A 72,089-nucleotide genomic window follows, 5' to 3' on the forward strand; every position below is an offset into this window, starting at 1 on the left:
TATCAAGTGATCACCAACCGTTGTGCTGGTTGCACAAGATGAAGGAGCCCAACGCTAAATTAACAAGGTGGAAATTCAGACTAGCAGAATACGACTTCGATATTAAATACGCCAAAGGCAAAGAAAATCATGTAGCAGATTACTATAGAGGAAGCGTTCTTTACTGAAGTTACACAGCACAGCGCCCAAGAAGACAACCAGAATTTAATTTCCCTAACAGAAAAAGCGGTAAATAATTACAATAGACAAGTCATTTTCACTAAGGGACCAGAAAAAGTAAAACAGGAGAATTATTATAAGAAAAAGATCATTCATATTTCGTACGAAACACTCACTCATAAAAAAGCCAAACAGTATTTAATAGATTACTTCGTAAACAACCACAGCGCTTTATACATAGACAGCGACGTTGATTTTGAAACAATACAGGCAGCCCATAAAGAAATTATCAACCCAAGCACCACAAAGGTAATTAGAAGCCTAACTTTACTAAAAAACATTAAATCATATGCAGAATTTAAGGAATTAATCCTTCAATACCATGAAAAGTTATTGCACCCAGGAATCCAGAAAACTGAGAAATTATTTAGTGAAAACTACTTTTTTCTAAATAGCCAACTACAAATCCAAAACATTATAAACGAATGTCAAGTTTGTAATCTAGCAAAGTCAGAGCATAGAAATACCAAAGTCCCATTTAAACTCACGCCAAGTATAGAATTCTGTAGAGACAAATTCGTTATAGATATTTATTCAGCCGAAGGCAAACACTATTTGAGCTGCATAGACACTTATTCAAAATTCGCTACACTAGAGCAGATTAAAACCAAGGACTGGATAGAATGCAAGAACGCCCTGATGCGCATATTTAATCAATTAGGAAAACCGAAGCTATTAAAAGCAGGGTAGTATATACGAACATAATAACAATAATAATAATAATAATGATAATAATATTAATAATAATTATAATATGAATCATAATAATAAGTCAACTAATAAGTAAACTTAGGACCACCGTAATTCCTTAGGCCCACCCTAATCCTAAATATGCGAATTCAGCATGTGCGCTTTTAGGGGTCGCACTCGACTCCCATTGGTTATCGAGTACGAACTTCATACATACATATTGCAGAATTTTCTAGTGTCAGCACTTGGCTGTCACAAGCGATCTGCCTGTAGACCACACTAAGTTCAGTTATAAATCAGGAATAGATCAGGAATGTACACTTGCTGAATAAAAACCAAATAAAGATAAAATGATCAATTGCGTTTTGAAATTTAATTAACTACATGGCGACCGTGACAGGACCGTTATAAGTTGTAGCAGAAGCTTGTGATAATTTTCAATTTCCATCAACAAGCACCGAACGTGAGAGGATCAGCATGCCCGGAATTCGATGCTTATCCACCAAGACAGCGGCAATTATGGAGAACAGCGATCTGAGTGAGTAGAGTGTTGGTGTGATGGGTAAAAAACAGGGGCGGTGTTCGAAATAAAACAAAAAAGAGAATAGCGCACATAAAGTGGCTATTATATACGAACACTCCACCGCCCCAATGGTCGAAAGCTCAAAAACTACAAGCTGAGCTAGACCACTGTGTCGAATATCTTAAGACCACTGTTCACACCACATTGTGAACATACGTGCAGACATTGCAGCCCCAGCACATAACCCCTAAATGAGGACATCATCATCAACGTGGTGAACAGCCCGCTCACTACGTCATCGAGGGAGTGTCAGCGTGCCAACCCCGGCGACGTCCAGCTGACGCAAGGAGGGTCAGAGTGAAGCAAGTAGGAGCTGAAAAATAAAATATTTTTTTTTGTTGCCCTGCGTGGCACACCACCCTCGATGCACTGCGCTGCATATTAATATTACACAAAATATTGTAACATTGAGCGGAACTTTTTCTGCCCGATGAGAAGAATGGCCCGTAAAGCCATACACCAATTAGGCAGGAAAATGTAACTATATTTAAGAAAAATAAAATCAAAACATATTTTTAAAGTAGAATAAACCAAAACCCAAAAAAAAAAAATATACAAAAATGGGTTGGTTTGGATCTGACGATAGTCAGACAAAAGATAATACGGCCAATGTGGTCAATAACTTAAAAATTGACCATACAGAAGACATTCAGTCACTGTGGTTACTCCTTTTGATCTTGACGATCGTAACAGTCGCTCAGTTTATATTAACGCTATATGTTAAGCATAACAAGCTAATAAAGAAGCGTTATATAAGCAGAACAGAGAATACTTTGGATAAAATTTAAAAAAAAAATAAGATGAATGCATAAAGAAATACTCTAATATTCATCTAATTAATTTACTTTAATATATATAAACATATTGAAAAAAAAAAAAACACTCCCAAAATGTATTTTGAATTAAGATTATCTAAAATTTTTATTTTTAATATCAGAAAACTAGAATGAGAAAAAAAAAGATTATTGAAGAAACCTTTTTAGGAGAGGCCACAATTTATAAAGTTCGATTGCACAGATAAATCCATATTATTCTTTAAATGGAATGGCAAGAAATAAAAAACGAGCTTAAAGAAATTAAAACGACTTTCGACAAGTATTATAAATGCATGACACCAATTAGAGAAGTGCAACAAGACACTCTCAACAAGCATGCGCAGATATGGGTAAGATGCTTTAATGAAGCACGCCAATTAATTTACAGAGAAAGGAAAAGATTAACGAAAAATCATTTATCTCAAGCAGTTAAATATATAAACAGGTTCCGTGAGAACTTGTTAAACGTCAAGTACAGACATAACTTAAATATTACAATATCGAAATATCGAAAGTGTAGGAGAATCGGAAATAGAAATAAAAGAAGAGGATCTCCACGATCTTGCAATTCCAGCGGTAATAACATTACCCGAATTACTTGAAGAAGAACTTTCAGATTCAAATACTTCAAGAGTACAGGAAACAGCCAAAATGACAGACTCTGCCGCAACATCAAGGTAATATGTGCGACAAATTTCGTAAATAGATTCCTCACGGCCCTCCGGCTAATAGATCTGACAAAAGGAGATCAGGAGATGCTAGCGGTAAAGGTAATCAAGACAAAGATACTTGGTCCATTATCAATCAGTTAAAGGCGAATCGCCCTATGTCATCAAAGCGAAAATGCTTAGTACACAACAGCGCGGCAAAACTGCAGCGCAATATACCACAGAGATAGAAAACCTACGTGGGTTTCTCGAAGCAGCCTATATAGATGATGGTTTAGATTCAAACAATGCAGACAAATTCGCTACAAAGGAAGCCATATCTGCAATGACCAAGAATTGTGGCACGATAAGCTCAAAACCATATTGGAAGCTGGAAATTTCAACACAATGAATAGCGTTATTGAAAAATACATACACTGCAGTACAGAAATGACCGGTAATTCAAATAGTGTATTATTCTATAATAATAGAGGACACTATCGAGGTAATAATTACCGAGGAAATTACCAAAACAGAGGTAATGGCCGAGGAAATTATAATTCCTACAATAACAATTATAGAGGCCGAGGTGGTTACCATGGTGGAAACAGAGGACGAGGTGGTAACCAAAATTATAATAGAGGTGGAGGTTACTCAAGAGGTAACCAAAACCATAACTATAAAACAAGTCATACCCACAATGTCCGAAACATACAATCGGAAAACGAACAGGCCCCCTTGAGCGACAATCTACAGTAAAATTATACAAAATTAATCTCAATTTAAGCATTTTTATACGATTGAAGAATATGAGTACCAATTCATGGGTAACTCTTTTAATAGATACAGGTGCAGAAATTTCCCTACTTAAATGCAGAAAAAATAATCTTAACGATTTAAATCCAAAAAACACAACAAATATATCAGGAATAGGGCAAAGGACAATTCGGTCTCTAGGTACACTACATTTAGAAATGTGTATTGCTAATGCAGCAATACCATATGTATTCCATATCGTACCTGACAATTTTCCTATACCAGGGGATGGTATAATTGGCTTGGATTTCATTAAGAAATACAATTGTATTTTGGAATTCCACGACCAAGAAGATTGGTTCACTTTGAGGCCCAAAAATTTCAGGAACATAAACATTCCTATTATACATTCACTAGATAACGAAATAATTTTGCCAGCTAGATCAGAAGTGATTCGAAAGATTCAACTAACATCTACTGACACACATGTCCTCATCCCCAACCAGGAATTGCAACCTGGCATAATAATAGCAAGTACACTCGTAAACACTCAGAACGTCTTGATTCGAATTATTAATACAACTGAAAAAGACGCTATAGTTAGCAGCACAAATATAAAAAGCGAATCATTGGATGATTATGATGTATACAATGCAAATATAGAAAATAGTGCACAAAGAACTTCAGAAGTATTAAAACTTCTTAAATTTCCATCGTTATTCAAAAGCGATTTAACAAAATTATGCACCGAATATAGTGATATTTTTGGTCTTGAAACAGAAACCATATCAGCTAATAATTTTTACAAGCAAAAATTGAGATTAAATGACAAAACTCCAGTCTATATCAAAAACTATAGAATGCCAGAAAGTCAAAAGCCAGAAATTCAAAGGCAAGTTGACAAATTAATAAAAGATGGCATTGTCGAACCATCTATTTCAGAATATAATAGCCCACTTCTCTTGGTACCCAAGAAATCACTGCCTAACTCGGCGGAAAAGAGATGGCGATTAGTAGTCGATTATCGCCAAATCAACAAGAAACTGCTAGTAGATAAATTCCCACTTCCAAGAATAGAAGATATTCTTGATCAATTAGGTCGAGCAAAATATTTCTCGTGCCTAGACCTGATGTCAGGATTTCATCAAATAGAATTAGACGAAAGGTCAAGAAATATAACATCATTCTCAACTTCAACAGGAGCATACCGCTACACGCGATTACCATTTGGTTTAAAAATAAAGAATGATGACCCTTGCATTTTCAGGCTTAACGCTTATGGATGATTTAGTAGTCATAGGCTGTTCTGAAAAGCACATGCTTAAAAATCTAACCGACGTTTTCAAATTATGTAGGCAACATAATTTAAAACTACATCCAGAAAAATGCACTTTCTTTATGAAAGAAGTTACTTATTTAGGTCACAAGTGTACTGACAAAGGTATATTGCCAGACTCTAAATATGAGGTAATAAAAAATTACCCCAAACCAGTAAACGCAGACGAAACTAGACGAGTGACCATAAGCCACTATCATATCTTTTTTCGATGAGAAACCCCAGTTCAAAATTAACCAGAATGAGACTAGACTTGGAGGAGTTTGAATTCACAGTAGAATATCTCAAGGGGAAAGATAATCATGTTGCAGACGCATTGTCCCGAAAAAACATCGGAGAACTTAAAGCGATGAATAGACAGATACTAAAGGTCACAACAAGATCTACAACAAGACAGAAAAATACCTGCGCAGGTGAAAAATTGCATGAACCAAATAAGAAAGAAAATATAAAAATGCCCAATATCTATCAGGTAATCCATAACATTGATGCCAAAAAATATGTTATACTCAAAATAGGCAAGCATAAGTGCTTGTTAAAAAGAGGAAAACACATTATAACACGTTTTGATATGACTGATTTTTATTCTAATGAAATAATCGATTTAGATCAATTCTTTCAAAGGCTTAATGAAGAAGCAAGAATAAATAGCATCATTCAAACACAATTGTCACCAAGTGAACAAATCTTCGAATTTGTCACTATAAAGAATTTTAAAGAAAAGGGCAATAAAATACTAAAAAACTTAAAAATAGCGCTATTAAACAAGGTGACTAAGATAGATAAAAATGATAAGGTTCAAATAAAAGCAATACTGTCTAAATATCATGATGATCCATCAGAAGGAGGCCATTCAGGAATTTCTAGAACCCTGAAGAAAATAAAAAACTATTATTATTGGCCACAAATGACAAAGGCAATAAGTAAATATGTTAAAACATGTTTAAAATGTCAACAAGCCAAGACAACAAAACATACTAAAACACCTTTGACGATAACAGAAACGCCAGCAACAGCATTTGATATAGTTTTGATAGATACCATTGGTCCACTGCCAAGATCAGAAAACGGAAATGAGTATTCTGTTACTATCATTTGCGATTTAACAAAATATTTGGTAACGGTACCTATTTCAAATAAAAGTGCAAGATCAGTTGCTAAGGCTATATTCGAAAATTTTATTCTAAGGTACGGTCCAATGAAAACAATCATAACGGACATGGGAACGGAATATAAAAACCAAATTATAGACGATCTATGCAAATATATGAAGATAAAAAACATTACTTCAACAGCACACCATCACCAGACATTAGGAACAATAGAACGAAGTCACAGAACTTTCAACGAGTATGTTCGCTCATATATATCTGTTGACAAAACCGATTGGGATATATGGATACAATATTTTACTTATTGTTTCAACACAACACCATCGGTAGTTCATGAATATTGTCCATATGAATTAGTATTTGGAAGATTACCAAGACAGTTCACAGATTTTAACAGGATAGACAGAATAGATCCTATTTACAACGTGGATGACTATTCAAAAGAAGTTAAGCTAAGATTATAAATAGCATATAGAAGAGCTAAAAATATGTTAGACAAGGCAAAAGCCGATAGAAAGATAAAATATGATAGAAATATTAGTAACTTTGAATTAAAAATAGGAGATAAGATATTACTTAAAAACGAAACGGGTCATAAACTTGACAATAATTTTTTAGGAACATATTTAGTTTCAGAAATAGGAGATAATGACAACATTACAATTATAGGAAATAAAAATAAAAAACAGATAGTCCATAAAGATAGGTTAAAAATTTTTAATTCATAATAAATTTTGTTTGGTTGGCCAACCACAAATAAAAAACCAATAAAAACATTATAATACAAAACTTTTACTTTGCAAAATACAATGAAAATATATATATATATTTTTAATATCTCTTTAATCATTCATTTCAAATATTAATATACATATTAAAAAAAAAAAAATTATATACTTGAAAATAACTTCATATTATTACGTTATTTTTCAAAAGGAGGGAGATGTAGTATGTGCCTATGCAATATTAAGAACAATTAAATAAAATAGCATATTAACATATGGCAGCACTTTGGTGCTATGTTTATGTTTATGTCTATGCACGCAGTTAGACCCAGGGCGGATGTAATATGATCGCCCACTCGAAGGCCACGAAGTATAAGTGCAGTGCCCACTTGAAGGCCAAAAAGTATAAGTGCATGGTCAGCATTCACACGCCGACCAAATGCATATTACATACGTACATACATAGCTCGCTCTCCCGATAAGCCTAGATATATAAGATATACATAAGAACGCCGCTCCGGCGCTGGCGTACCCGGCAGCGCAGATACGCGGATTAGCCTAAGTCCAAATATATTCAAAACTGTAAGATCAGATACTCTGTAGACGTTGAGCTGGCATAACCATTTCTGCCTACTCTAAAATCAAAAGAATAAATTGAATAAATATAAAGTCAGCCCGACGGCTGCATTCAACTTTAAAACGGACTTGTGTTCTTAATTGGAGTTCATCATTACACTTGACTTCGCCCCCTTAGGACTAGCCTTGTGGCGTAGCAATTTAGATAATTAATACAATTATTATTTACGGCTTTAAGCCGGACATGTGGTTTCTCCACAAGGTATAAGACCTAACCCGGAAAAACTACGAGCAATAGAAAATTACCCCCTTCCTACTAAGCCGAAGGAGATAAAATCATTTTTAGGACTCACAGGTTTTTATAGAAAGTTCATACCCCATTTCGCACAGATTGCAAAGCCCCTAACAACATGTCTTAAAAAGGACAAAAAAGTAGATAGTAAAAACACGGAATATATTGAGGCATTCAAATGGTTAAAACTCCTTATTTCTAACGATCCCATACTTCGATCACCAGACTTCAAGAAAAAATGTGTACTCACAACAGACGCTAGTAATGTAGCTCTAGGAGCAGTACTTTCTCAAGATGGTCACCCCATAAGTTATATTAGCAGAACACTTAATTACCATGAAAAAAAACTACAGTACGATTGAAAAAGAACTACTAGCTATTGCTTGGGCAACGAAAACGCTTAGACACTATTTGCTAGGTCGACATTTTGAAATAGCAAGTGATCACCAACCGTTGTGCTGGTTGCACAAGATGAAGGAGCCCAAGGTGGAAATTCAGACTAGCAGAATACGACTTCGATCAAAGGCAAAGAAAATCATGTAGCAGATGCCCTATCCAGGATTACTATAGAGGAAGCGTTCTTTACTGAAGCTACACAGCACAGCGCCCAAGAAGACAACCAGAATTTAATTTCCCTAACAGAAAAAGCGGTAAATAATTACAATAGACAAGTCATTTTCACTAAGGCACCAGAAAAAGTAAAACAGGAGAATTATTATAAGAAAAAGATCATTCATATTTCGTACGAAACCCTCACTCATAAAAAAGCCAAACAGTATTTGATAGATTACTTCGTAAACAACCACAGCGCATTATACATAGACAGCGGCGCTGATTTTGAAACAATACAGGCAGCCCATAAAGAAATTATCAACCCAAGCACCACAAAGGTAATTAGAAGCCTAACTCTACTAAAAAAAATTAAATCATATGCAGAATTTAAGGAATTAATCCTTCAATCCCATGAACTTATTTAGTGAAAACTACTTTTTTCCAAATAGCCAACTACAAATCCAAAACATTATAAACGAATGTCAAGTTTGTAATCTAGCAAAGTCAGAGCATAAAAACACCAAAGTCCCATTTAAACTCACGCCAAGTATAGAATTCTGTGGAGACAAATTCGTTATATATATTTATTCAGCCGAAGGCAAACACTATTTGAGCTGCATAGACACTTATTCAAAATTCGCTACACTAGAGCAGATAAAAACCAAGGACTGGCAAGAACGCCCTGATGCGCATATTTAATCAATTGGGAAAACCGAAGCTATTAAAAGCAGACAGAGATGGTGCATTTTCAAGTCTAGCATTAAAAGAAGGAGTAGAACTACAGCTAAATACCACAAAAACAGGAGTAGCAGATATAGAACGTTTTCATAAGACCATTAACGAAAAAATAAGAATAATCAATACTATGAAAAATACTGAAACAGACCTGAGTAAAATAGAAACTATACTTTATACTTACAATCACAAAACAAAACATGACACCGCGGGACAAACGCCCGCTCACATATTTTTATACGCAGGACAACCTACCTTGACACGCAGGAACTAAAGAAAACTAAAATAGAGAAATTAAACAAAGGTAGAGAAGACCACGATATCGACACAAGATACAGAAAAGGACCAATACAAAAAGGCAAATTGGACAACCCATATAAACCAACCAAAAACGTAGAACAAACAGACCCTGACCATTACAAAATTAATAATAGAAACAGATTTATGCATTACTACAAAACACAATTCAAAAAACGAAAGAAAATTAATCAAACCCATACCCCAACTCAAATGGCTACCAGTTAGACTACACAGATTCACAATTATATTTTGAAAAAGAAAACAAAGTGTATAGTAATGAAAATAAAGAAATAAACAATGAATGTGTCACCAATATAATTAAGCACCTAAATCCAATCTGTAATTTTAAGCCAATACCCACAAATGATTTAATGAAATATATAGAATAATGATGTATACAAAACTAAAATTAAGAAAAAACCAAAATCAGGACACACCACCACAAACTGGAATGGAAGAAGTTCCACTACCCCTACTATAACCATCAGTCCCAGCCAAAGTCTAGGCTTCTCTTTAAGGGAAGGGAAGTGACGTATTCACGCCTTCTCATCACGATAAACATATATGCCACGCAGCTCAGCAGTTAATTGAATATTCGCGGCACCCAAACTGGGTTGCTCTTGTAAACAGATTCCCAAGCCTGACCTAGCAGTTTTGTCTGCTCTCTCTGAGGCTCTCCTCCAAGAACATCTCCCAAGATTAAACTAACATAAAATGATTTTATCAGTTACTGATCTACCGTTTAAAGCTATTTTCTGCGTTATCTACGTGTCGATCGTCTATTACTTCCCTTCACAACCTTGGGAGATATTCCGTTTTTCCTATTCTTTATTTCTGTAACCCATAGAGGCCCCTCCTCAATCTCACTCACATTCGAAATTAGTCTTAAGTTGAAAGTTATACAGTAAAGTTCAAAAAGTCTTAAACCGATATTCAATAAAACCAAAAACGAATTTATTCAGTGTTTAATTTATTTCGGAGTTGATCCTTGTTTAAATACGGATCATTTGTTCGACTTGGAAAATAAAAACTATTTAACTTTCAGCGTTGATCTTAGTTTAAATACGGATCATTTGTTCGGCTCAATCAACAAACTATTTAACTGGCGCAGTCGGTCGATAACTCAAAGATTGCTTGATGCGAAAATATAAAATTTTTAATTCCTGTAATCTGTGTTATCCGCCAAAGAACTTACGTAGTGTTACTGTGAAAGTAAAGTGTTGGCCATTAATACGCCTACACTTAAAAGATCAGTGAGACACATCTGTTTAAACAACAGTGAACTTCCGACATTTACCGGAGCTATAAATCCAGACATTTTTTTTGGTTACTCCGAACAAGTGAATTGCTGGAAAATAAAAAAATAAAAAAAAAGAACCTAAAACTAAATATATTAAGGAATTACCAAATAAGTGAAAAATTAAAATCTAATTGAAACAAAACATAAGGAAGTAAACCCAAATCAATCAGTTAAAACAAAAAAATCTTTAATACGAACTATTAAATAAGTGCATATAAAATAAAACTATATACACTCAAAGAAAATATATATCTAAATAAACTCTATCTAAGCTCAACGGAAAATAACAAAAGAAATAAATCTTAACGTGTTTTCAAGAGAGGAGAGTTATAGACTTCAAACGTAACATAAGTGAAAAATCAATAAGAGTGAATAAAATTTAAATGAACAAAAAAAAACTGAAGATATAAAGTTTGAATAAATTAAAAATAAACTAAAAATAAAAAAAACAATAATAAAATTATGAAATAACCGCTACTCACGAAAAATCAGCAACAATAAACATTTAAAAACAAAAAAAAAAAAGAAACCAACAATTTTGTACTCTAATAAAAAAAATGGCAGTAGCAGCACAAAGCCCAATAATGCTGTCCGACTCGAACATGATTCAAGTTGAACGACAAATAAAAGGAGTCGAACACTTCAACGGGGACCCATAGACCCTGTATACGTTCATCAGCCGCATCGATTTCATCCTGGCACTATATCAAACGACCGACGAACGGCAGAAGCTCACCATCTTCGGACACATTGAGCGCAACATCGCGGGAGAGGTCATCCGCACACTAGGAGATACGAACCTCACCACCTGGACGGAACTCAGGACTCATCTGATCCTAAACTACAAGCCCCAGAGACAAATCATCCACTATTGGAGGACTTCCGGAATACACAATTCCGAGGTAACGTTCGTGAATTTTTAAAAGAATCCGAACGTAGACGGCAGATATTAACAAATAAGTTAGACTTAGAGAGCGACACTGCAGAAACTACCCTGTATAACCAACTAATACGAACCAGTATAGAAACATTAATTCTAAGATTACCAACTCACATACAGTTAAGAATAATTAAATGCGAAATTCCGAATTTAACATCATTAATAAATATATTGCAAGAAAAGGGAATTTATGAAATAGCAACTATATACAAGAACAATACAAAGCCAGTCTCAAATCCCATTAAATCACCTAACAATGCAACTCACAGACAAACAACTAACTACTATAATCATACAACACCATTAAAACCATCATACAACGCCATGTATCAACCAATTCGCCAACCAATTTCATATATACCACCTCAATTACCCAGAACTAACCCTAATCCAATACCAATACCGTCAACTTCACCCTCAACCTAACGTATCTGTTATAGCTCAACCTAGACCATTGAATCGTCAACATACATTTGACCAGAACCGACCAGGACTTAGTTATTCAAACGCACTAAATACAAGAGAAAATATAACGAACGGTGGATCAGCACTAAAGAGACAACGACCGTCTGACAGTGGACTCATTACCAAGAAGAATTACACCAAACTCATCAACAGTTCAATCCTTACATGCATTATGGGAATCATCCCCAATATCCTTTCGATCTTTACATACCTTACGGACCGCCCCCCAACAACATCCCGATTTATTACATGCCTTACGACCCCCCACAACAACATCCGGTTGGCATACAAGAGATGGCAGAGGCACGAGAAGAACCAACTGAACCTCCTATGGAATTAATAACAGAAGCTGAAACGGCTGAGAATTTTCGGCCCCAAGCCTCGGATCAAGCCAATTCATAATTATTAAACACAAAGAACTCAATTTAAAATGCTTAATAGACACAGGCTCAACAGTAAATATGGCCACACAAAATTTTTTCAAATTACCAATCCAAGAGATAGCAAAGAAAATAAACTCAAGTAATGGCCAGTTCATTGCACAAAAGAAAGTAACGTTACCCAAAAATAATCTTTTCCCTAAACCATACGAGTTTTTGATATATCCTTTTTCAACTAAATACGACTTGATTTTAGAACGACAATTACTTGACGAGGGAACTACATCAGTAAATTACGGACCCCGTACAGTTACAATATACGGACACGTGCACGAAATGATCGATTCCTTCCTTCACAAGAAATACATATTCAAGATACACAGAATAATTCCTTTAGGCTAGACCACTTAAATTCCGAAGAAAAAGCAAAATTGATAACCCTCCTAAAAGAATTCCAGGACCTTCAATATAAAAAGGAAGACCAGCTCACATTCACTAATAACGTAAAACACACTATTAGAACATCCCATAATGACCCAGTATACAGAAAGCCTTACGGATACGCACCCGCACTAGATACGGAAGTAGAAAACCAAATAAAAGAAATGTTAGATCAGGGAATAATCCGAGAAAGCTATTCCCCTTATTGTAGCCCCATTGTAGTAGTACCCAAGAAAACAGACACCTCCGGACAGAAGAAATACAGAATAGCCATAGACTACCGTAACCTCAATGAAATAACAATAGCAGACAAATACCCAATACCATATACCCAAATACCAAATGGAAATCTTAAGCAAGTTAGGAGGATGCAACTATTTTACTACAATTGACTTAATCAAAGGGTTTCACCAAATAGAAATGGACCCCGAGTCTATCCCCAAAACAGCCTTCACAACTAAGACAGGGCATTACGAGTATACCCGTATGCCATTTGGACTGAAAAACGCCCCAGCTACCTAATAAAATAATAAAATCTGTATGGTATACTTAGACGACATTATTGTATTTTCAGCTTCCTTAGAGGAACATCTTCAATCCCTTAGAGCAGTCTTTCAAGCATTATCTAATGCTAATCTAAAACTCCAATTAGATAAATGCGAGTTTTTAAAACACGACACATATTTCTTAGGACATATGGTTTCTCCAGAAGGTATAAGACCTAACCCGGAAAAACTACGAGCAATAGAAAATTACCCCCTTCCTACTAAGCCGAAGGAGATAAAATCATTTTTAGGACTCACAGGTTTTTATAGAAAGTTCATACCCCATTTCGCACAGATTGCAAAACCCCTAACAACATGTCTTAAAAAGGACAAAAAAGTAGATAGTAAAAACCCGGAATATATTGAGGCATTCAAAAGGTTAAAACTCCTTATTTCTAACGATCCCATACTTCGATCACCAGACTTCAAGAAAAAATTTGTACTCACAACAGACGCTAGTAATGTAGCTATAGGAGCAGTACTTTCTCAAGATGGTCACCCCATAAGTTATATTAGCAGAACACTTAATGACCATGAAACAAACTACAGTACGATTGAAAAGAACTACTAGCTATTGTTTGAACAACGAAAACGCTTAGACACTATTTGCTAGGTCGACATTTTGAAATATCAAGTGATCACCAACCGTTGTGCTGGTTGCACAAGATGAAGGAGCCCAACGCTAAATTAACAAGGTGGAAATTCAGACTAGCAGAATACGACTTGGATATTAAATACGCCAAAGGCAAAGAAAATCATGTAGCAGATGCCCTATCCAGGATTACTATAGAGGAAGCGTTCTTTACTGAAGTTACACAGCACAGCGCCCAAGAAGACAACCAGAATTTAATTTCCCTAACAGAAAAAGCGGTAAATAATTACAATAGACAAGTCATTTTCACTAAGGGACCAGAAAAAGTAAAACAGGAGAATTATTATAAGAAAAAGATCATTCATATTTCGTACGAAACACTCACTCATAAAAAAGCCAAACAGTATTTGATAGATTACTTCGTAAACAACCACAGCGCTTTATACATAGACAGCGACGTTGATTTTGAAACAATACAGGCAGCCCATAAAGAAATTATCAACCCAAGCACCACAAAGGTAATTAGAAGCCTAACTTTACTAAAAAACATTAAATCATATGCAGAATTTAAGGAATTAATCCTTCAATACCATGAAAAGTTATTGCACCCATGAATCCAGAAAACTGAGAAATTATTTAGTGAAAACTACTTTTTTCCAAATAGCCAACTACAAATCCAAAACATTATAAACGAATGTCAAGTTTGTAATCTAGCAAAGTCAGAGCATAGAAATACCAAAGTCCCATTTAAACTCACGCCAAGTATAGAATTCTGTAGAGACAAATTCGTTATAGATATTTATTCAGCCGAAGGCAAACACTATTTGAGCTGCATAGACACTTATTCAAAATTCGCTACACTAGAGCAGATTAAAACCAAGGACTGGATAGAATGCAAGAACGCCCTGATGCGCATATTTAATCAATTAGGAAAACCGAAGCTATTAAAAGCAGACAGAGGTGGTGCATTTTCAAGTCTAGCATTAAAAGAAGGAGTAGAACTACAGCTAAATACCACAAAAACAGGAGTAGCAGATATAGAACGTTTTCATAAGACCATTAACGAAAAAATAATAATAATCAAAACTATGAAAAATACTGAAACAGACCTGAGTAAAATCGAAACTATAATTTATACTTACAATCACAAAACAAAACATGACACCACGGAACAAACGCCCGCTCACATATTTTTATACGCAGGACAACCTACCTTGACACGCAGGAACTAAAGAAAACTAAAATAGAGAAATTAAACAAAGGTAGAGAAGACCACGATATCGACACAAGATACAGAAAAGGACCAATACAAAAAGGCAAATTGGACAACCCATATAAACCAACCAAAAACGTAGAACAAACAGACCCTGACCATTACAAAATTAATAATAGAAACAGATTTATGCATTACTACAAAACACAATTCAAAAAACGAAAGAAAATTAATCAAACCCATACCCCAACTCAAATGGCTACCAGTTAGACTACACAGATTCACAATTATATTTTGAAAAAGAAAACAAAGTGTATAGTAATGAAAATAAAGAAATAAACAATGAATGTGTCACCAATATAATTAAGCACCTAAATCCAATCTGTAATTTTAAGCCAATACCCACAAATGATTTAATGAAATATATAGAATAATGATGTATACAAAACTAAAATTAAGAAAAAACCAAAATCAGGACACACCACCACAAACTGGAATGGAAGAAGTTCCACTACCCTTACTATATCCATCAGTCCCAGCCCAAGTATAGGCTTATCTTTAAGGGAAGGGAAGTGACGTATTCACGCCAATTCATCACGCTCAGTTAGTTGAATATTCGCGCCACCCAAACTGGGCCGCTCTTGTAAACAGATTCCCAAGCCTAACCTAGCAGTTTCGTCTGCTCTCTCTGAGGCTCTCCTCAACGTAAACATCCAAGAACATCTCCCAAGATTAAACTAACATAATAATCCTCAATCTCACTCACATTCGAAATTAGTCTTAAGTTGAAAGTAATACCGTAAAGTTCAATAAGTCTTAACCCGATACTCAATAAAACCAAAAACGAATTTATTCAGTGTTTAATTTATTTCGGAGTTGATCCTAGTTTAAATACGGATCATTTGTTCGACTTGAAAAAAAAAACTATTTAACTTTCAGCGTTGATCTTAGTTTAAATACGGATCATTTGTTCGGCTCAATAAAAATATATTTATCTATGTATATGTAGGAATCGCATATAAGCGTCGCTGCGCTGTAGGCTATGCCGGCACTGTGCACTTCTGATTGCGCTGCGATGCATATTTTTTTTAATAATTATAAAAACCAATTGTAACATTGAGCGGAACCTTTTCTGCCCGATGAGAAGTTCGGCCTGTAAAGCCACACGAAAATTTAGGTAGGAAACCTGTAAATTCATACGGATGAATTAATTTTAAATTTCTCACCGCCGCAAGGCGTCTTAAGAAAAAAAATATATTGTAATGTGCACACATATCGAATAAGCACTGTATCAAATCAGAACATTGGGAACAATCACATTGTAGCACTTTTGCAACAATGTTTATGTAAGACTTTTCAGTTCCCAGGCATATCTTGAGTGCTCAGCAATCTGACCACACAAGAATGCTATTCAGACCAGAAGTGCAGAGTCAGCATAATTAGCATGCGCGACTGCTCGATCTTTATGTGCACATGACTCTCTTAGACAGCGGCGCTCTCGCTGCCAAAGTTAAGTACATAAGAGCAAAGCAACGTCTCTGCCGGCGCAGACGGATTGCATTTGGCTAGCTTGGACTCTTCAAGACCAAGTACAAAGCAGTCGTAAAAGAGTCGTCAAAGAGCCTTCAACATGTCCTAATTGAATATTAATGAGTCTTAACAGAAGTTACAATTTTACTGATATCATACTGAATCTCTATTTCAATAAAAGTAATATAAAGAACACAAAAATGCATTACAATTATTACATGGCGGCCGTGACATGGTCACTTAAGCCTGTAAAACAATAATAAAAAGAAATATATAAAAGTTAAAATGCGAACAGTGACCATTAAAAAATAAAATTGTGACAATTGATCAAACCCAGACGACAACAGAAGCCGCAAACTGGAGGACTCTGCTCCTATCGAGCAAAGGGACGCACCTACTCTACAAGAGGCACTAGAGGTGTGTCCAAACGATGGACCACGCCCACTCACAATAGCTGAGTATAGGGCAAGAAGACAGCCGAAACCAAAAATAAAGAAGAAAAGAAGCGGCAAAAGGATCAAGCTTCTTCAACAACGGAGATTAATAAAGGACCTAATAAAGACGGCAACTACGGAGGAAGAGAAAACTAACCAAGCCAAAAATCTGGAAGCGATTGAAGCCAAATTGTGCAGTGGTGCGCAATAACGCAGTTGAGGCTGTATTTAATACCAATGCCCCAATCTGCCTTAATATTAAAAATACATACCTCAAGCCGATGCGTGAAAACGCTGCTTGAAAAATACTAATCTCTGTTAGGCTTTTACTAAAAACATGTGTACGGTATTGAATTATATAGAGTAAAACATTGTAAACCGTACACATGCCCTCTAACTAACTTTTTCTTGGACAGACATACGTGTAGGAAGAAATTATAGCAATATACAATTTTTAATCAAAATTTAATAAATAAAAATAAATAATAATAATCGTTCAATTAACAACTATGGGTTGGTTCGGATCTGACGATAGTCAGACCAAAGACAACACGGCTAATGTCGTGAACAACGTCAAAATTGTAGATCACACAGAAGATATTCAAGCACTGTGGGTTTTACTCCTAATTTTGACAATTACAAGTGTGGCCCAGTTCCTTCTGACGTTGTACATAAAACACAACAAAATATTAAAAAGAAGATATATGAGTAGGGCGAATAATCTAGACAGGGTTTAAAAAAAAAATAAATTTTAGGTTTACAAAAAAAAAAACAATATATATATTATCAAAAAAAAAAAAGAAAAAAAAAATATATTTTAAAGAATGAGTATATAAATATATACTAACAAGTAGGAATATATAAAATAGTATGGAATGGAACGAGTTATGTAAAAACATAACAAGAATAAGAAACGAATTTGAAAAATCTCATAAATGTTTGTCACAAAATAGACCTATTTTAGGACCGACAATAAAGAAACATGCAAATATTCTGGTAAATTCCTTCAACGAAGCACGAATACTAGTGTATGATAACAAGGAAAGACTAAATCCAGATCATTGGTCTCAGGTATCGAAAGTTCTCATAAAACTTAGATCGAACTTGTTATCTGTAAAATTGAAACTTGGTTTGGATATATCAATACCAACCATTTTAAATTCGCCAGTAAAAATAGAATCGGACGAACAAACAGAAACAGAAATAGAAGACGAAGATTTAAACAACTTAACAATTCCAGCTATACTAACACTAGCTGAATTGACGGAGGAAGAATTGGCTGAGTCAGACATAGAAGAAACAGAAACAAAATCTGTCATCATGGTGGACGAAGCAGCTGCCCAGAGGGCATACATAAAAGACATTTCAACGGCGATTCCGGAATTTGACGGTAAAAAGATCAATTTGCGTAGATTTATCACGGCAATCAAGTTGGTTAACCTGACTAAGGGACCACATGAAGCTATTGCCATTGAAGTGATTAAATCAAAAATAATCGGAACAACACTCTATAGAGTACAGAATGAAGTTACAATTGATGCCATAATCAGGAAATTAGAAGAAGTGGTCGTAGGAGAAACAACGGACGTAGTAAGAGCAAAAATGGCAAATGTTTACCAAAAAGGTAAAACAGCCACACAATTTACAAATGAAATTGAAAACCTACGCAAGTCTCTTGAATCTTCATATATAGATGAAGGATTGCAACCAGAACATGCTATCAAATTTAGCACAAAGGAAGCAATCAATACAATGACAAAGAATTGCGATCATGGAAAACTGAAAACAATCCTAGAGGCAGGAACATTTAAGACAATGGACGAAGCAATAAGTAAATACATCCATTGCAGCACTGAGATGACAGGAAGTGCAAGTTCCGTTTTGTTTTACAAGAGAGGACAAGGAAGTTACACCAGAGGTAACTACCAAGGACGAGGAAATGGTCGAGGTGGTAATAATAGAAATAATTATAACCAGAACACCGGCCAATACAACAACTTTAATAATTATAACAATAGCAATGGCAGAGGACGAGGAGGATATAGAGAATATAACTACCAGAACAGAGGCGGTGGTAACTATAACAACCAAAACCGCAATTTTTCAAGTTATAGCCAAAATGGTAATGTCAGACATGCACAAGGCACGTCGGAAAACCAGCAGGCTCCCTTAGGGCATCAAGAACAGTAAAACAAAAGGTTCATACCATCAATCTTAATCTAAATATTTTCATTAAAGTAAAAAATGAACACACAAATAAGATACTTACATTTCTAGTAGACACAGGCGCCGATATATCAGTCATTAAAGAAAACTCAGATGAACTTTTGAATCTTGATCATAATAATATAACACAAATTACAGGAATTGGAAAGGGTTCAATAAATTCAATAGGTTTAACACTTCTCGAGATGAGAACCGGTAACTATATAGTACCGCACAATTTTCATGTTGTGGACGACAATTTTCCGATCCCTGGTGACGGAATAGTTGGAATCGACTTCATAAAAACATTCAATTGCCAATTAGATTTTACTACAGAAAGTGATTTTTTCATTCTAAGACCAAACAATATTAAACAAGCGATACAAATACCAATTTTTCATAATATCGATAACACTGAGATAACCATACCATCTCGTTGTGAGGTTATCAGGCAAATTACCGTAAGTTCGGTGGATAACCAAATTCTAATACCCAATCAGGAAATAGAAGATGGTGTATTTGTCGGAAATTCGATATCAGATTCAAAAAACACGTACATCCGAATACTAAACACAACTAACAGCAATAAAATTTTAAATGTAAACAAAATCAATTTTGAACCATTAACTAACTACAAAATAGCAGACCTAAACGACTCCATAAGAGCCGAATCAATTTTAAGCAGATTAAAGAAAAACTTTCCATCTGCACATAAGAAAATGTTGACTGAACTGTGTTCACAATATACTGATATTTTTGGATTGGAGACAGAGCCAATAACTACAAATAAATTTTACAAACAAAAGATAAGATTGAGAGATGATGAACCAAGCTATATTAAGAACTATAGAACACCCCATTCACAACAAGCCGAAATATCGAGACAGGTAACTAAATTAATAAAAGACAAGATAGTAGAACCAGCTGTATCTGAATACAATAGCCCATTATTGCTAGTTCCAAAGAAATCCTTACCGGATTCAAAAGAAAAAAAATGGCGTTTAGTGATAGACTATCGCCAAATAAATAAAAAGTTGTTAGCTGACAAGTTCCCCTTGCCAAGAATAGATGACATACTTGATCAATTAGGCCGAGCAAAATATTTCTCGTGCCTGGATCTTATGTCGGGATTCCATCAAATAGAGTTAGAAGAAGATTCTCGAAATATAACATCCTTTTCTACGAGCAGTGGCTCTTATCGCTTCACGCGACTACCATACGGATTAAAAATAGCTCCAAATTCCTTTCAACGAATGATGACAATGGCATTTACAGGTCTGGAACCATCTCAAGCATTTCTGTACATGGATGACTTAATTGTCATAGGCTGTTCTGAAAAACACATGACCAAGAATCTTACAAATGTTTTTGAACTATGCAGGAAAAACAACCTCAAACTGCATCCAGATAAGTGCTCATTTTTCATGAGTGAAGTCACTTTTCTTGGACACAAATGTACTGATAAAGGCATATTGCCTGACGATACTAAATATGATGCTATACAGAGATATCCAGTTCCTACTGACGCAGACAGTGCCAGAAGATTCGTATCATTTTGTAACTATTATAGACGTTTTATACAAAATTTTGCAGATTATTCCCGTCACATAACAAGATTATGTAAGAAAAATGTAAAGTTCGAATGGACAGCTGATTGCCAGCATGCCTTCGAACACCTGAAAAAACAACTAATGAATCCAACTTTGCTGAAATACCCCGACTTTAGCAAAGAGTTCTGTATTATAACTGATGCAAGCAAAGAGGCATGCGGAGCGGTATTGACCCAGAACTATAATGGTATCCATTTGCCAGTAGCTTATGCATCCCGTAGCTTCACTAAGGGTGAGAGCAACAAGTCAACAACAGAGCAAGAGTTGTCAGCAATACATTGGGCGATAAATCATTTCAAACCATATATATATGGTAGACACTTCACCGTCAAAACAGATCACAGACCGTTAACATACTTGTTCTCGATGGTTAATCCAAGCTCAAAACTGACCAGAATAAGGCTTGATTTAGAAGAATATGAATTTACTGTGGAATATCTTAAGGGAAAAGACAATTACGTAGCAGATGCGTTATCCAGAATAACCATCGACCAACTAAAAAATATATCCAAACAAGTACTTAAAGTCACTACAAGAAATCAAAGTAGACAGGAATCCTGCGCAGGAAAAGGAAATAAAAATGATAAAGTAGAATTGCCTAAGCAAACTACTCAAGAAGCTTCTAAGCCCAAAGTATACGGAGTCATTAATAATGACGAAGTACGCAAAGTAGTGACATTGCATGTAAATAATATGATATGTTTTTTTAAACATGGAAAAAAAATTACTGCAAGATACAACGTTGAAGATTTGTATATTAATGGAACTCTCGACTTAGGTCAATTTTTCCACAGGCTTGAAAAGCAGGCCGGTATGCATAATATCAATCAACTTAAAATGGCACCGTGGGAAAATATCTTTGATAACATTTCAATAGATACATTTAAGAAAATGGGCAATAAAACATTAAAACTATTAAGAGTAGCGCTACTCAACCCGGTGACCTTAGTGAATACAAAGAAAGAAAAAGAAGCAATCCTGTCTACACACCACGACGATCCAACACAAGGAGGACACGCAGGCATTACAAAAACCCTGGCCAGGATTAAAAGACATTACTTTTGGAAAGGTATGACTCGGGAAATAACAGAGTACATACGGAAATGTCCAAAATGCCAAAAAGCTAAAATTATGAAACACACAAAAACTCCTTTATCAATTACAGAGACACCAATAAGCGCATTTGACAGAGTCATAGTGGATACGATAGGTCCACTACCAAAGTCAGAAAACGGTAATGAATATGCTGTTACACTTATATGCGACCTGACAAAATATTTGGTAACCATTCCAATCGCAAATAAAAGCGCAAATACAGTAGCGAAAGCAATATTTGAATCTTTTGTACTAAAGTTCGGTCCAATGAAGACGTTCATTTCGGACATGGGAACTGAATACAGAAATTCAATTATCAAAGACTTATGCAAATACCTGAAAGTAGAAAATATAACTTCTTCAGCACACCATCATCAGACGGTAGGAACAGTGGAAAGAAGTCATAGAACTTTTAACGAATACATCCGGTCATACATATCGGTTGATAAAACTGACTGGGACGTATGGATAAAATATTTCGAATTTTGTTTTAATACTACACCCTCTATGGCACATAATTATTGTCCATATGAGTTGATTTTTGGTAAAACATGCAATTTACCAAAGCATTTTAATAGCACGGATAGAATAGAACCCATTTATAATATAGAAGACTATGCTAAAGAAAGTAAATATAGGTTAGAAGAAGCATATAACAGAGCAAGAATTATGCTCGAAGAACAGAAGAAAAAGAATAAAGAATTATATGACTTAAAATTAAACGATATAAGTATATCAATAGGAGATAAGGTGTTATTAAAAAACGAAACCGGACATAAATTAGATTTCAAATATACTGGACCATATACGGTAGTAAAGATTGAAGAAAGGGATAATATAGTAATATCAAATGATAAGAAAAAACCACAAACGGTACATAAGGATAGGTTAAAATTGTTTAGTTTTTAAAAAAAAAAAAAAAAAAAAAAAAAAAAATAAATAATATGGTGGCCACCAGCAAAAAAAAAAAAAAATATATATATATAGAGAAAAGAGTTAACCCCACATAAGTGCATTGAATGTAAGAAAACATTTTTCTTTTATCATCTTTGATGGTTGAACGATTATAAACTAAAAATTTGAAAAAAAAAAAAAACACAAAAAAAAAAAAACCCCAAGAACACGTATGTTTGTACAGAATGTTCCTTAAATTTCCTTAACATTAAAATTACTTCCTAAAAAAAAAAAAAAAAAAAAAAAAAAAAAAAAAAAAAAAAAAAATATATATATATATAAAAAATTTTTAATTATAAAATAACTTCATAAAATTACGTTATTTTCCAAAAGGAGGGAGATGTAATGTGCACACATATCGAATAAGCACTGTATCAAATCAGAACATTGGGAACAATCACATTGTAGCACTTTTGCAACAATGTTTATGTAAGACTTTTCAGTTCCCAGGCATATCTTGAGTGCTCAGCAATCTGACCACACAAGAATGCTATTCAGACCAGAAGTGCAGAGTCAGCATAATTAGCATGCGCGACTGCTCGATCTTTATGTGCACATGACTCTCTTAGACAGCGGCGCTCTCGCTGCCAAAGTTAAGTACATAAGAGCAAAGCAACGTCTCTGCCGGCGCAGACGGATTGCATTTGGCTAGCTTGGACTCTTCAAGACCAAGTACAAGGCAGTCGTAAAAGAGTCGTCAAAGAGCCTTCAACATGTCCTAATTGAATATTAATGAGTCTTAACAGAAGTTACAATTTTACTGATATCATACTGAATCTCTATTTCAATAAAAGTAATATAAAGAACACAAAAATGCATTACAATTATTACATGGCGGCCGTGACATGGTCACTTAAGCCTGTAAAACAATAATAAAAAGAAATATATAAAAGTTAAAATGCGAACAGTGACCATTAAAAAATAAAATTGTGACAATTGATCAAACCCAGACGACAACAGAAGCCGCAAACTGGAGGACTCTGCTCCTATCGAGCAAAGGGACGCACCTACTCTACAAGAGGCACTAGAGGTGTGTCCAAACGATGGACCACGCCCACTCACAATAGCTGAGTATAGGGCAAGAAGACAGCCGAAACCAAAAATAAAGAAGAAAAGAAGCGGCAAAAGGATCAAGCTTCTTCAACAACGGAGATTAATAAAGGACCTAATAAAGACGGCAACTACGGAGGAAGAGAAAACTAACCAAGCCAAAAATCTGGAAGCGATTGAAGCCAAATTGTGCAGTGGTGCGCAATAACGCAGTTGAGGCTGTATTTAATACCAATGCCCCAATCTGCCTTAATATTAAAAATACATACCTCAAGCCGATGCGTGAAAACGCTGCTTGAAAAATACTAATCTCTGTTAGGCTTTTACTAAAAACATGTGTACGGTATTGAATTATATAGAGTAAAACATTGTAAACCGTACACATGCCCTCTAACTAACTTTTTCTTGGACAGACATACGTGTAGGAAGAAATTATAGCAATATACAATTTTTAATCAAAATTTAATAAATAAAAATAAATAATAATAATCGTTCAATTAACAACTATGGGTTGGTTCGGATCTGACGATAGTCAGACCAAAGACAACACGGCTAATGTCGTGAACAACGTCAAAATTGTAGATCACACAGAAGATATTCAAGCACTGTGGGTTTTACTCCTAATTTTGACAATTACAAGTGTGGCCCAGTTCCTTCTGACGTTGTACATAAAACACAACAAAATATTAAAAAGAAGATATATGAGTAGGGCGAATAATCTAGACAGGGTTTAAAAAAAAAAAATAAATTTTAGGTTTACAAAAAAAAAAAAACAATATATATATTATCAAAAAAAAAAAAAGAAAAAAAAATATATTTTAAAGAATGAGTATATAAATATATACTAACAAGTAGGAATATATAAAATAGTATGGAATGGAACGAGTTATGTAAAAACATAACAAGAATAAGAAACGAATTTGAAAAATCTCATAAATGTTTGTCACAAAATAGACCTATTTTAGGACCGACAATAAAGAAACATGCAAATATTCTGGTAAATTCCTTCAACGAAGCACGAATACTAGTGTATGATAACAAGGAAAGACTAAATCCAGATCATTGGTCTCAGGTATCGAAAGTTCTCATAAAACTTAGATCGAACTTGTTATCTGTAAAATTGAAACTTGGTTTGGATATATCAATACCAACCATTTTAAATTCGCCAGTAAAAATAGAATCGGACGAACAAACAGAAACAGAAATAGAAGACGAAGATTTAAACAACTTAACAATTCCAGCTATACTAACACTAGCTGAATTGACGGAGGAAGAATTGGCTGAGTCAGACATAGAAGAAACAGAAACAAAATCTGTCATCATGGTGGACGAAGCAGCTGCCCAGAGGGCATACATAAAAGACATTTCAACGGCGATTCCGGAATTTGACGGTAAAAAGATCAATTTGCGTAGATTTATCACGGCAATCAAGTTGGTTAACCTGACTAAGGGACCACATGAAGCTATTGCCATTGAAGTGATTAAATCAAAAATAATCGGAACAACACTCTATAGAGTACAGAATGAAGTTACAATTGATGCCATAATCAGGAAATTAGAAGAAGTGGTCGTAGGAGAAACAACGGACGTAGTAAGAGCAAAAATGGCAAATGTTTACCAAAAAGGTAAAACAGCCACACAATTTACAAATGAAATTGAAAACCTACGCAAGTCTCTTGAATCTTCATATATAGATGAAGGATTGCAACCAGAACATGCTATCAAATTTAGCACAAAGGAAGCAATCAATACAATGACAAAGAATTGCGATCATGGAAAACTGAAAACAATCCTAGAGGCAGGAACATTTAAGACAATGGACGAAGCAATAAGTAAATACATCCATTGCAGCACTGAGATGACAGGAAGTGCAAGTTCCGTTTTGTTTTACAAGAGAGGACAAGGAAGTTACACCAGAGGTAACTACCAAGGACGAGGAAATGGTCGAGGTGGTAATAATAGAAATAATTATAACCAGAACACCGGCCAATACAACAACTTTAATAATTATAACAATAGCAATGGCAGAGGACGAGGAGGATATAGAGAATATAACTACCAGAACAGAGGCGGTGGTAACTATAACAACCAAAACCGCAATTTTTCAAGTTATAGCCAAAATGGTAATGTCAGACATGCACAAGGCACGTCGGAAAACCAGCAGGCTCCCTTAGGGCATCAAGAACAGTAAAACAAAAGGTTCATACCATCAATCTTAATCTAAATATTTTCATTAAAGTAAAAAATGAACACACAAATAAGATACTTACATTTCTAGTAGACACAGGCGCCGATATATCAGTCATTAAAGAAAACTCAGATGAACTTTTGAATCTTGATCATAATAATATAACACAAATTACAGGAATTGGAAAGGGTTCAATAAATTCAATAGGTTTAACACTTCTCGAGATGAGAACCGGTAACTATATAGTACCGCACAATTTTCATGTTGTGGACGACAATTTTCCGATCCCTGGTGACGGAATAGTTGGAATCGACTTCATAAAAACATTCAATTGCCAATTAGATTTTACTACAGAAAGTGATTTTTTCATTCTAAGACCAAACAATATTAAACAAGCGATACAAATACCAATTTTTCATAATATCGATAACACTGAGATAACCATACCATCTCGTTGTGAGGTTATCAGGCAAATTACCGTAAGTTCGGTGGATAACCAAATTCTAATACCCAATCAGGAAATAGAAGATGGTGTATTTGTCGGAAATTCGATATCAGATTCAAAAAACACGTACATCCGAATACTAAACACAACTAACAGCAATAAAATTTTAAATGTAAACAAAATCAATTTTGAACCATTAACTAACTACAAAATAGCAGACCTAAACGACTCCATAAGAGCCGAATCAATTTTAAGCAGATTAAAGAAAAACTTTCCATCTGCACATAAGAAAATGTTGACTGAACTGTGTTCACAATATACTGATATTTTTGGATTGGAGACAGAGCCAATAACTACAAATAAATTTTACAAACAAAAGATAAGATTGAGAGATGATGAACCAAGCTATATTAAGAACTATAGAACACCCCATTCACAACAAGCCGAAATATCGAGACAGGTAACTAAATTAATAAAAGACAAGATAGTAGAACCAGCTGTATCTGAATACAATAGCCCATTATTGCTAGTTCCAAAGAAATCCTTACCGGATTCAAAAGAAAAAAAATGGCGTTTAGTGATAGACTATCGCCAAATAAATAAAAAGTTGTTAGCTGACAAGTTCCCCTTGCCAAGAATAGATGACATACTTGATCAATTAGGCCGAGCAAAATATTTCTCGTGCCTGGATCTTATGTCGGGATTCCATCAAATAGAGTTAGAAGAAGATTCTCGAAATATAACATCCTTTTCTACGAGCAGTGGCTCTTATCGCTTCACGCGACTACCATACGGATTAAAAATAGCTCCAAATTCCTTTCAACGAATGATGACAATGGCATTTACAGGTCTGGAACCATCTCAAGCATTTCTGTACATGGATGACTTAATTGTCATAGGCTGTTCTGAAAAACACATGACCAAGAATCTTACAAATGTTTTTGAACTATGCAGGAAAAACAACCTCAAACTGCATCCAGATAAGTGCTCATTTTTCATGAGTGAAGTCACTTTTCTTGGACACAAATGTACTGATAAAGGCATATTGCCTGACGATACTAAATATGATGCTATACAGAGATATCCAGTTCCTACTGACGCAGACAGTGCCAGAAGATTCGTATCATTTTGTAACTATTATAGACGTTTTATACAAAATTTTGCAGATTATTCCCGTCACATAACAAGATTATGTAAGAAAAATGTAAAGTTCGAATGGACAGCTGATTGCCAGCATGCCTTCGAACACCTGAAAAAACAACTAATGAATCCAACTTTGCTGAAATACCCCGACTTTAGCAAAGAGTTCTGTATTATAACTGATGCAAGCAAAGAGGCATGCGGAGCGGTATTGACCCAGAACTATAATGGTATCCATTTGCCAGTAGCTTATGCATCCCGTAGCTTCACTAAGGGTGAGAGCAACAAGTCAACAACAGAGCAAGAGTTGTCAGCAATACATTGGGCGATAAATCATTTCAAACCATATATATATGGTAGACACTTCACCGTCAAAACAGATCACAGACCGTTAACATACTTGTTCTCGATGGTTAATCCAAGCTCAAAACTGACCAGAATAAGGCTTGATTTAGAAGAATATGAATTTACTGTGGAATATCTTAAGGGAAAAGACAATTACGTAGCAGATGCGTTATCCAGAATAACCATCGACCAACTAAAAAATATATCCAACCAAGTACTTAAAGTCACTACAAGAAATCAAAGTAGACAGGAATCCTGCGCAGGAAAAGGAAATAAAAATGATAAAGTAGAATTGCCTAAGCAAACTACTCAAGAAGCTTCTAAGCCCAAAGTATACGGAGTCATTAATAATGACGAAGTACGCAAAGTAGTGACATTGCATGTAAATAATATGATATGTTTTTTTAAACATGAAAAAAAAATTACTGCAAGATACAACGTTGAAGATTTGTATATTAATGGAACTCTCGACTTAGGTCAATTTTTCCACAGGCTTGAAAAGCAGGCCGGTATGCATAATATCAATCAACTTAAAATGGCACCGTGGGAAAATATCTTTGATAACATTTCAATAGATACATTTAAGAAAATGGGCAATAAAACATTAAAACTATTAAGAGTAGCGCTACTCAACCCGGTGACCTTAGTGAATACGAAGAAAGAAAAAGAAGCAATCCTGTCTACACACCACGACGATCCAACACAAGGAGGACACGCAGGCATTACAAAAACCCTGGCCAGGATTAAAAGACATTACTTTTGGAAAGGTATGACTCGGGAAATAACAGAGTACATACGGAAATGTCCAAAATGCCAAAAAGCTAAAATTATGAAACACACAAAAACTCCTTTATCAATTACAGAGACACCAATAAGCGCATTTGACAGAGTCATAGTGGATACGATAGGTCCACTACCAAAGTCAGAAAACGGTAATGAATATGCTGTTACACTTATATGCGACCTGACAAAATATTTGGTAACCATTCCAATCGCAAATAAAAGCGCAAATACAGTAGCGAAAGCAATATTTGAATCTTTTGTACTAAAGTTCGGTCCAATGAAGACGTTCATTTCGGACATGGGAACTGAATACAGAAATTCAATTATCAAAGACTTATGCAAATACCTGAAAGTAGAAAATATAACTTCTTCAGCACACCATCATCAGACGGTAGGAACAGTGGAAAGAAGTCATAGAACTTTTAACGAATACATCCGGTCATACATATCGGTTGATAAAACTGACTGGGACGTATGGATAAAATATTTCGAATTTTGTTTTAATACTACACCCTCTATGGCACATAATTATTGTCCATATGAGTTGATTTTTGGTAAAACATGCAATTTACCAAAGCATTTTAATAGCACGGATAGAATAGAACCCATTTATAATATAGAAGACTATGCTAAAGAAAGTAAATATAGGTTAGAAGAAGCATATAACAGAGCAAGAATTATGCTCGAAGAACAGAAGAAAAAGAATAAAGAATTATATGACTTAAAATTAAACGATATAAGTATATCAATAGGAGATAAGGTGTTATTAAAAAACGAAACCGGACATAAATTAGATTTCAAATATACTGGACCATATACGGTAGTAAAGATTGAAGAAAGGGATAATATAGTAATATCAAATGATAAGAAAAAACCACAAACGGTACATAAGGATAGGTTAAAATTGTTTAGTTCTTAAAAAAAAAAAAAAAAAAAAAAAAATAAATAATATGGTGGCCACCAGCAAAAAAAAAAAAAAATATATATATATAGAGAAAAGAGTTAACCCCACATAAGTGCATTGAATGTAAGAAAACATTTTTCTTTTATCATCTTTGATGGTTGAACGATTATAAACTAAAAATTTGAAAAAAAAAAAAACACAAAAAAAAAACCCCAAGAACACGTATGTTTGTACAGAATGTTCCTTAAATTTCCTTAACATTAAAATTACTTCCTAAAAAAAAAAAAAAAAAAATATATATATATATATAAAAAATTTTTAATTATAAAATAACTTCATAAAATTACGTTATTTTCCAAAAGGAGGGAGATGTAATGTGCACACATATCGAATAAGCACTGTATCAAATCAGAACATTGGGAACAATCACATTGTAGCACTTTTGCAACAATGTTTATGTAAGACTTTTCAGTTCCCAGGCATATCTTGAGTGCTCAGCAATCTGACCACACAAGAATGCTATTCAGACCAGAAGTGCAGAGTCAGCATAATTAGCATGCGCGACTGCTCGATCTTTATGTGCACATGACTCTCTTAGACAGCGGCGCTCTCGCTGCCAAAGTTAAGTACATAAGAGCAAAGCAACGTCTCTGCCGGCGCAGACGGATTGCATTTGGCTAGCTTGGACTCTTCAAGACCAAGTACAAAGCAGTCGTAAAAGAGTCGTCAAAGAGCCTTCAACATGTCCTAATTGAATATTAATGAGTCTTAACAGAAGTTACAATTTTACTGATATCATACTGAATCTCTATTTCAATAAAAGTAATATAAAGAACACAAAAATGCATTACAATTATTACAATATATTTTAAAATTAAAAAAAAAAACAAAATCTATAAATAAAAAATAAGTAAATGTCATTTGACAACTCTATAAGCAAATTTTACCCAGACCCAATATATTCAAAAAATACTGTATTAGGAGAAAAACTCTTTTAAAAGATGGGTCTAGTAGATGTTAAGTCAGTGGACTCCACTGCCAATGTAATCAACAAGGTCGAAGTTGTTCCTTTAAACCTGGATTACATAATAATTTGTTTAATTATTATAACAATAATTATGTTAATAAATACATGTTATAAAATATACAAAATGCATAGTAAATGCCTTAAGAAAAGATATGTAAGCAGAGCTAATGACTTGGACAGGGTTTGATAGCTGAAAGGCAATAAATAAAGCAAAAAAAAAAAAACAAATTTAACCCAAGTAAGCAAGAATAAAACTGCCATGTCAAAAGCTTCAAAAAGGAAAGAGAAAAAAAAGCCTAGTTATGAACATATAAATAAATATAAAAATATAAAATGAAATATAAAATATAATTAAATAAATCTTTTTATTAAATTTATTAAATAAATCTTTTTATTAACACCCCAGTTCCTAACTTGATGGATTGGCTAATAGCTAAAATCAAGAAACTGCCGAAAGACTTTGATAGATCGTTTAAGTGCCTCAATAAGAGTGCACCGATAAGTAACGATACAAAGATAAAACATTTAGAGACACTATTAGGAAAATATAACGAGGTTCGTGTCATAATACTTGACCACAATACGAAATTTTCTTCGCTACAACAGACACAAGTAAAAGATATAATATCTCGATTAAAAGAGAACATATTATATGTGTCACAAAGGCACAAGTTACAAGTACTTGTTCCAAATACACTAAATTTCCCAGCTGAACTATTACTAGACGTAATTGCTGAGGAAAGAAATAGGCCAACAGAAAGTAAAATAGTAACCAAGATGGCACAATCAGTAGTAGATTTCCTAAAAACAGCCTCGTCTCTTTATTTTAGTACGACGGCAAAGCGAAAACCTACAGAGTTTCAAAGACGCTCTGAACTTGTTAGATTCGATATAAGGAGAACATGAGACTTTAGCAGTCAGTGACTTTCGGACCTCTCCGAACTTGTTTTACGTGGCGTGTTCCACACTGAAGGGATTACAACCACGACACCCTGAACACCCACAAGTGGTGCATGTATCAACATGGTGCATGAGTCTGGATACGCCAGACAAACGTCCCGGACTGGAAGCTATAGCTATGTACATAGCGACCACCCCGGTAGCAATTCGAGTACTTGCTTGCCGGGCAAGCACTCCCCCTTGCTGAGGAGCGAGATCTACCTAAAATCTCTACTGATCTCTGGGTCACAGCACCCGAGTTTTGCGCAACTAGCACCGTAACTCAAACGTCGAACACGAAGGCTCTACCCGCGATATGGGTATCAACCACAGCCACCACGATACTCCCACCAGGGGGCCTACCTCAATGTGCAGTCTTGGAGCAGCACAACCCGTGGTACCGAAAGAGAGGCTCGGTGGGCCTCCTCCTTTTGCTCCGACAAGCATGGTTAGAGGAACCTGTCGCTATATTAGTCGCCTCTTACGACAAGCAATAGCGGGCTGTGGAAGTATTCTCGCCCGCTAACCACACGGCGAAGTTTTGGGCTAAATACCCCTCCTCCTACGGAACACCTCGTCCGCAAACGCTGCCAGCCGTTGAGTCCTCTGCTGATCTTCCAGGATTCTATCTAAGGTCCAGTTTCCGCCAAGGCGCTGCACTCCAAGTCCATCGAGGTTTCGCAAATCTGCATATAGAGGACAAGCGCACAATATGTGCATCCAGTCCTCATATGGATCACCACAAGCGCAAGCAGTGGTATCGCTGAGGGCTCTCCCTTGCAAAAATGCGTTAAACGACCCGTGACCTGTCAGCAGGTAAGACGTCCTCATCGAGAATCCAAAGCTTGGATCTCGATAGGCGAGAGTGACGTATGGGATGAACTTGTGCGTCACCCGTCCTGGTTCGCTGTCGTCATCCCATCTGTTTTGCCAATTCTGCAGCAAGCACTCCTCTAGGCGAGTCTTCCTCTGCTTCCAGCTTAGACACGTAGTGTCCTCGCCGTATAGCCAGTCGTTCTCCTCCAGCGGGTATCCACGCTTCAGCTTGTACTTGACCGCTAAAAACTTAGCAGCCAAGTCAAGCGGGGGAGCTCCGCCAAGTACCTGCAGTGCCACTGTGGACACTGTTCGGCATACCGAAAGGCATCCAAGCAGGATTAGCCTCTGGCAGGAGGCTAGTCGTCTCCGGGCGGCTACCTGTTCAGCGGTGTCATACCATACCGGGGCACCAAACAGCACACAAGGTGCCATGAGTCCGTCATATATGGTCCGCCTGGCTCGAGGACTGAAGCCCCAGTCGGCACGCGCCAATGCTCCAACGACTCCGGTCATCCGCTGGCGAAGCGAAATTATGTGCATGAGGAATTTCATTCCTTCACTGACCGTGATGCCAAGGTACCGACAGCTACGCAAGTCATCCGCGTATGCACTCAGCTGGCAATACGGCTGGAGACGCTGAAGCAGTACATCCATCAGTATGTCCCAGATAAATGGGCCACTGATTGACCCCTGCGGGCAGCCTCTAGTTACCGGTACATCCACAGTACCGGAACTGCTTCGGATCACTGCTCTTCGGCCGGAGAAAAAGCTCTGCCACAAGCCCATCTCCCGGCATCCCAAGTCGGCTAGTCGGCGGAGTGCAGCACTCCATTCGACGTTGTCGAATGCTCCTTTGAAGTCCACGAATGTGCCGAGCACGTATTGCGCCGGGCTGGCACAAACACTGCTCTTCACGTGCCTCCAAGCATCCTCCACACATCGTCCTTGGCGAAATCCAAACTGCCATCTGCAGCCTTCCGGAAGAACTTCTCTCACACGATTCACCATGATGGCCTCGAGCACCTTTCCAAAGACTGGTAGCAAGCATATTCCTCTATATGAGGAGGGCTCACATTTGTCCTTATCTGGCCCTTTGAGCAGCGAGACAACTCGTGGGCACTTCCACTCAGCGGGAAAGTATCCTAATCGGATGCATCGGGAAAACAACGATGCAAGGTGCTCGGGTATGGCGCGCCAGACTGCCTTGCAGATAGTGCCATTAATGCCGTCCAAGCCGGGAGAGCGCCTGCTCTTCAACCGGGCAACACATGCATCAACCTCGAATACTTCGAGGGCCGGTGGGACTTCCTCCGCGATGGCAGTCGGTGCTTCGGACTCCGCAACTGGGAAGAAATTGCGGAGGAGCACTCGTGCACAGTCACCCCAATCGGTGATCATCTCGCCATTCACGCGGAGGCACCCAATCTCCCTGCACTTCCTGCGGCCTCGGCAAATCTTGTAGACGCGCCCCCATGGGTCGTCGGAGACGCCCTCCAAATGAGCTTCTTGTAGTTGGCTGAGGCCCGCCTCAGGTCGACCACTACACGCTCTATAGCGGCATCATCATCATGACGCCTTCCATTTTGGAGTAGGCGACGAAGTCTCCGGACTTCGCGCCTTGCATCACAGAGGTCGGCAGTCCAACAAAGTGTTCTCCTGTTGGGCAATCGGATTGACTTTCTTCCCAGCGCAATATCAGATACATTATGTACTATACTGCGCAGGGTCGAAACTTGCTGGTCCAACGGCGACTCTGAGAAGTTTTCCGGAAGTTCGGCTGCTCTACTCACCATTTCCTCCTTGAACAATCGCCAACGTGCATTGGAGAAGTTCCAGGACGGCACAGGAGCTATGCTCTCAACTGCGCGCGCGGTAGTTGGTTCGGCCACAACAGTAATGATGTTCTGGTCACTCAATTCCCACTCGTCCACTCTCCACTCATATGTGGCCCTACATAGATGCTGCCTCATTGACGATTGTCACGCCGATATCGCTTGTAGCTCTGTAATTATCGAACGTGTACACCTTCTTTGACTGGTTTAGGGCGGCGACTCTTGCCTCCAGCATCCACTCTGACAGCAGCTCACCCCGTCTGTAGTTAGCTTGCCCCTCGGCATGACGAGAGAGTTTGCTAAGCCACATGGGGGACACTGCATTCGCGTCGAGGCCCAGGATTGCGGGGGTTCTGCTGGCCAGCAGCAGGACCGCATCCATGTACCGGATGTACGGTTCCAGAGGTGCATCATACTGGCAGTATGCGGCGCAAAGGAAGATTGAGCCAAAACTCCCTTTCACGACCAGACATACGCCATAATCTGTGGTGAGGGTCTCCACTGGCATACAGATGGCTTCCTGGTGATCTACTAGGATGGCTGCCTTCCCTCGCCGATCGATGAAAATTCTCATTCCTTCAGGCAGCACATCCATTCCGTCCCCGCCGAGATACGGCTCCTGCACCAGCGCGAACATAGACTCCGATCTCCTGAGTCGGGCTCCGAGCTCGATGGTCACAGCTCGGCCTCGGCCACAGTTCGCTTGGATGAAGCTAAACATTAGTGTCTAGCTTGCACCCTCGCCAGCAACGCCCCGTATATCGGGCAAACGCTCGAGAGCATGTAATGCCCCGAGGGTTGCCCTCTGTGGCGGCACTTCCGGCAGTCCACCGGGTTTTGGCACTTTGCCGCAGTGTGGCCTTGTTGCCCGCACTGGCGGCAGACACTATCCTTCTGCCGGCATTCGCTGACCTTGTGGTCGAAACCCACACATCTGTGGCAGGCGTATGTGCGGACCTGTGATCGGCATCGGAATGAGAACCACTTGATGTAGACACGACCTACATCAAGCTTCGCCATCGCCCGGTCGTCTACCTCCAGCGTCACATTTACTGTGGCGCCGTCAGCTACCGACCACGCCTTGGTCACCAGGTGCACTGACTTCTTGAACTGGGACAGATTCATTTCGCTGTCGAAGTTGTTTTCGTGGAGCTCCTTCATAAACTCCTCAGGGCCGATAGCTGTGTCGACGTCATAGACGACGACCTTCGGCTTCTCGGCCGCATTCCGTGCCACATTTAGTCCAACCTCGGCGAATCTTTTTGAAGCGACCACCTTCTGCAGCTCTCCCACCGAAGGAGTGCGAATGATCGCACCACCACCTCGACGGAGCTCACGGACCTCGTGTACTCTGAGAGTACACCCACCCTCCGAGAGAGGGTGCAACCATCGTTCGCACCTTTTCCGCTATGTCTTTCCCCGATAGCGCAGGGTCGTCGCACTTCACCACCGCTGACCACGTCTCGCGGACCTTGGTGGTCCGCGGGGCAGCGATGGGTGCAACCTGCTGCATCTGGGGAGCATTGGCGGCCGTATTTTTCAACGGATTCAACGACGGCGGCGGCGGTGGCGGCATAGCAAGCCGCGTCTCCAGCTCTCCGCACCGGAGCATTAACGCCAACACCAGCTCATCGTAGCGGCTGATAGCATACGAGAGCTCTTCCGTGTCCACTTCTCCTAGTCTGCGGAAGCTGCTTCTCACCATGCGCTGTGTGGCCGACAGCTCTGCCATCATGGCTGCTTGCCCAGCACGGGCGGCAGCGGTGGCGGCAGTGGCAGTGGTGGCAACAATTTTAGCAGCAGTGAAGACGGCGGAGGCAGCAGTGTGGTCGGCAGCAGGGGCAGCAGTAGGATCAGCAGCGGTGGCAGCAGCGTGGGGGGGGGCAGCATCAATGGCAGCGTTCTCCGTAGCCGCCCGGGCGTCCTCCAGCGACGAAAACGGCTCCTCCAGTACCCCAACGGGTTCTGGCACTCCATTCGATGCCAGGGCAACCAATTTCGCCTGCGTTGGCGCCGAGCTCTTAGATGCCAGATGGCTTCTGCGCCTGCCTCGTCTGGACTTCCTCGAGGCACTACTTCCGCTCAAGGCACTCGCGCTGCTGTCGCTCTCCATCGGCATAAATACGATGGTGGCTCCACCTACCGTCGACGCCAGCAACCGTATGCTCGTTTACTCGCTGACAAAAGGTAGTTGCTCTGGAACTCGAGCTCCACCTATCGGTAGAGTCTGGTAGCACTAAAACTCTCCCTAGACACAAACCTTAGCAGTGACTCCCACCAATAAGCTTTCTGACACCTGGTCAAAAAGCTTACTCGAAAAACTTACTCGTAAGCTCGCCTTCAGCACGTGCTGAGTGGAAAATTCCCAACAATTAATTGTTAATTACTTCCAAACCGCTTGTTTATAACGCTTGTTTATAACACGAAAATTAGCACACGACTTTCGCGGAGCACTAATTCACCGATTTTATTACTTTCCAAACACGGAAAACCAAGTTCTTCGCAATCTGTACACGAGCGCAACGAAAACACGTCCGTCGTTAATCCATTCATGCGCGTCACTGATAGTCGATAGCCATTAGCCAGTAATCTAAATATTATCCCTAAACTGTTATTTCAGAGGAAACAAATAATAATATAAGATAGATAATAAGTAAACAAAATGTAACTTTAGCATTAGATGTTTATAAACACACATGTTTAACATTAAGATATCCATTTCTAAAAAATTGTTAAGTTCAAAATATCGTCGGAGTTCGTGGCATACACCAACAACACGTCGCCTAATCACCTTTCTCCGATCAGGCCATTTCCCCTTACGGCCTTCTCTTCGGACTGGGTGGGGGGAGGATTTAACATGCCCCCTCTCTCCGAACACAGGGAAACAACACCGATCCGGCAAACATGAAAACGGAGACGAGAAAAAAGTTAAACGATGATCGCCAATACGAACCCGAACGAAAAACATTTTGAGGGAAACAGACAACTTTTGTAATAAAGTCATTCTCATTTCATACCCCGAACTGCTCAGTTGTTTTTCTTTAAAGCTTTCCTCCCTCGGCCATGGGACAAAAAGAGCAAGACGAGCGCCGACTCTCTTTTCACCGGAACAATGCAGAATGCAAACGATCGCGGTCTTGCTCACCAATGCTTATGACTGCAAAAAAAGGTACCCTAACCAAAGACACTAGAATAACAAGATGCGTAACGGCCATACAAATTTTTGGCACGCGATTTTTTGGCCGTGGCTCTAGAGGTGGCTCCAGGCTCTCTTGAGTTTTTGTTCGAGAGAGAAAGAGCGGAGAGCGCTACAGCAAACAGCTCTTTTCTACGCATACAGTGATAGCAGACAACTGTATGTGTGCACACGTATGCTTATGCATTCTAAATTTGACAAAATATTCCCTTCACCTTAGAAGTTCGTTGACTTTAAAACTATATTAATTTTTATCAATTTGCACCATGCGAAAAATTCTTGTTTTGCATTGCCTTAATGTTGTTATTATTTAAATAATGCTTAGAAATAGTAATAGCCGAATCTATGTATATCACAAAATAAATTTCGAAAATTACTTTATATTAGAATACTTGTAATTAGGGTATTCAGCTTGCGACGTGAGAATAATAAGGCAGTGATTGTAGAGTGCTTGTGTCCGCACTTCGTGCCTACAGATATGACTTTTGCAATAAACAGTTTTCATATTTTTTTATTTATTTTATTAATTTTTATTTTCTACTACGTATTAACTACGTATACTACGTATTCTCAATGTAATGTCTTCTTTTTGGAAAATTTATGTTTCAAATTACAGTAGTTATAATAATTTCCTTTGTATTTGCTTTTATTATTTAGTATACTTATTAATTTGATGTATGTAAATGAACCATTTTTATTATTTAAAATGCACAATATATTCAGTTTTCAGTTAAATTTTTTTTTTCTATTCTATAAAAGTTTTACTTTTTAAGCTTGCAAGTGGACTGTGATGATAGCTGATAGACAAAAAAAGCAAGCTAAGCTGTGGGATACAACCATACAAATTTAGAAAAACCGTCAACTATAGCTAAAATGTGGTTGTAGCGCTTGCTCGTCATCTCCATTGGCCCAACATGGTCAATGTGATACGTCATCAACGGTGTATCTCCCTTTTCAATCGGGGTCAAGAAACCTTCTTTCTTCCCAGTTTTCGAATTAAATACAATACACTCCACACAACTGTCCACAACACGAACAACCTTTTCTTTAAGTTTTGGTATGAAGTAAGATTTCTCAACTAAATCTGGCGTTTTGTTCATTATTTATTTTCCATCTGCGACGGTACAACAATAAGCTCGCGATTAGGATCTTTAAAAAGAATTTGGTTTTCTATATAAAAATCTTCATACCCTTTATTTTCTACAAGGCTTCTCACTACTTTCGTCCATTCATCGAGTAATTGTGCTTGTTTCAAGCGATGTATAACAGTATCGCTCAGCATAAAACATGATACTCTACTCAACGCATCAACATGTCTCATTCTCGTCCCTGAGCGATGTTCTATTTGATAATCAAAGTGTTGAAGGTAGCTTGAACCTAGCTACCCTCAAAGGAACGTCCTTCTTCTTCATCGTCATAGTGAACGCGTTGCAGTCAGTCACAATCTTAAATTTCAAACCTATTACATACACATTCCACTTCATTAATGCACCGATAACTGCATGAACCTCAAGCTCGATCGCGCATGGATACTGGATCAGCCAGGAATTTTAGAATTGGTTGGCTATTGGTCTGCTCCTTGACTTTTTACACTCATCTTCTGCCTCTCCTGCTCGTTTCGTGGGTTTGTCTCCGGGATTCCATGGGATGTTGCCAAGGATAACCGTTGGCCGCCCATATATGTATGCTACGCCCGGAGGACAGATCGTTTGGTGACTTCCGTAGCTGCTAGCTTTTGTAAGTGAGTGCACTGAGTAGAAAGCGCCACCTATGCCAGGGCAGCCGACCAGGGATCTTTTGCCGTTTACCAGCACTGCTATCCCAGCTGACTGCGTGATCAGCTGGCGTGACTGGCACTTGGCAGCCACCACAGCAACACGGAAGGAAGAGAAAATAGTGAAGAGAAAGTTGTTTGCTGCTCTCACCCTGTCCTGCCCAATGGCCCTGAAGATCGTCGACGGCGGGCGATGCCTGGACCCTTGGAGCTGAGCCTACTGCGGCCCAACCTTTGTGCGTTGGGGACAGCCGCTCCTGTCACTGTCGGGCCGGCGCGACCGGAAAATTTCGAGATTTTCCAGGAGCGCCAATTCAATGCACTTCGCGCGCGCCCAATTTTTTTTGACCCATCTCGGCTGTTGCTATGTAAATAGCAAAATACCCCCTTCACCTTAGAAGTTCGTTGACTGTAAATCTATATTATTTTTTATCAATTGGCACCATGCGAAAAATTCTTGTTTTGCATTGCCTCACCGTTATTATTATTTAAATAAAGCTTAGAAATAGTAATAGACGAATCTATGTACATCACAAAATAAATTTCGAAAATGACTTTATATTAGAATACTTGTCATTAGGGTATTCAGCTTGCGGCGTGAGAAAAATTAATAAGGCAGTGATTGTTGAGTGCTTGTGTCCGCACTTCGTGCCTCGGACTTCGGGAAATTAAAGGTACCATCTGATTTATTTTTTAATATTTGCAAAATACACATTAAAGTTTTCGAAAATATTTTTAAAAATAATAAAAAACAAATGTGTATAAAACAATTTATTGTTGAGCAATGCATTAAGTGCACAAATGAAAGTAGTGCCTCTCATAATGGTTTTATGAAAATAATGAATGTTATGCACATAGAACAGATTTGTTAAACAAACTTATAAAAGTTTTGCTTTTTAAGCATTGCAAGTGGACTGTGATGATAGCTGATAAACAAAAAAAGCAAGCTAAGCTCAGCATTCTATCTCATAAATAAAAAAATTTATATTTAAATAATAGGCGACTGAAAACTGGACGCAAAATATAAAAAAAAAACAATAGTTAGAAAAATAACTTAATTGGGGAACATGGAAATGTTTTAATGTTATATATTAAAATATTTCAAGACGACTCGAAGGCCTAATTAATATAGGACCCCATTACAATTCTAATGGCCTCCCCGTGGTGTTCCCTGGGTACCGAATATTACATATATTACAAATAATTAATTAATATAACATAATATAAATAAAATAAGAATAAAATATAAATATGTAAACGGTAGCTAATTCGAGCGGCGATTTTAACAAACGAATATAAAAAACTTTAAAATTATAATAGTCAGGGAATTTTTATTTTATTTCATCATATTGCTACGAAATTGGCCACAACTCCAAATATGTAAATTCGTTTCTTCGATCAGAATTGATTTCGGCCCGAAAATCGTCTTCTAGCACAACACGCACACATATACGCGTTCTCGTCTCTTGTTTTTACTCACACAAGCAAGCAAATTCTATTTTTACATTTCTTACGCTCTCAGCGTGAGCGAGCGGAAAGAGAGCAAATTTGGCCTTCACAAAAAAAGTGGCTGCATAGTGCCAAACGAATGTATGGCCGTTACGCATCTTGTTATTCTAGTGTCTTTGCCCTAACGCACTGAGAGCGTGACTCGCAAGCTCTCCCCAATCCAAACGGTGACAAGTTCTTTAGCTACCAGTACAGTAATCACGATATCTACTGCAACTGCACCGTAAGTAACAACAACACAACAAAAACTTTGTCAAACAGGGCTACTTCCAAATGAAGCGAAAGCTAAGCACACAACACAAGCAGGCTAGTAATCAGGCGAAAATAAATCGAACCAACGCCTCCAATGACTCAAGATCAAATATGTTTGCACTATTGGAAAACTGCGAATCAGAAACAGAAGAAGATAAAGCCGCCACCAATATATATACAAGAGAAAATATAACGACCGGTGGACCAGCACTAAAGTGTAGTATGCACACATATCGGTTAACCACTGTATTCATAATATACAATCACATTGTAGCACTCTGTTGCAATGTGTACATAAACAGTTCAGCCCAAGCGTATGTTGAGGGCAACGTACCTAATTTGCATGATCAGCAGTACTCACGCTGGCCAAGCGCTGACCGCTAATATGTGTGCCTATAGGACCCCTACTCCAGCACCGACAATATATATATATATGTAGGAAACGCATATAAGCGTCGCTACGCTGCAGGCTATGCCGGCAGCGCTGCTCCTCGACTTAGGCTAAGAAACCATTGTATGTAGATCGCCAAAATAATTGACGAATTAACTTCGAACGGATCGGGACCTTCCCTGCTCCTACAAATCAATAAAGAGTGAATTCAAAACTGAAAACCAATCTTTCAACTGGGTGATACAACATGGCGACCGTGACAGGACACTTATAAGCTGTAGCAGAAGGAAAAGGAAAAAAGGAAGCCGCTTGTGATAAATTCCAACTTACATCAGCAAGCACTGGATGTGAGAAGATCAACACGCCCGGCATTCGACGCTCCGCAAAAGGAAAAAAACTTTTGACCACGCAACAATTTCAACAAACAGCTGGAGCGGAGAAACAATGATCTGAGTGAGTAGAGTGTGAGTGTGATGGGTAAAAACAGGGGCGGAGTTCGAAATAAAGCAAAGAAGAGAATAGCGCACCTAAAGTGGCTATTATATACGAACATTCCACCGCCAGTATGGTCGAAAGCTCAAAAACTACAAGCCGAGCTAGACCACTACGTCAAATTTCTTAATGAAACAAACCCAACCACACCCGCTCACTCAGTAAATGAAATAAAATGCATACCAAAAATTAATAATATTCAACCTACCCAGCCAAAAAGCCTTCCGGAATTTAAGTAGATCTGTCCGAAGGACTGCGAGGGACCCTTGTTCACACCACATTGTGAACGCACTTGCAGGCATTGCAACACCGGAACCCAACACTAACAAGAGGACATTATCATCAACGTAGTGAGCAGCAGGAGCAGGATAACGTGGTGTGCAACCCGCCCACTACGTCAACGCGGTAATAGTATTCACATTGTGGTGCACTATCCGCACACTACAACAACGGTGGATCTCCAACAACAAATGACAAGAGGGAACCGACAGCGCTTCAAAGAGCGCCAAATTTTTTTTAATAGCACTGTGTGCAAAATTTTTTTCTGATTGCACTGCGATGCATATTTTTTTTAATAATTATAAAAACCAATTGTAACATTGAGCGGAACCTTTTCTGCCCGATGAGAAGTTCGGCCTGTAAAGCCAAACGAAAATTTAGGTAGGGACCCTGTAAATTCATACGGATGAATTAATTTTAAATTTCTCACCGCCGCAAGGCGTCTTAACAAAAAAAATAGATATTTTAAAATTAAAAAAAAAAAAAAAAATCAATAAATAAAAAATAAGTAAATGTCATTTGACAACTCTATAAGCAAAAAAAAAAAAACAAGCCTAGTTATGAACATATAAATAAATATGAAAATATAAAATGGAATATAAAATATAATTAAATAAATCTTTTTATTAAATTTATTAAATAAATCTTTTTATTAACACCCCAGTTCCTAACTTGATGGATTGGCTAAATATAATAGCTAAAATCAAGAAACTGCGGGAAGACTTTGATAGATCGTTTAAGTGCCTCAATAAGAGTACACCGATAAGTAACCATACAAAGATAAAACATTTAGAGACACTATTAGGAAAATATAACGAGGCTCGTGTCATAATACTTGACCATAATACGAAATTTTCTTCGCTACAACAGACACAAGTAAAAGATATAATATCCCGATTTAAAGAGAACATATTATATGTGTCACAAAGCCACAAGTTACTAGTACTTGTTCCAAATACACTAAATTTCCCAGCTGAACTATTACTAGACGTAATTGCTGAGGAAAGAAATAGGCCAACAGAAAGTAAAATAGTAAACAAGATGGCACAATCAGTAGTAGATTTCCTAAAAACAGCCTCGTCTCTATTATTTGAGTACGACGGCAAAGCAGAAAACCTACAGAGTTTCAAAGACGCTCTGAACTTGTTAGATTCGATAAAAGGAGAACATGAGACTTTAGCAGTCAATGTCATTAAGACCAAACTAAAAGGTCATGCTAGGAATCTGATTAGCACGGAAAATACTATACAGGAAATTAAAGATAAACTCTCGCGAACAGTAAAGGGGGAATCTGTTGATGTACTCTCTGCAAAATTACTAAATCTGCAGCAAAAGAACAAAACAGCCAACCTTTACACGCAAGAGGTGGAGCAATTAACAAAAGCTCTAGAAGGTGCTTATATTAGTGATGGTTTGAAATCAGAACTTGCAAACAAATATAGCACGACACAAGCCGTCAAAGCAATGACGAGGAATTGCTCGATTGATAAGGTAAAAGTTATCATGCAAGCAGGCACGTTCAACAGCATGAACGATGCCATATCTAAATTTATAGACAGTTGCACAGAAGCAACTGGACATTCCAACGCTGTTCTGTTCTACCAAAATCAGACTCAGCGCGGTACATACCGCGGTCGTTATAACACAAGGGGCGGTCATCGTTATAACAATACCAATAATAATAATAATAGAGGAAACTTTAGAGGCCGTGGCAACTCGAACCAAGGCCAAAACAACAATAATCAGGGATATGTAAGAGTAGCCCAAAATAACTCGGGAAACTCCAAACACCCTTTAGCTGCCCATCAATAAATAGATACAAGGTTCACACAATAAATCTTAGCCAAAACATATTTGTTAATTTTGTCAATGTAGAAACAAATAAAAAACTTGTCTTTTTAATAGACACAGGTGCAGATAATTCTCTTCTAAAAGATAATTCTAATATCTTTAATGATATCCAAGGCAACAATTAAATTAATATTCGAGGAATAGGACAAGACTTATTCAATCCAAAAGGATTAACTTCAATTGAGATACAGACAGGCAATTACATAATTCCACACGATTTTCATATAGTAGATTCACATTTCTTAATTTCATGTGATGGAATATTAGGAATTGATTTCATAAAGAAATTCAATTATCAATTAGATTTTAATCAAACAGAAGATTGGCTCAAGATGAGACCAACTAATTTGAATTTCCCAATATACGTTCCAATAACATACAGCTCTGGTAATAACTCAATAATTCTACCAGCAAGATCCCAGGTTGTCCGAAAAATACAACTATCCTCAAATGAAGATAGTGTTTTAATAAAAAACCAGGAAATTCAAAAAGGCATTTATGTTGCAAACACAGTTGCAACAACCAAAAATGCATTTGTCCGATTGCAAAATACAAATAATAAAGATCAAATAGTAAATATAAAAGATCTACAATATGAATCACTTTCGAACTATGAAATAGTTCAAACCAATCCTGAAGCAAGAGAAATACATACCGCGGTCGTTATAACACAAGGGGCGGTCATCGTTATAACAATACCAATAATAATAATAATAGAGGAAACTTTAGAGGCCGTGGCAACTCGAACCAAGGCCAAAACAACAATAATCAGGGATATGTAAGAGTAGCCCAAAATAACTCGGGAAACTCCAAACACCCTTTAGCTGCCCATCAATAAATAGATACAAGGTTCACACAATAAATCTTAGCCAAAACATATTTGTTAATTTTGTCAATGTAGAAACAAATAAAAAACTTGTCTTTTTAATAGACACAGGTGCAGATAATTCTCTTCTAAAAGATAATTCTAATATCTTTAATGATATCCAAGGCAACAATTAAATTAATATTCGAGGAATAGGACAAGACTTATTCAATCCAAAAGGATTAACTTCAATTGAGATACAGACAGGCAATTACATAATTCCACACGATTTTCATATAGTAGATTCACATTTCTTAATTTCATGTGATGGAATATTAGGAATTGATTTCATAAAGAAATTCAATTATCAATTAGATTTTAATCAAACAGAAGATTGGCTCAAGATGAGACCAACTAATTTGAATTTCCCAATATACGTTCCAATAACATACAGCTCTGGTAATAACTCAATAATTCTACCAGCAAGATCCCAGGTTGTCCGAAAAATACAACTATCCTCAAATGAAGATAGTGTTTTAATAAAAAACCAGGAAATTCAAAAAGGCATTTATGTTGCAAACACAGTTGCAATAACCAAAAATGCATTTGTCCGATTGCAAAATACAAATAATAAAGATCAAATAGTAAATATAAAATATCTACAATATGAATCACTTTCGAACTATGAAATAGTTCAAACCAATCCTGAAGCAAGAGAAATAACTGTCATGTCTCAATTAACACAAAATTTTCTACCACAATTCAAATCTACACTAACAGATTTATGCACCAAGTATAGCGATGTATTCGGACTCGAAACCGAATCAATCACAACAAATAATTTCTACAAACAAAAGCTAAGATTGACAGATGATGAACCAGTATATATTAAAAATGATAGAAATCCTCATAGTCAACTTGACGAAATTCAAGTACAGGTAGAAAAATTAATTAATAACAAAATAGTCAAACCGTCTGTGTCCCCATATAACAGCCCACTTTTGTTAGTTCCAAAGAAATCTCTTCCTGGTACTGACAAGAAAAAATGGCGATTAGTAATTGACTATCGTCAAATTAATAAAAAATTGTTGTCCGATAAATTCCCACTCCCTAGAATTGATGATATTTTAGATCAACTAGGTAGAGCAAAATATTTTCACATTTTTGGGACACAAATGCACAGATAAAGGAATCTTGCCAGATGACAAAAAGTATGACGTCATCAAAAATTATCCAGTCCCACACGATGCGGACAGTGCTAGACGATTTATTGCATTTTACATTGCAATTACTATAGACGTTTTATCCAAAATTTTGCCGAATATTCTCGTCACATAACCAGATTATTTAAAAAAGATGTAAAATTCGAATGGACAGCTGAATGCCAGCATGCCTTCGAACATCTCAAATTGGCATTAATTAATCCCAATTTATTACAATACCCAAATTTCAGCAAAGAGTTTTGCATAATAACGGATGCAAGTAAGCAAGCTTGTGGAGCAGTGTTAACTCAATGCAAAAAAGGTCTCCAACTTCCAGTGGCTTATGCATCAAGAACGTTTACAAAGGGTGAAAGTAATAAAAGCACAACAGAACAAGAATTGGCAGCAATTCATTGGGCAATCATTCATTCACTCATTCATTCAATCATTCATTTCAGACCATATATTTATGGTAGACATTTCACTGTCAAAACAGACCACTTACATACCTGTTCTCTATGATAAATCCGAGCTCTAAACTAACTCGTATGAGACTTGAATTAGAGGAGTATAATTTTACAGTTGAGTATCTAAAGGGAAAAGACAACTATGTAGCTGATGCGTTATCAAGAATAACCATCAAAGAACTACAAGAAATGACCAGAAATATAAAGAAAACTGTTACAATATACGGACACGTGCACGAAATGATCGATGCCTTCCTTCCTTCAGAAGAAATACATATTCAAGATAGACAGAATAATTCCTTTAGGCTAGACCACTTAAATTCCGAAGAAAAAGCAAAATTGATAACCCTCCTAAAAGAATTCCAGGACCTTCAATATAAGAAGGGAGACCAGCTCACATTCACTAATAACGTAAAACACACTATTAGAACATCCCATAATGACCCAGTATACAGAAAGCCTTACGGATACGCACCCGGACTAGATACGGAAGTAGAAAACCAAATAAAAGAAATGTTAGATCAGGGAATAATCCGAGAAAGCTATTCCCCTTATTGTAGCCCCATTGTAGTAGTACCCAAGAAAACAGACACCTCCGGACAGAAGAAATACAGAATAGCCATAGACTACCGTAACCTCAATGAAATAACAATAGCAGACAAATACCCAATACCAAATATGGACAAAATCTTAAGCAAGTTAGGAGGATGCAACTATTTTACTACAATTAAATAAAATTTGTATGGTATACTTAGACGACATTATTATATTTTCAGCTTTCTTAGAGACACATCTTCAATCCCTTAGAGCAGTCTTTCAAGCATTACCTAATGCTAATCTAAAACTGCAATTAGATAAATGCGAGTTTTTAAAACACGACACATATTTCTTAGGACATATGGTTTTTCCAGAAGGTATAAGACCTAACCCGGAAAAACTACGAGCAATAGAAAATTACCCCATTTACCATTTTAGGACTCACAGGTTTTTATAGAAAGTTCATACCCCATTTCGCACAGATTGCAAAACCCCTAACAACATGTCTTAAAAAGGACAAAAAAGTAGATATTGAATATATTGAGGCATTCAAAAGGTTAAAACTCCTTATTTCTAACGATCCCATACTTCGATCACCAGACTTGAAGAAAAAATTTTTACTCACAACAGACGCTAGTAATGAACTGTAATGTAGAGCAGTACTTTCTCAAGATGGTCACCCCATAAGTTATATTAGCAGAACACTTAATGACCATGAAACAAACTACAGTACGATTGAAAAAGAACTACTAGCTATTGTTTGGGCAACGAAAACGCTTAGACACTATTTGCTAGGTCGACACTTTGAATTAGCAAGTGATCACCAACCGTTGTGCTGATTCTAATAGGTGGAAATTTAGACTAGCAGAATACGACTTCGATATTAAATACGTCAAAGGCAAAGAAAATCATGTAGCAGATGCCCTATCCAGGATTACTATAGAGGAAGCGTTCTTTACTGAAGCTACACAGCACAGCGCCCAAGAAGACAAACAGAATTTAATTTCCCTAACAGAAAAAGCGGTAAATAATTACAATAGACAAGTCATTTTCATTAAGGCACCAGAAAAAGTAAAACAGGAGAATTATTATAAGAAAAAGATCATTCATATTTCGTACGAAACCCTCACTCATAAAAAAGCCAAACAGTATTTGATAGATTACTTCGTAAACAACCACAGCGCATTATACATAGACAGCGACGCTGATTTTGAAACAATACAGGCAGCCCATAAAGAAATTATCAACCCAAGCACCACAAAGGTAATTAGAAGCCTAACTCTACTAAAAAAAATTAAATCATATGCAGAATTTAAGGAATTAATCCTTCAATCCCATGAACTTATTTAGTGAAAACTACTTTTTTCCAAATAGCCAACTACAAATCCAAAACATTATAAACGAATGTCAAGTTTGTAATCTAGCAAAGTCAGAGCATAAAAACACCAAAGTCCCATTTAAACTCACGCCAAGTATAGAATTCTGTGGAGACAAATTCGTTATAGATATTTATTCAGCCGACGGCAAACACTATTTGAGCTGCATAGACACTTATTCAAAATTCGCTACACTAGAACAGATTAAAACCAAGGACTGGATAGAATGCAAGAACGCCCTGATGCGCATATTTAATCAATTGGGAAAACCGAAGCTATTAAAAGCAGACAGAGATGTTGCATTTTCAAGTCTAGCATTAAAAGAAGGAGTAGAACTACAGCTAAATACCACAAAAACAGGAGTAGCAGATATAGAACGTTTTCATAAGACCATTAACGAAAAAATAATAATAATCAAAACTATGAAAAATACTGAAACAGACATGAGTAAAATCGAAACTATAATTTATACTTACAATCACAAAACAAAACATGACACCACGGAACAAACGACCGCTCACATATTTTTATACGCAGGACAACCTACCTTGAACACGCAGGAACTAAAGAAAACTAAAATAGACAAATTAAACAAAGGTAGAGAAGACCACGATATCGACACAAGATACAGAAAAGGACCATTACAAAAAGGCAAATTGGACAACCCATATAAACCACCCAAACAAAAACGTAGAACAAACAGACCCTGACCATTACAAAAATACTAATAGAAACAGAGCTATGCATTACTACAAAACACAATTCAAAAAACGAAAGAAAATTAATCAAACCCCCCCCCGACCCCGACCCCGACTCAAATGATGGCTACCAGTTAGACTACACAGATTCACAATTATGTTTTGAAAAAGAAAACAAAGTGTATAGTAATGAAAATAAAGAAATAAACAATGAATGTGTCACCAATATAATTAAGCACCTAAATCCAATCTGTAATTTTAAGCCAATACCCACAAATGATTTAATGAAATATATAGAATATATGTATATATGTATACATACAAAACTAAAATTAAGAAAAAACCAAAATCAGGACACACCACCACAAACTGGAATGGAAGAAGTTCCACTACCCTTACTATATCCATCAGTCCCAGCCCAAGTATAGGCTTCTCTTTAAGGGAAGGGAAGTGACGTATTCACGCCTTCTCATCACGATAAACATATATGCCACGCAGCTCAGCAGTTAATTGAATATTCGCGCCACCCGAACTGGGTCGCTCTTGTAAACAGATTCCCAAGCCTGACCTAGCAGTTTCGTCTGCTCTCTCTGAGGCTCTCCTCAACGTAAATATCCAAGAGAATCTCCCAAGATTAAACTAACATAAAATGATTTTATCAGTTACTGATCTACCGTTTAAAGCTATTTTCTGCGTTATCTACGTGTCGATCGTCTATTACTTCCCTTCACAACCTTGGGAGATATTCCGTTTTTCCTATTCTTTATTTCTGTAACCCATAGAGGCCCCTCCTCAATCTCACTCACATTCGAAATTAGTCTTAAGTTGAAAGTTATACCGTAAAGTTCAATATAGTAAGTCTTAACCCGATACTCAATAAAACCAAAAACGAATTTATTCAGTGTTTAATTTATTTCGGAGTTGATCCTAGTTTAAATACGGATCATTTGTTCGACTTAAAAAATAAAAACTATTTAACTTTCAGCGTTGATCTTAGTTTAAATACAGATCATTTGTTCGGCTCAATCAACAAACTATTTAACTGGCGCAGTCGGTCGATAACTCAAAGATTGCTTGATGCGAAAATATAAAATTTTTAATTCCTGTAATCTGTGTTATCCGCCAAAGAACTTACGTAGTGTTACTGTGAAAGTAAAGGTTTGGCCATTAATACGCCTACACTTAAAAGATCAGTGAGACACATCTGTTTAAACAACAGTGAACTTCCGACACTTAGCGGAGCTATAAATCCAGACATTTTCTTTGGTTACTCCGAACAAGTGAATTGCTGGAAAATAAAAAAATAAAAAAAAGAACCTAAAACTAAATATATTAAGGAATTACCAAATAAGTGAAAAATTAAAATCGAAGTGAAACAAAACATAAGGAACTAAACCCAAATCAATCAGTTAAAAAAAAAAAAAAATACTTAATACGAACTATTAAATAAGTGCATATAAAATAAAACTATATACACTCAAAGAACATATATATCTAAATAAACTCTATCTAAGCTCAACGGAAAATAACAAAAGAAATAAATCTTAACGTGTTTTCAAGAGAGGAGAGTTATAGACTTCAAACGTAACATAAGTGAAAAATCAATAAGAGTGAATAAAATTTAAATGAACAAAAAAAAAACTGAAGATATAAAGTTTGAATTAATTAAAAATAAACTAAAACTATACAATACAAAAATAAAAATAACAATAATAAAATTATGAAATAAGCGCTACTCACGAAACATCAGCAACTATAAACATTTAAAAACAAAAAAAAAAGAAACCAACAATTTTGTACTCTAATAAAACAAAAAAATGGCAGTAGCAGCACAAAGCCCAATAATGCAAATAAAAGGAGTCGAACACTTCAACGGGGACCCACAGACCCTGTATACGTTCGTAAATTTTTAGAAGAAGCCGAACGTAGACGGCAGATATTAACAAATAAGTTAGACTTAGAAAGCGACACTGCAGAAACTACCCCGTATAACCAACTAATACGAACCAGTATAGAAACATTAATTCTAAGATTACCAACTCACATACAGTTAAGAATAATTAAATGCGAAATTCCGAATTTAAGATCATTAATAAATATATTGCAAGAAAAGAGAATTTATGAAATAGCAACTACATACAAGAACAATACAAAGCCAGTCTCAAATCCCATTAAATCACCTAACAATGCAACTCACAGACAAACAACTAACTACTATAATCATGCAACACCATTCCAACCATCATACAACGCCATGTATCAACCAATTCGCCAACCAATTTCATATATACCACCTCAATTACCCAGAACTAACCCTAATCCGTTTTCCCAATACCAATACTGTCAACTTCACCCTCAACCTAACGTATCTGTTATAGCTCAACCTAGACCATTGAATCGTCAACATACATTTGACCAGAACCGACCAGGACTTAGTTATTCAAACGCACTAAATACAAGAGAAAATATAACGACCGGTGGACCAGCACTAAAGTGTAGTATGCACACATATCGGTTAACCACTGTATTCATAATATACAATCACATTGTAGCACTCTGTTGCAATGTGTACATAAACAGTTCAGCCCAAGCGTATGTTGAGGGCAACGTACCTAATTTGCATGATCAGCAGTACTCACGCTGGCCAAGCGCTGACCGCTAATATGTGTGCCTATAGGACCCCTACTCCAGCACCGACAATATATATATATATGTAGGAAACGCATATAAGCGTCGCTACGCTGCAGGCTATGCCGGCAGCGCTGCTCCTCGACTTAGGCTAAGAAACCATTGTATGTAGATCGCCAAAATAATTGACGAATTAACTTCGAACGGATCGGGACCTTCCCTGCTCCTACAAATCAATAAAGAGTGAATTCAAAACTGAAAACCAATCTTTCAACTGGGTGATACAACATGGCGACCGTGACAGGACACTTATAAGCTGTAGCAGAAGGAAAAGGAAAAAAGGAAGCCGCTTGTGATAAATTCCAACTTACATCAGCAAGCACTGGATGTGAGAAGATCAACACGCCCGGCATTCGACGCTCCGCAAAAGGAAAAAAACTTTTGACCACGCAACAATTTCAACAAACAGCTGGAGCGGAGAAACAATGATCTGAGTGAGTAGAGTGTGAGTGTGATGGGTAAAAACAGGGGCGGAGTTCGAAATAAAGCAAAGAAGAGAATAGCGCACCTAAAGTGGCTATTATATACGAACATTCCACCGCCAGTATGGTCGAAAGCTCAAAAACTACAAGCCGAGCTAGACCACTACGTCAAATTTCTTAATGAAACAAACCCAACCACACCCGCTCACTCAGTAAATGAAATAAAATGCATACCAAAAATTAATAATATTCAACCTACCCAGCCAAAAAGCCTTCCGGAATTTAAGAAGATCTGTCCGAAGGACTGCGAGGGACCCTTGTTCACACCACAACACTGCAACACCGGAACCCAACACTAACAAGAGGACATTATCATCAACGTGGTGAGCAGCAGGAGCAGGATAACGTGGTGTGCAACCCGCCCACTACGTCAACGCGGGAATAGTATTCACATTGTGGTGCGCTATCCGCACAGTACAACAACGGTGGATCTCCAACAACAAATGACAAGAGGGAACCGACAGCGCTTCAAAGAGCGCCAAATTTTTTTTAATAGCACTGTGTGCAAAATTTTTTTCTGATTGCACTGCGATGCATATTTTTTTTAATAATTATAAAAACCAATTGTAACATTGAGCGGAACCTTTTCTGCCCGATGAGAAGTTCGGCCTGTAAAGCCAAACGAAAATTTAGGTAGGGACCCTGTAAATTCATACGGATGAATTAATTTTAAATTTCTCACCGCCGCAAGGCGTCTTAACAAAAAAAATAGATATTTTAAAATTAAAATTAAAAAAAAAATCAATAAATAAAAATAAGTAAATGTCATTTGACAACTCTGTAAGCAAAAAAAAAAAAAAACAAGCCTAGTTATGAACATATAAATAAATATGAAAATATAAAATGGAATATAAAATATAATTAAATAAATCTTTTTATTAAATTTATTAAATAAATCTTTTTATTAACACCCCAGTTCCTAACTTGATGGATTGGCTAAATATAATAGCTAAAATCAAGAAACTGCGGGAAGACTTTGATAGATCGTTTAAGTGCCTCAATAAGAGTACACCGATAAGTAACCATACAAAGATAAAACATTTAGAGACACTATTAGGAAAATATAACGAGGCTCGTGTCATAATACTTGACCACAATACGAAATTTTCTTCGCTACAACAGACACAAGTAAAAGATATAATATCTCACACAAGTTACTAGTACTTGTTCCAAATACACTAAATTTCCCAGCTGAACTATTACTAGACGTAATTGCTGAGGAAAGAAATAGGCCAACAGAAAGTAAAATAGTAAACAAGATGGCACAATCAGTAGTAGATTTCCTAAAAACAGCCTCGTCTCTATTATTTGAGTACGACGGCAAAGCAGAAAACCTACAGAGTTTCAAAGAAGCTCTGAACTTGTTAGATTCGATAAAAGGAGAACATGAGACTTTAGCAGTCAATGTCATTAAGACCAAACTAAAAGGTCATGCTAGGAATCTGATTAGCACGGAAAATACTATACAGGAAATTAAAGATAAACTCTCGCGAACAGTAAAGGGGGAATCTGTTGATGTACTCTCTGCAAAATTACTAAATCTGCAGCAAAAGAACAAAACAGCCAACCTTTACACGCAAGAGGTGGAGCAATTAACAAAAGCTCTAGAAGGTGCTTATATTAGTGATGGTTTGAAATCAGAACTTGCAAACAAATATAGCACGACACAAGCCGTCAAAGCAATGACGAGGAATTGCTCGATTGATAAGGTAAAAGTTATCATGCAAGCAGGCACGTTCAACAGCATGAACGATGCCATATCTAAATTTATAGACAGTTGCACAGAAGCAACTAGACATTCCAACGCTGTTCTGTTCTACCAAAATCAGACTCAGCGCGGTACATACCGCGGTCGTTATAACACAAGGGGCGGTCATCGTTATAACAATACCAATAATAATAATAATAGAGGAAACTTTAGAGGCCGTGGCAACTCGAACCGAGGCCAAAACAACAATAATCAGGGATATGTAAGAGTAGCCCAAAATAACTCGGGAAACTCCGAACACCCTTTAGCTGCCCATCAATAAATAGATACAAGGTTCACACAATTAATCTTAGCCAAAACATATTTGTTAATTTTGTCAATGTAGAAACAAATAAAAAACTTGTCTTTTTAATAGACACAGGGTCAGATATTTCTCTTCTAGAAGAAAATTCTGATATCTTTAATGATATCCAATTCAACAATAAAATTAATATTCAAGGAATAGGACAAGAATTAATTCAATCCAAAGGATTAACTTCAATTGAGATACAGACAGGCAATTACATAATTCCACACGATTTTCATATAGTAGATTCACATTTCTTAATCCCATGTGATGGAATATTAGGAATTGATTTCATAAAGAAATTCAATTATCAATTAGATTTTAATCAAACAGAAGATTGGCTCAAGATGAGACCAACTAATTTGAATTTCCCAATATACGTTCCAATAACATACAGCTCTGGTAATAACTCAATAATTCTACCAGCAAGATCCCAGGTTGTCCGAAAAATACAACTATCCTCAAATGAAGATAGTGTTTTAATAAAAAACCAGGAAATTCAAAAAGGCATTTATGTTGCAAACACAGTCGCAACAACCAAAAATGCATTTGTCCGATTGCTAAATACAAATAATAAAGATCAAATAGTAAATATAAAAGATCTACAATATCAATCAATTTCGAACTATGACATAGTTCAAACCAATCCTGAAGCAAGAGAAAAAACTGTCATGTCTCAATTAACACAAAATTTTCTACCACAATTCAAATCTACACTAACAGATTTATGCACCAAGTATAGCGATGTATTCGGACTCGAAACAGAATCAATCACAACAAATAATTTCTACAAACAAAAGCTAAGATTGACAGATGATGAACCAGTATATATTAAAAATGATAGAAATCCTCATAGTCAACTTGAGGAAATTCAAGTACAGGTAGAAAATTTAATTAATAACAAAATAGTCAAACCGTCTGTGTCCCCATATAACAGCCCACTTTTGTTAGTTCCAAAGAAATCTCTTCCTGGTTCTGACAAGAAAAAATGGCGATTAGTAATTGACTATCGTCAAATTAATAAAAAATTGTTGTCCGATAAATTCCCACTCCCTAGAATTGATGATATTTTAGATCAACTAGGTAGAGCAAAATATTTTCACATTTTTGGGACACAAATGCACAGATAAAGGAATCTTGCCAGATGACAAAAAGTATGACGTCATCAAAAATTATCCAGTCCCACACGATGCGGACAGTGCTAGACGATTTATTGCATTTTGCAATTACTATAGACGTTTTATCCAAAATTTTGCCGAATATTCTCGTCACATAACCAGATTATTTAAAAAAGATGTAAAATTCGAATGGACAGCTGAATGCCAGCATGCCTTCGAACATCTCAAATCGGCATTAATTAATCCCAATTTATTACAATACCCAAATTTCAGCAAAGAATTTTGCATAATAATGGATGCAAGTAAGCAAGCTTGTGGAGTGTTAACTCAATGCAAAAAAGGTCTCCAACTTCCAGTGGCATATGCATCAAGAACGTTTACAAAGGGTGAAAGTAATAAAAGCACAACAGAACAAGAATTGGCAGCAATTCATTGGGCAATAACTCATTTCAGACCATATATTTATGGTAGACATTTCACTGTCAAAACAGACCACAGACCACTTACATACCTGTTCTCTATAATAAATCCGAGCTCTAAACTAACTCGTATGAGACTTGAATTAGAGGAGTATAATTTTACAGTTGAGTATCTAAAGGGAAAAGACAACTATGTAGCTGATGCGTTATCAAGAATAACCATCAAAGAACTACAAGAAATGACCAGAAATATAAAGAAAACTGTTACAATATACGGACACGTGCACGAAATGATCGATGCCTTCCTTCCTTCAGAAGAAATACATATTCAAGATAGACAGAATAATTCCTTTAGGCTAGACCACTTAAATTCCGAAGAAAAAGCAAAATTGATAACCCTCCTAAAAGAATTCCAGGACCTTCAATATAAGAAGGGAGACCAGCTCACATTCACTAATAACGTAAAACACACTATTAGAACATCCCATAATGACCCAGTATACAGAAAGCCTTACGGATACGCACCCGGACTAGATACGGAAGTAGAAAACCAAATAAAAGAAATGTTAGATCAGGGAATAATCCGAGAAAGCTATTCCCCTTATTGTAGCCCCATTGTAGTAGTACCCAAGAAAACAGACACCTCCGGACAGAAGAAATACAACATAGCCATAGACTACCGTAACCTCAATGAAATAACAATAGCAGACAAATACCCAATACCAAATATGGACAAAATCTTAAGCAAGTTAGGAGGATGCAACTATTTTACTACAATTAAATAAAATTTGTATGGTATACTTAGACGACATTATTATATTTTCAGCTTTCTTAGAGACACATCTTCAATCCCTTAGAGCAGTCTTTCAAGCATTACCTAATGCTAATCTAAAACTGCAATTAGATAAATGCGAGTTTTTAAAACACGACACATATTTCTTAGGACATATGGTTTTTCCAGAAGGTATAAGACCTAACCCGGAAAAACTACGAGCAATAGAAAATTACCCCCTTCCTACTAAGCCGAAGGAGATAAAATCATTTTTAGGACTCACAGGTTTTTATAGAAAGTTCATACCCCATTTCGCACAGATTGCAAAACCCCTAACAACATGTCTTAAAAAGGACAAAAAAGTAGATATTGAATATATTGAGGCATTCAAAAGGTTAAAACTCCTTATTTCTAACGATCCCATACTTCGATCACCAGACTTGAAGAAAAAATTTTTACTCACAACAGACGCTAGTAATGAACTGTAATGTAGAGCAGTACTTTCTCAAGATGGTCACCCCATAAGTTATATTAGCAGAACACTTAATGACCATGAAACAAACTACAGTACGATTGAAAAAGAACTACTAGCTATTGTTTGGGCAACGAAAACGCTTAGACACTATTTGCTAGGTCGACACTTTGAATTAGCAAGTGATCACCAACCGTTGTGCTGATTCTAATAGGTGGAAATTTAGACTAGCAGAATACGACTTCGATATTAAATACGTCAAAGGCAAAGAAAATCATGTAGCAGATGCCCTATCCAGGATTACTATAGAGGAAGCGTTCTTTACTGAAGCTACACAGCACAGCGCCCAAGAAGACAAACAGAATTTAATTTCCCTAACAGAAAAAGCGGTAAATAATTACAATAGACAAGTCATTTTCATTAAGGCACCAGAAAAAGTAAAACAGGAGAATTATTATAAGAAAAAGATCATTCATATTTCGTACGAAACCCTCACTCATAAAAAAGCCAAACAGTATTTGATAGATTACTTCGTAAACAACCACAGCGCATTATACATAGACAGCGACGCTGATTTTGAAACAATACAGGCAGCCCATAAAGAAATTATCAACCCAAGCACCACAAAGGTAATTAGAAGCCTAACTCTACTAAAAAAAATTAAATCATATGCAGAATTTAAGGAATTAATCCTTCAATCCCATGAACTTATTTAGTGAAAACTACTTTTTTCCAAATAGCCAACTACAAATCCAAAACATTATAAACGAATGTCAAGTTTGTAATCTAGCAAAGTCAGAGCATAAAAACACCAAAGTCCCATTTAAACTCACGCCAAGTATAGAATTCTGTGGAGACAAATTCGTTATAGATATTTATTCAGCCGACGGCAAACACTATTTGAGCTGCATAGACACTTATTCAAAATTCGCTACACTAGAGCAGATTAAAACCAAGGACTGGATAGAATGCAAGAACGCCCTGATGCGCATATTTAATCAATTGGGAAAACCGAAGCTATTAAAAGCAGACAGAGATGTTGCATTTTCAAGTCTAGCATTAAAAGAAGGAGTAGAACTACAGCTAAATACCACAAAAACAGGAGTAGCATATATAGAACGTTTTCATAAGACCATTAACGAAAAAATAATAATAATCAAAACTATGAAAAATACTGAAACAGACATGAGTAAAATCGAAACTATAATTTATACTTACAATCACAAAACAAAACATGACACCACGGAACAAACGACCGCTCACATATTTTTATACGCAGGACAACCTACCTTGAACACGCAGGAACTAAAGAAAACTAAAATAGACAAATTAAACAAAGGTAGAGAAGACCACGATATCGACACAAGATACAGAAAAGGACCATTACAAAAAGGCAAATTGGACAACCCATATAAACCACCCAAACAAAAACGTAGAACAAACAGACCCTGACCATTACAAAAATACTAATAGAAACAGAGCTATGCATTACTACAAAACACAATTCAAAAAACGAAAGAAAATTAATCAAACCCCCCCCCGACCCCGACCCCGACTCAAATGATGGCTACCAGTTAGACTACACAGATTCACAATTATGTTTTGAAAAAGAAAACAAAGTGTATAGTAATGAAAATAAAGAAATAAACAATGAATGTGTCACCAATATAATTAAGCACCTAAATCCAATCTGTAATTTTAAGCCAATACCCACAAATGATTTAATGAAATATATAGAATATATGTATATATGTATACATACAAAACTAAAATTAAGAAAAAACCAAAATCAGGACACACCACCACAAACTGGAATGGAAGAAGTTCCACTACCCTTACTATATCCATCAGTCCCAGCCCAAGTATAGGCTTCTCTTTAAGGGAAGGGAAGTGACGTATTCACGCCTTCTCATCACGATAAACATATATGCCACGCAGCTCAGCAGTTAATTGAATATTCGCGCCACCCGAACTGGGTCGCTCTTGTAAACAGATTCCCAAGCCTGACCTAGCAGTTTCGTCTGCTCTCTCTGAGGCTCTCCTCAACGTAAATATCCAAGAACATCTCCCAAGATTAAACTAACATAAAATGATTTTATCAGTTACTGATCTACCGTTTAAAGCTATTTTCTGCGTTATCTACGTGTCGATCGTCTATTACTTCCCTTCACAACCTTGGGAGATATTCCGTTTTTCCTATTCTTTATTTCTGTAACCCATAGAGGCCCCTCCTCAATCTCACTCACATTCGAAATTAGTCTTAAGTTGAAAGTTATACCGTAAAGTTCAATATAGTAAGTCTTAACCCGATACTCAATAAAACCAAAAACGAATTTATTCAGTGTTTAATTTATTTCGGAGTTGATCCTAGTTTAAATACGGATCATTTGTTCGACTTAAAAAATAAAAACTATTTAACTTTCAGCGTTGATCTTAGTTTAAATACAGATCATTTGTTCGGCTCAATCAACAAACTATTTAACTGGCGCAGTCGGTCGATAACTCAAAGATTGCTTGATGCGAAAATATAAAATTTTTAATTCCTGTAATCTGTGTTATCCGCCAAAGAACTTACGTAGTGTTACTGTGAAAGTAAAGGTTTGGCCATTAATACGCCTACACTTAAAAGATCAGTGAGACACATCTGTTTAAACAACAGTGAACTTCCGACATTTAGCGGAGCTATAAATCCAGACATTTTTTTTGGTTACTCCGAACAAGTGAATTGCTGGAAAATAAAAAAATAAAAAAAAAGAACCTAAAACTAAATATATTAAGGAATTACCAAATAAGTGAAAAATTAAAATCTAAGTGAAACAAAACATAAGGAAGTAAACCCAAATCAATCAGTTAAAAAAAAAAATACTTAATACGAACTATTAAATAAGTGCATATAAAATAAAACTATATACACTCAAAGAACATATATATCTAAATAAACTCTATCTAAGCTCAACGGAAAATAACAAAAGAAATAAATCTTAACGTGTTTTCAAGAGAGGAGAGTTATAGACTTCAAACGTAACATAAGTGAAAAATCAATAAGAGTGAATAAAATTTAAATTAACAAAAAAAAACTGAAGATATAAAGTTTGAATAAATTAAAAATAAACTAAAACTATACAATACAAAAATAAAAATAACAATAATAAAATTATGAAATAAGCGCTACTCACGAAACATCAGCAACTATAAACATTTAAAAACAAAAAAAAAAGAAACCAACAATTTTGTACTCTAATAAAACAAAAAAATGGCAGTAGCAGCACAAAGCCCAATAATGCAAATAAAAGGAGTCGAACACTTCAACGGGGACCCACAGACCCTGTATACGTTCGTAAATTTTTAGAAGAAGCCGAACGTAGACGGCAGATATTAACAAATAAGTTAGACTTAGAAAGCGACACTGCAGAAACTACCCCGTATAACCAACTAATACGAACCAGTATAGAAACATTAATTCTAAGATTACCAACTCACATACAGTTAAGAATAATTAAATGCGAAATTCCGAATTTAAGATCATTAATAAATATATTGCAAGAAAAGAGAATTTATGAAATAGCAACTACATACAAGAACAATACAAAGCCAGTCTCAAATCCCATTAAATCACCTAACAATGCAACTCACAGACAAACAACTAACTACTATAATCATGCAACACCATTCCAACCATCATACAACGCCATGTATCAACCAATTCGCCAACCAATTTCATATATACCACCTCAATTACCCAGAACTAACCCTAATCCGTTTTCCCAATACCAATACTGTCAACTTCACCCTCAACCTAACGTATCTGTTATAGCTCAACCTAGACCATTGAATCGTCAACATACATTTGACCAGAACCGACCAGGACTTAGTTATTCAAACGCACTAAATACAAGAGAAAATATAACGACCGGTGGACCAGCACTAAAGTGTAGTATGCACACATATCGGTTAACCACTGTATTCATAATATACAATCACATTGTAGCACTCTGTTGCAATGTGTACATAAACAGTTCAGCCCAAGCGTATGTTGAGGGCAACGTACCTAATTTGCATGATCAGCAGTACTCACGCTGGCCAAGCGCTGACCGCTAATATGTGTGCCTATAGGACCCCTACTCCAGCACCGACAATATATATATATATGTAGGAAACGCACATAAGCGTCGCTACGCTGCAGGCTATGCCGGCAGCGCTGCTCCTCGACTTAGGCTAAGAAACCATTGTATGTAGATCGCCAAAATAATTGACGAATTAACTTCGAACGGATCGGGACCTTCCCTGCTCCTACAAATCAATAAAGAGTGAATTCAAAACTGAAAACCAATCTTTCAACTGGGTGATACAACATGGCGACCGTGACAGGACACTTATAAGCTGTAGCAGAAGGAAAAGGAAAAAAGGAAGCCGCTTGTGATAAATTCCAACTTACATCAGCAAGCACTGGATGTGAGAAGATCAACACGCCCGGCATTCGACGCTCCGCAAAAGGAAAAAAACTTTTGACCACGCAACAATTTCAACAAACAGCTGGAGCGGAGAAACAATGATCTGAGTGAGTAGAGTGTGAGTGTGATGGGTAAAAACAGGGGCGGAGTTCGAAATAAAGCAAAGAAGAGAATAGCGCACCTAAAGTGGCTATTATATACGAACATTCCACCGCCAGTATGGTCGAAAGCTCAAAAACTACAAGCCGAGCTAGACCACTACGTCAAATTTCTTAATGAAACAAACCCAACCACACCCGCTCACTCAGTAAATGAAATAAAATGCATACCAAAAATTAATAATATTCAACCTACCCAGCCAAAAAGCCTTCCGGAATTTAAGAAGATCTGTCCGAAGGACTGCGAGGGACCCTTGTTCACACCACAACACTGCAACACCGGAACCCAACACTAACAAGAGGACATTATCATCAACGTGGTGAGCAGCAGGAGCAGGATAACGTGGTGTGCAACCCGCCCACTACGTCAACGCGGGAATAGTATTCACATTGTGGTGCGCTATCCGCACACTACAACAACGGTGGATCTCCAACAACAAATGACAAGAGGGAACCGACAGCGCTTCAAAGAGCGCCAAATTTTTTTTAATAGCACTGTGTGCAAAATTTTTTTCTGATTGCACTGCGATGCATATTTTTTTTAATAATTATAAAAACCAATTGTAACATTGAGCGGAACCTTTTCTGCCCGATGAGAAGTTCGGCCTGTAAAGCCAAACGAAAATTTAGGTAGGGACCCTGTAAATTCATACGGATGAATTAATTTTAAATTTCTCACCGCCGCAAGGCGTCTTAACAAAAAAAATAGATATTTTAAAATTTAAAAAAAAAAAAAAATCAATAAATAAAAAATAAGTAAATGTCATTTGACAACTCTATAAGCAAAAAAAAAAAAAACAAGCCTAGTTATGAACATATAAATAAATATGAAAATATAAAATGGAATATAAAATATAATTAAATAAATCTTTTTATTAAATTTATTAAATAAATCTTTTTATTAACACCCCAGTTCCTAACTTGATGGATTGGCTAAATATAATAGCTAAAATCAAGAAACTGCGGGAAGACTTTGATAGATCGTTTAAGTGCCTCAATAAGAGTACACCGATAAGTAACCATACAAAGATAAAACATTTAGAGACACTATTAGGAAAATATAACGAGGCTCGTGTCATAATACTTGACCACAATACGAAATTTTCTTCGCTACAACAGACACAAGTAAAAGATATAATATCTCGATTAAAAGAGAACATATTATATGTGTCACAAAGCCACAAGTTACTAGTACTTGTTCCAAATACACTAAATTTCCCAGCTGAACTATTACTAGACGTAATTGCTGAGGAAAGAAATAGGCCAACAGAAAGTAAAATAGTAAACAAGATGGCACAATCAGTAGTAGATTTCCTAAAAACAGCCTCGTCTCTATTATTTGAGTACGACGGCAAAGCAGAAAACCTACAGAGTTTCAAAGACGCTCTGAACTTGTTAGATTCGATAAAAGGAGAACATGAGACTTTAGCAGTCAATGTCATTAAGACCAAACTAAAAGGTCATGCTAGGAATCTGATTAGCACGGAAAATACTATACAGGAAATTAAAGATAAACTCTCGCGAACAGTAAAGGGGGAATCTGTTGATGTACTCTCTGCAAAATTACTAAATCTGCAGCAAAAGAACAAAACAGCCAACCTTTACACGCAAGAGGTGGAGCAATTAACAAAAGCTCTAGAAGGTGCTTATATTAGTGATGGTTTGAAATCAGAACTTGCAAACAAATATAGCACGACACAAGCCGTCAAAGCAATGACGAGGAATTGCTCGATTGATAAGGTAAAAGTTATCATGCAAGCAGGCACGTTCAACAGCATGAACGATGCCATATCTAAATTTATAGACAGTTGCACAGAAGCAACTGGACATTCCAACGCTGTTCTGTTCTACCAAAATCAGACTCAGCGCGGTACATACCGCGGTCGTTATAACACAAGGGGCGGTCATCGTTATAACAATACCAATAATAATAATAATAGAGGAAACTTTAGAGGCCGTGGCAACTCGAACCGAGGCCAAAACAACAATAATCAGGGATATGTAAGAGTAGCCCAAAATAACTCGGGAAACTCCAAACACCCTTTAGCTGCCCATCAATAAATAGATACAAGGTTCACACAATAAATCTTAGCCAAAACATATTTGTTAATTTTGTCAATGTAGAAACAAATAAAAAACTTGTCTTTTTAATAGACACAGGTGCAGATAATTCTCTTCTAAAAGATAATTCTAATATCTTTAATGATATCCAAGGCAACAATTAAATTAATATTCGAGGAATAGGACAAGACTTATTCAATCCAAAGGATTAACTTCAATTGAGATACAGACAGGCAATTACATAATTCCACACGATTTTCATATAGTAGATTCACATTTCTTAATTTCATGTGATAGAATATTAGGAATTGATTTCATAAAGAAATTCAATTATCAATTAGATTTTAATCAAACAGAAGATTGGCTCAAGATGAGACCAACTAATTTGAATTTCCCAATATACGTTCCAATATCATACAGCTCTGGTAATAACTCAATAATTCTACCAGCAAGATCACAGGTTGTCCGAAAAATACAACTATCCTCAAATGAAGATAGTGTTTTAATAAAAAACCAGGAAATTCAAAAAGGCATTTATGTTGCAAACACAGTCGCAACAACCAAAAATGCATTTGTCCGATTGCTAAATACAAATAATAAAGATCAAATAGTAAATATAAAAGATCTACAATATCAATCACTTTCGAACTATGACATAGTTCAAACCAATCCTGAAGCAAGAGAAAAAACTGTCATGTCTCAATTAACACAAAATTTTCTACCACAATTCAAATCTACACTAACAGATTTATGCACCAAGTATAGCGATGTATTCGGACTCGAAACCGAATCAATCACAACAAATAATTTCAACAAACAAAAGCTAAGATTGACAGATGATGAACCAGTATATATTAAAAATGATAGAAATCCTCATAGTCAACTTGACGAAATTCAAGTACAGGTAGAAAAATTAATTAATAACAAAATAGTCAAACCGTCTGTGTCCCCATATAACAGCCCACTTTTGTTAGTTCCAAAGAAATCTCTTCCTGGTACTGACAAGAAAAAATGGCGATTAGTAATTGACTATCGTCAAATTAATAAAAAATTGTTGTCCGATAAATTCCCACTCCCTAGAATTGATGATATTTTAGATCAACTAGGTAGAGCAAAATATTTTCACATTTTTGGGACACAAATGCACAGATAAAGGAATCTTGCCAGATGACAAAAAGTATGACGTCATCAAAAATTATCCAGTCCCACACGATGCGGACAGTGCTAGACGATTTATTGCATTTTGCAATTACTATAGACGTTTTATCCAAAATTTTGCCGAATATTCTCGTCACATAACAAGATTATGTAAAAAAGATGTAAAATTCGAATGGACAGCTGAATGCCAGCATGCCTTCCAACATCTCAAATTGTCATTAATTAATCCCAATTTATTACCCAAATTTCAGCAAAGAGTTTTGCATAATAACGGATGCAAGTAAGCAAGCTTGTGGAGCAGTGTTAACTTAATGCAAAAAAGGTCTCCAACTTCCAGTGGCTTATGCATCAAGAACGTTTACAAAGGGTGAAAGTAATAAAAGCACAACAGAACAAGAATTGGCAGCAATTCATTGGGCAATCATTCATTCACTCATTCATTCAATCATTCATTTCAGACCATATATTTATGGTAGACATTTCACTGTCAAAACAGACCACTTACATACCTGTTCTCTATGATAAATCCGAGCTCTAAACTAACTCGTATGAGACTTGAATTAGAGGAGTATAATTTTACAGTTGAGTATCTAAAGGGAAAAGACAACTATGTAGCTGATGCGTTATCAAGAATAACCATCAAAGAACTACAAGAAATGACCAGAAATATAAAGAAAACTGTTACAATATACGGACACGTGCACGAAATGATCGATGCCATCCTTCCTTCAGAAGAAATACATATTCAAGATACACAGAATAATTCCTTTAGGCTAGACCACTTAAATTCCGAAGAAAAAGCAAAATTGATAACCCTCCTAAAAGAATTCCAGGACCTTCAATATAAGAAGGGAGACCAGCTCACATTCACTAATAACGTAAAACACACTATTAGAACATCCCATAATGACCCAGTATACAGAAAGCCTTACGAATACGCACCCGGACTAGATACGGAAGTAGAAAACCAAATAAAAGAAATGTTAGATCAGGGAATAATCCGAGAAAGCTATTCCCCTTATTGTAGCCCCATTGTAGTAGTACCCAAGAAAACAGACACCTCCGGACAGAAGAAATACAGAATAGACATAGACTACCGTAACCTCAATGAAATAACAATAGCAGACAAATACCCAATACCAAATATGGAAATCTTAAGCAAGTTAGGAGGATGCAACTATTTTACTACAATTGACTTAATCAAAGGGTTTCACCAAATAGAAATGGACCCCGAGTCTATCCCCAAAACAGCCTTCACAACTAAGACAGGGCATTACGAGTATACCCGTATGCCATTTGGACTGAAAAACGCCCCAGCTACCTTCCAACGATGTATGAACGATGTACTTCGTCCACTATTAAATAAAATCTGTATGGTATACTTGGACGACATTATTGTATTTTCAGCTTCCTTAGAGGAACATCTTCAATCCCTTAGAGCAGTCTTTCAAGCATTATCTAATGCTAATCTAAAACTCCAATTAAATAAATGCGAGTTTTTAAAACACGACACATATTTCTTAGGACATATGGTTTCTCCAGAAGGTATAAGACCTAACCCGGAAAAACTACGAGCAATAGAAAATTACCCCCTTCCTACTAAGCCGAAGGAGATAAAATCATTTTTAGGACTCACAGGTTTTTATAGAAAGTTCATACCCCATTTCGCACAGATTGCAAAACCCCTAACAACATTTCTTAAAAAGAACAAAAAAGGAGATAGTAAAAACCCGGAATATATTGAGGCATTCAAAAGGTTAAAACTCCTTATTTCTAACGATCCCATACTTCGATCACCAGACTTCAAGAAAAAATTTGTACTCACAACAGACGCTAGTAATGTAGCTCTAGGAGCAGTACTTTCTCAAGATGGTCACCCCATAAGTTATATTAGCAGAACACTTAATTACCATGAAACAAACTACAGTACGATTGAAAAAGAACTACTAGCTATTGCTTGGGCAACGAAAACGCTTAGACACTATTTGCTATGTCGACATTTTGAAATAGCAAGTGATCACCAACCGTTGTGCTGGTTGCACAAGATGAAGGAGCCCAACGCTAAATTAACAAGGTGGAAATTCAGACTAGCAGAATACGACTTCGATATTAAATAAGTCAACGGCAAAGAATATCATGTAGCAGATGCCCTATACAGGATTACTATAGAGGAAGCGTTCTTTAATAAAGCTACAACCAGAATTTAATTTCCCTAACAGAAAAAGCGGTAAACAATAGACAAGTCATTTTCACTAAGGCACCAGAAAAAGTAAAACAGGAGAATTATTATAAGAAAAAGATCATTCATATTTCGTACGAAACACTCACTCATAAAAAGCCAAACAGTATTTGATAGATTACTTCGTAAACAACCACAGCGCTTTATACATAGACAGCGACGTTGATTTTGAAACAATACAGGCAGCCCATAAAGAAATTATCAACCCAAGCACCACAAAGGTAATTAGAAGCCTAACTTTACTAAAAAACATTAAATCATATGCAGAATTTAAGGAATTAATCCTTCAATACCATGAAAAGTTATTGCACCCAGGAATCCAGAAAACTGAGAAATTATTTAGTGAAAACTACTTTTTTCTAAATAGCCAACTACAAATCCAAAACATTATAAACGAATGTCAAGTTTGTAATCTAGCAAAGTCAGAGCATAGAAATACCAAAGTCCCATTTAAACTCACGCCAAGTATAGAATTCTGTAGAGACAAATTCGTTATAGATATTTATTCAGCCGAAGGCAAACACTATTTGAGCTGCATAGACACTTATTCAAAATTCGCTACACTAGAGCAGATTAAAACCAAGGACTGGATAGAATGCAAGAACGCCCTGATGCGCATATTTAATCAATTGGGAAAACCGAAGCTATTAAAAGCAGACAGAGATGTTGCATTTTCAAGTCTAGCATTAAAAGAAGGAGTAGAACTACAGCTAAATACCACAAAAACAGGAGTAGCAGATATAGAACGTTTTCATAAGACCATTAACGAAAAAATAATAATAATCAAAACTATGAAAAATACTGAAACAGACATGAGTAAAATCGAAACTATAATTTATACTTACAATCACAAAACAAAACATGACACCACGGAACAAACGACCGCTCACATATTTTTATACGCAGGACAACCTACCTTGAACACGCAGGAACTAAAGAAAACTAAAATAGACAAATTAAACAAAGGTAGAGAAGACCACGATATCGACACAAGATACAGAAAAGGACCATTACAAAAAGGCAAATTGGACAACCCATATAAACCACCCAAACAAAAACGTAGAACAAACAGACCCTGACCATTACAAAAATACTAATAGAAACAGAGCTATGCATTACTACAAAACACAATTCAAAAAACGAAAGAAAATTAATCAAACCCCCCCCGACCCCGACCCCGACTCAAATGATGGCTACCAGTTAGACTACACAGATTCACAATTATGTTTTGAAAAAGAAAACAAAGTGTATAGTAATGAAAATAAAGAAATAAACAATGAATGTGTCACCAATATAATTAAGCACCTAAATCCAATCTGTAATTTTAAGCCAATACCCACAAATGATTTAATGAAATATATAGAATATATGTATATATGTATACATACAAAACTAAAATTAAGAAAAAACCAAAATCAGGACACACCACCACAAACTGGAATGGAAGAAGTTCCACTACCCTTACTATATCCATCAGTCCCAGCCCAAGTATAGGCTTCTCTTTAAGGGAAGGGAAGTGACGTATTCACGCCTTCTCATCACGATAAACATATATGCCACGCAGCTCAGCAGTTAATTGAATATTCGCGCCACCCGAACTGGGTCGCTCTTGTAAACAGATTCCCAAGCCTGACCTAGCAGTTTCGTCTGCTCTCTCTGAGGCTCTCCTCAACGTAAATATCCAAGAGAATCTCCCAAGATTAAACTAACATAAAATGATTTTATCAGTTGCTGATCTACCGTTTAAAGCTATTTTCTGCGTTATCTACGTGTCGATCGTCTATTACTTCCCTTCACAACCTTGGAGATATTCCGTTTTTCCTATTCTTTATTTCTGTAACCCATAGAGGCCCCTCCTCAATCTCACTCACATTCGAAATTAGTCTTAAGTTGAAAGTTATACAGTAAAGTTCAATAAGTCTTAAACCGATATTCAATAAAACCAAAAACGAATTTATTCAGTGTTTAATTTATTTCGGAGTTGATCCTAGTTTAAATACGGATCATTTGTTCGACTTGAAAAATAAAAACTATTTAACTTTCAGCGTTGATATTAGTTTAAATACGGATCATTTGTTCGGCTCAATCAACAAACTATTTAACTGGCGAAGTCGGTCGATAACTCAAAGATTGCTTGATGCGAAAATATAAAATTTTTAATTCCTGTAATCTGTGTTATCCGCCAAAGAACTTACGTAGTGTTACTGTGAAAGTAAAGGTTTGGCCATTAATACGCCTACACTTAAAAGATCAGTGAGACACATCTGTTTAAACAACAGTGAACTTCCGACATTTACCGGAGCTATAAATCCAGACATTTTCTTTGGTTACTCCGAACAAGTGAATTGCTGGAAAATAAAAATATAAAAAAAAAGAACCTAAAACTAAATATATTAAGGAATTACCAAATAAGTGAAAAATTAAAATCTATGTGAAACAAAACACAAGGAAGTAAACCCAAATCAATCAGTTAAAAAAAAAATCTTTAATACGAACTATTAAATAAGTGCATATAAAATAAAACTATATACACTCAAAGAGAAGAGAAGAGAAGAAGAGAGAGAAAGAAAATATATATTTAATAAACTCTATCTAAGGTCAACGGAAAATAACAAAAGAAATAAATCTTAACGTGTTTTCAAGAGAGTAGAGTTATAGACTTCAAACGTAACATAAGTGAAAAATACAATACAATACAATACAAAAATAAAAATAACAATAATAAAATTATGAAATAACCGCTACTCACGAAACATCAGCAACTATAAACATTTAAAAACAAAAAAAAAGAAACCAACAATTTTGTACTCTAATAAAAAAAAAAATGGCAGTAGCAGCACAAAGCCCAATAATGCTGTCCGACTCGAACATGATTCAAGTTGAACGACAAATAAAAGGAGTCGAACACTTCAACGGGGACCCACAGACCCTGTATACGTTCATCAGCCGCATCGATTTCATCCTGGCACTATATCAAACGACCGACGAACGGCAGAAGCTCACCATCTTCGGACACATTGAGCGCAACATCGCGGGAGAGGTCATCCGCACACTAGGAGTTACGAACCTCACCACCTGGACGGAACTCAGGACTCATCTGATCCTAAACTACAAACCCCAGAGACAAATCATCCACTATTGGAGGACTTCCGGAATACCCAATTTCGAGGTAACGTTCGTGAATTTTTAGAAGAAGCCGAACGTAGACGGCAGATATTAACAAATAAGTTAGACTTAGAGAGCGACACTGCAGAAACTACCCTGTATAACCAACTAATACGAACCAGTATAGAAACATTAATTCTAAGATTACCAACTCACATACAGTTAAGAATAATTAAATGCGAAATTCCGAATTTAAGATCATTAATAAATATATTGCAAGAAAAGGGAATTTATGAAATAGCAACTACATACAAGAACAATACAAAGCCAGTCTCAAATCCCATTAAATCACCTAACAATGCAACTCACAGACAAACAACTAACTACTATAATCATACAACACCATTCCAACCATCATACAACGCCATGTATCAACCAATTCGCCAACCAATTTCATATATACCACCTCAATTACCCAGAACTAACCCTAATCCAATACCAATACCGTCAACTTCACCCTCAACCTAACGTATCTGTTATAGCTCAACCTAGACCATTGAATCGTCAACATACATTTGACCAGAACCGACCAGGACTTAGTTATTCAAACGCACTAAATACAAGAGAAAATATAACGACCGGTGGACCAGCACTAAAGAGACAACGACCGTCTGACAGTGGACAATCACGTATGAGTTTTGATGAGGCTCATTACCAAGAAGAATTACACCAAACTCATCAACAGTTCAATCCTTACATGCATTACGGGAATCATCCCCAATATCCTTTCGATCTTTACATACCTTACGGGCCGCCCCCCAACAACATCCCAATTTATTACATGCCTTACGACCCCCCACAACAACATCCGGTTGGCATACAAGAGATGGCAGAGGCACGAGAAGATCCAACTGAACCTCCTATGGAATTAATAACAGAAGTTGAAACGGCTTAGAATTTTCGGCCCCAAGCCTCGGAACAAGCCAATTCATAATTATTAAACACAAAGGACTCAATTTAAAATGCTTAATAGACACAGGCTCAAAAGTAAATATGGCCACTCAAAATGTTTTCAAATTACCAATCCAAGAGATAGCAAAGAAAATAAACTCAAGTAATGGCCAGTTCATTGCACAAAAGAAAGTAACGTTACCCAAAAATAATCTTTTCCCTAAACCATACGAGTTTTTGATATATCCTTTTTCAACTAAATACGACTTGATTTTAGGACGACAATTACTTGACGAGGGAATTACATCAGTAAATTACGGACCCCGTACAGTTACAATATACGGACACGTGCACGAAATGATCGATGCCTTCCTTCCTTCAGAAGAAATACATATTCAAGATACACAGAATAATTCCTTTAGGCTAGACCCCTTAAATTCCGAAGAAAAAGCAAAATTGATAACCCTCCTAAAAGAATTCCAGGACCTTCAATATAAGAGACCAGCTCACATTCACTAATAACGTAAAACACACTATTGTAATGTGCACACATATCGAATAAGCACTGTATCAAATCAGAACATTGGGAACAATCACATTGTAGCACTTTTGCAACAA

The sequence above is a fragment of the Drosophila sechellia genome, chromosome 2R (genome assembly GCF_004382195.2).
Source record: "Drosophila sechellia strain sech25 chromosome 2R, ASM438219v1, whole genome shotgun sequence".
Taxonomy (NCBI): Eukaryota; Metazoa; Arthropoda; class Insecta; order Diptera; family Drosophilidae; genus Drosophila; species Drosophila sechellia.